Consider the following 52,646-nt stretch of genomic DNA (forward strand, 5'->3'; position numbering starts at 1 on the left):
AAAGAGAGTAGCCGATATCCATTAAGTTCTTCTTGCAGGCCAGGCACAGTGGCTCACGCCTGCAATCCCAGCACTCTGGGAGGCCGAGGCGGGCAGATCACTTGAGGTCAAGAGTTCGAGACCAGCCTGGCCAACATGGTGAAACCCTGTCTCTACTAAAAATACAAAAATTAGCAGGGCGTGGTGGTGGGTGCCTGTAATCCCAGCTGCCAGCAGGCTGAGGCAGGAGAATCTCTTGAACCTGGGAGGTGGAGGTTACAGTGAGCCGAGATGATGCCACTGCACTCCAGCCTGGGCCACAGAGTGAGACCGTATCTAATAATAATAATAATAATTAATAATTTCTTCTTGCATGATAGGTTTAGTTATGCAGAAAGATGTTGTGCCACATGGACATTCTTCAAGGAGTTTAGGATGTAGGAAGGAATTAAGCATTTAAATTATGAACAGAGTCACCTCAACTCTCCAAATGAACCATTTTGGAGAGACCGGAGGAGCATATCTGCAGCCAGGAGGCCTGGGGATCCTAAATAGGGACCTCAGCCTGAAACATGCCTCGCTCTATAGGACACCAGGAGCAAAGGTCTGGAACAGGCCCTCAAGGGGCGGTGGGCGTTTCGCTTCACATATTTTCTGGACCTGTTCATCAAAAGCCCTCCTGAGCCAATGGGAAGGGAGCAATTCATTGGCCAATCAAATGGCACCAGGGATTTTTTCCTCCCGCTTCCAGCCGCCAATCATTAAGACCAGGAAGGCGTGGAGCGGTGAGTCAGCGCGTCGTGCTGGGCTGTGCTTCTCTTCTATCTGCTGATTTCCTTGGTTACTTTGGGTCTTCCTTTTTCTTTCTTCCTTTCCCCCTGTCTCCTTTCTTGCTCCTGATCAATCACAGCCAGGCTTCTCCATCCTGTTTACCCAGCGTTTTCCTTCTCTCCAGTTAGTGGGGTAGAGGAACGCCCTGTATCTATAAGGTGCCTCCCAGTTGAGCCTGAGACCTGGGAGAAGAATGGGGGAGTGCAGGTGGGGGACACTCGTCACGAAGGGAGACCTTGGAGCTTCGAGGGTGGGAATGTTCTTATTAGATTCTTCATCTCTGTTGACACAAACATGTAGGAGAAGCTGGAGGACATAGACAGGGATGAGGTAAGGGGGCCCCTGCCCGTGAACGGTGGGACCCAAGTCCGCTCTGCTCTTGTGAGCTTGCTCTCTGACCTAGGGCAGCAACATCTTTGATACTATAATTCCAGCATGTGATTTAAAAAGAAAATCACACTTTTAGTTGACTCATACTAATTGTGTATATGAGATGCAGAGTGATGTGTTGGTACATGGATACGTATCATTAAATCAGGGTAATTAGCATATCCATCTCCTCATACACGTATCATTTCTTTGTGTTGGAAACATTCAGAATCGTCAGGTGGGAGGAGGGAGAGGGTCAGGAAAAGATAGCTGTGAGGTCCTATTCTTAGTACCTGGGAGACGAAAAAAATCTGTACACCAAACCCCTGTGATACCACTTCACCTATGTAACCGGTGTACATGTGCCCCTGAACCTAAAATAAAAGTTAGAAAAACCCTTGAAAATACACAATAAGATATCATTGACTATATTCAACCTACCGTGCGCCCATTCCTACCCCCAGGTGTAATTTGGTATCCATTAGCCAACCTCTTTTCATCCCCCTTCTCCAATTATGCCATTTGTTTAGACTATGAAATAAACATGTATAGAAAGAATATCTTTCTATATCAATAAAAGTTGGTTTTTACTGTTAAGGGTTGAATTGTGTCCCAACCCTAAAAACACACACACACAAAATCAAAAACAAAAACTAAAGTCCTAACCCCTTCATAGGGTGACAAAATAAGGTTGTTGCAGATGTTATTAGTTAAGATGAGGTCATACTGGAGTGGGTAGGCCCCCCAACTTAATGACAGGTGTCCTTATGAAAATGACCACATGCGGCTGGGCACGGTGGCTCATGCCTGTAACCCCAGCACTTTGGGAGGCCGAGGTGGGTGGATCACCTGAGGTCAGGAGTTCAAGACCAGCCTGGCCAACATGGTGAAACCCTGTCTCTACTGAAAATACAAAAAACAGCTGGGCGTGGTAGCAGGTGCCTGTAATACCAGCTACTCACGAGGCTGAGGCAGGAGAATCGCTTGACCGAGGAGGCGGAGGTTGCAGTGAGCCGAGATTACATAACTGCACTCTAGCCTGGGTAACAGAGCGAGACTCAAAGCCACAAAGCTAGGCACAGTGGCTCACGCCTGCAATGCTAACACTTTGGGAGGCCGAGGTGGGTGGATCACCTGAGGTTGGAGGTTCAAGACCAGCCTGACCAACATGGTGAAATACAAAAAATTAGCCAAGTGTGGTGGCACAACCCTGTCATCTCAGCTACTCGGGAGGCTGAGGCAGGAGGATTGCTTGAACCTGGGAGGTGGAGGTTACAGTGAGCCAAGATTGCACCATTGCACTCCAGCCTGGGCAACAAGAGTGAAACTCTGTCTTAGAGAAAATGGCCACATGAAGATAGAGACAAGCAGAATGGCATGTGACAGAATGGAATTACATAGCTGCAAACCAAGGAATGACACAGATTGCCAGCAAACCACAGAAGCCATGAGAGGCAAGGAAGTGGGGCTCTCCTGGGTTTCAGAGAGAGCACTGCCCTGCCAACACTTTGATTTTGGACATCTCGGCTTCAGAACCATGAGGCAGTAGCTTTCTGTTTTAAGTTACCTAGTTTGTGGTATGTTGTCATGCCAGCCCAAGGAAACTAGTACACTATTAAAAAAAAATGGATGTGATTTTACCCTTAGAGAACAGCTTCGAGAATATATCCTTTACTTAGGATCAGCAAATGTTAAAGGTTTACCTTATTTAGTGTCTCTCTACACTTATGTATTTTTCCTGATCTGTTCAAGATTTGTACACATTGTACAAATTGACACCTAGTATTTTACCCTAAATGCTTCAGGGTTTGTGTTCTAAAAATAAGAAAAGTAAGCTCTTTTGATAACCACACTATATAAAAAACAGGAAATTAATAGTACATTGTCTAATGTACAGACCTTACACTTAATGGACTTTAAAAAATTTTTGTATTTGTTTTCACAAGTGGACTTAACATGCAAATTCTTACACTAAGCCTGTTTTTTGTTTTGTTCTAAGTTCTGGGATACATGTGCTGAATGTGCCAGTTTGTTACATAGGGATACGTGTGCCATGGTGGTTTGCTGCTCCTATCAACTGGTCATCTAAGTTTTAAGCCCTACATGCATTAGGTAGTTGTCCTAATGCTCTCCCTCCCCTTTCCTGCCCCCGCCACAGGCGCCCGTGTGTGATGTTCCCCTCCCTGTGTCCATTTGTGTTCTCATTGTTCAACTCGCACTTATGTGTGAGAACATGTGGTGGTTGGTTTTCTGTTCCTGTGTTAGTTTGCTGAGGATGATGTAAACTTGTTTTCATTATCCAACCTATGCCTCAGTTTGAGACTGTGTGCGTTCGTTCTCTCTCACTTTCCCACACACACACACGTGCTTATGCTCTCTCACATACCCACACCATGCTCTCTCTCTGTTAGATTCTGGAAAAAAATAATTTTTATTTAAATTTTGAAATAATTTGCTGATGAAGACGTTTGAGCCCGAAGTCTTCTCTGGGGAAAGGATTTCACATGTTTTTTGTTGTTGTTGTTGTTGTTGTTTTGAGACGGAGTCTCGCTCTGTCACCCAGGCTGGAGTGCAGTGGCTGGATCTCAGCTCACTGCAAGCTCCGCCTCCCGGGTTCACGCCATTCTCCTGCCTCAGCCTCCTGAGTAGCTGGGACTACAGGCGCCCGCCACCTCGAAGCTTTCACAACTTCACACACAAAAAATAGATGAAAGTTGTCATTTTCTAAGAATTTATATATTTGAAGCAAATATCAGTTTTATTGGCATCAAAATGGTAATAGTCTCTATTTTTGATGTCTGTAGGATACACAATGGTGTCTCTTCTTCTGTTCCTGGTATTTGTTGCTCATGTCTTCTTATTCATCAGACTTGTTGGGGCTTATCCAGTTTGTATTGTGAAAGAATCTACTTTTGACTGAGTCTTGTATTTTAATTTTTATTTCATTGATTTTTTTTCTACTTTCTTTTGCTATGTTTTGCTTTTTAGCTAAATGTATAATTAGCTTATGAATTTACAACCTTCCTCATACCTTTGAAGTAACACATTTTTCTAGGTCCTGATTTAGCTGCATTTCACTCACTTTATATGTAGCATTAAATATTCATTTCAAAACCTTATATTCGATATTTTCTCTTTATTCATAGGTTACTTAGAAGTATGTTTCTTAATTTTGGAATGTCCTTCATTTCATTGTCAATTTCTGACATAAACTGTGATCAGAATATTCTGTGTAACTTATTTGAAATATGTTGAAGCTTGCCCTGAGGATCAGTATATGGCTGACGTTGGTAGATGATTCATCTATCTTAATGTGTTTTTTCCATTTATTGGATGAAAAGGTCTGTGTCCACAAGGTAAAATTTATCCATTGTCTTTAAACCCTTTATTTTCTTTTTAACTTGTTTAATTACTAGAACAAATTTATAAAATATCCTACGATTAGAGACTTGCCTAATTCTCCTTATGGTGCTGACGATTGGGGGGTGTGTATTTGTATACACATATACAAGTATATACATATACACATACACACATATACACATATATACATATACACATATATACATATACACATACATATATACATATACACATACACATATACATGTATACACATATACACATATACACGTATATACATATACACATATACATACACATATACATACACACACATATATACACATATACATATACACATACATATATACATATACACATACACATATACATGTATACACATATACACATATACACGTATATACATATACACATATACATACACATATACATACACACACATATATACACATATACATATACACATACATATATACATATACACATACACATATACATGTATACACATATACACATATACACGTATATACATATACACATATACATACACATATACATACACATACATACACATATACACACATATGCACACATACACACATATACACACATATACACATACACCCACATATACATACATATATACATACATATAAGCGTGTGTGTGTGTATGTGTATATATATATTTTTATTTATTTTGAGATGGAGTCTTGCTCTTTTCTGGGCTGGAGTGCAGTGGTGCGATCTTGGCTGACTGCAGCCTCTGCCTCCCAGGTTCACACCATTCTCCTGCCTCAGCCTCCCGAGTAGCTGGGGTTACAGGTGCCTGCCACCACGCCTGGCTAATTTATTTTTTATTTTTAATTTATTTTGGTATTTTTAGTAGAGACGAGGTTTCACTGTGTTAGCCAGGCTGGTCTAGATCTCCTGACCTCATGATCCGCCCACCTTGGCCTCCCAAAGTGCTGGGATTATAGGCATGAGCCACCGTGCCCCGCTGACCATTGGTGTATTTTAAGGCCATGTTATTGTTGCATGTATGGTTATAATTGTTCTCTCTTCCTGGTAATCTGAGCACTGTGGTTATTATGCAGCATCTAGATTTATCACTAATGTTTTGGCTTGGGGTCTGCTCTTCTGATATTAATATTGTTACAACGGATTTTTTTTTTTTTAACCTGGAATAATTTAATGTCTTTTGCCTCTAATTCAAGTCATGCAATAAATGGAATGGATAGAGTTTGGTGAGTAAGGTTGGTTATAATACCTTATGCATGCATGACATGCTATTTTGTTCAGATTTCCCATTTAAAAATTTTTTTAATTGACACATAATTGTACATATTTATGGGGTACGGTGTGATATTTTGACACATGTATCCATTGTATAATGATCAATTTTGACGTATGTGTCTATTGTATAATGATTATATGTTTCTTGAGACATTTATCATTTCTTTGTGGTGATACTCAAAATCTTCCAGCTATCTTGAAATATCCGCCACACTGTTACTTGCTTTAGTTACCCTCATGTGTAAGAGAACGCTAGAACCTGCTCTTTCTAACCGTCAGTGTGCCTGTTGACCAGTCGCTCCTGGTCTCCCCCTACTCTCCCATCCCTTCCCCAGCCTCTAGTAACCGCTATTCTACTCTCTACTTCTATAAGTTCTTTTTGGATGCCCCACATAAATGAGATCATATGATAGTTTTCTTTCTGTGCCTGCCTTATTTTACCTCATGTCCTCCACGTTCATCCCGGTTGCCACAAATGGCAAGATTTCATTATTTTTTATGGCTAGTATTCCACTGAGTCTATAAACCACATTTTCTTTATGCATTCATTTATTGACGGGCACTTAGGCTGCTTCTATATCTTGGTTATTAGTGATAGTGCTGCAGCCCGGGCGCGGTGTCTCACGCCTGTAATCCCAGCACTTTGGGAGGCCGAGGTGGGTGGATCACCAGGTCAGGAGATCGAGACCATCCTGGCTAACACGGTGAAACCCTGTCTCTACTAAAAATACAAAAAAAGGAAAAAAGCCAGGCGTGGTGGCGGGTGTCTGTAGTCCCAGCTACTTGGGAGGCTGAGGCAGGAGAATGGTGTGAACCTGGGAAGTGGAGCTTGCAGTGAGCCGAGATCGAGCCACTGCACTCCAGCCTGGGTGACAGAGCGAGACTCCGTCTCAGAAAAAAAAAAAAAAAAAAAAAAAAAGTGCTGCAATAGACGTGGGAGTACAGATATCTCTTTGACGTCTGAATTTCCCTTTTTAAAGATATATATACCCAGCAGTGGAATTACTGGGTTATATGGTAGTTCTATTCTTAATTTTTTGAGAAATTTCCATACCGTTTTCCACAGTGGTTCTGCTAATTTACATTCCTACCAGTGGAATGTGAGAGTTGCCTTTTCTCTGCATCTTTGCCAACATTTGTTATTATTATTATTTTTTTAGTAATAGCCATTCTACCCGGGGTGAGCCAGATTTTTTTAGGTTCAAACTTGCATGTTGTTTAGTCTTTCAACTTTTGTTTTTTTGTTCTTAGTTACCTCTTTAAAGAGCAAGTATTTGGTTTTTGTATTTAGTCTCACCAGCTTTGCCTCTGTACCATTGAGGCAATTATTTTGTGTAATTACTAATAAGAGTTTAAATCAACCATCCCTTTTTTATTTCCCCTATATGTTCTAGGTTCCTATTTCTGTCTTTCTTTGTTATTTTTTGGATTAGTTTGACATTTTTCCTCTTTATCTACTTCGGCAGGCAAACTTTTTTATGGTTATATCAGAATTCTATCAGTGGGCTTATCAGAATTTCATATCAAAGTTTTACTTCTGTCACCTTCCCGGAGAAGAACATTAGATCTCTTGATGTCCTTTTTCTCTCTTTTTTTTTGATTTACGTGCCAGCTGTGATAAATTTTAATTCTATTTTCTGTCTCACAAGACTGACTCTATAAAGCAACTTTTCTTCGAATTCGCTGTGGCATCTCTTAATTTTCACCTGGAATAATTTTCCTTCTCTCCAGTGGTCAATTTTCAGAATTTCCTAGAGTGTAAGTCCTCTGTTGGAAAATTTGTCATTTATCTGCAAATGCCTGTTTTTACTTTATTTTTGAGACAGAGTCTCACTCTGTTGCCCAGGCTGGAGTGCAGTGGTGTGATCTCGGCTCACTGCAACCTCCGCCTCCCGGGTTCAAGCGATTCTCCTACCTCAGCCTCCCGAGTAGCTGGGACTACAGGCACCCGCCACCGCGCCTGGCTAATTTTTTGTATTTTTAGCAGAGACGGGGTTTCACTGTGTTAGCCAGGATGGTCTCAATCTCCTGACCTCGTGATCCACCCGCTTCGGCCTCCCAAAGTGCTGGGATTACAGGCGTAAACCACTGCGCCTGGTCTTATTTCTTAAAGATTATTTTAGTCTGGTTAGACTTGAGTCAGCAGCTCAAGGTGTTTTGGGCACCTTCTATGGTTTGCTGCTTTAGTTTCTTCTTTCTGTAGTATCTGATAGGTCAGCTGTCAACATAATGGCACAACCTTTCGAACAAATTATTGCCCTCCCCTTGCCTTAACCTCACTCTGGAATGCTTTCAAAATTTTCCCTTTTGTCTAATTTCTTTGTGTTCTAATGTCATTAAGTTTCCCTGTAATGTGTCTAGGTGTGGGTTTGTTATTTATACTCTTGGACTTTACTGGGCTTCTTAATTAGTAGATTGATTTTTTTTTTAATTGGTTCATAGAAACATCCAGGTCAGGCACAGTAGCTCATGCCTGTAATCCCAGCACTTTGGGAGGCAGAGGCGGGTGGATCACCTGAGGTCAGATGTTCGAGACCAGCCTGGCCAACATGGTGAAACCCCGTCTCTACTAAAAATACAAAAAAATTAGCTGGGCGTGGTGGCGGGCACCTGTGATTCCAGCGACTCGGGAGGCTGAGGCAGGAGAATCACTTGAACCTGGGAGGTGGAGGTTGCAGTGAGCTAAGATTGTGCCACTGCATTCCAGCCTGGGCAACAAGAGTGAAACTGTCTCAATTGAAAAAAAGTTATAAAAAGAAGCATCCTAGTAGCAATCTTACATTAGGTTGGTGCAAAAGTAATTGCAGTTTTTGCATCATTTTTCCTGGCAAAAACCACAATTACTTTTGCATCAACCTAATAAAACATACTACATCTGGTCCACAGTCTCTTTTCTCCTTTTGGGGAGCCAGTAACAAGTGTTAGCCCTTTTCATCGTCAGTCCCTTGTCCTCTTTTGTGATTTTAGTCTTTTTTCTCTAATTCTCCTTGGATGACTTTACTTGTCTTCTAGAGACCACTAATTATCTCTGTCGAATCTGATACTAACACATTGTATTAGCTTCCTGGGACTGCCATAACAATGTACCACAAAACAGACAGCTTATGCAACACAAACTTACTGTCTCACAGTTCTGAAGGCTAGTAAGTCCAAAATCAAGGTGTTGGCAGCTGTAATTCCTTCTGAAGACTGTGAGGGAGAATCAGTTTCATTCCTCTCTATTAACTTCCACTTGCTTTACGTGTGCTTTGGTTAGTAAGTGGCATTTTCCCTGTGGCATGATATCCTCTTCCCTCTATTCATATGTGTCCAGATTTTCCCCTTTTTTATTTTTATTTTTTGAGATGGAGTCTCACTTTATTGCCCAGACTGGAGTGCAGTGGCGTGATCTCGGCTCACTGCAAGCTCCACCTCCTGGGTTCAAGTGATTCTCCTGCTTCAGCCTCCCGAGTAACTGGGATTACAGGTGCGTACCACCACTTGGCTAATTTTTGTATTTGTAGTAGAGACAAGATTTCACCATGTTGGCCAGGGTGGTCTCGAATTCCTGACCTCAGGTGATTCGCCCACCTCGGCCTCCCAAAGTGCTGGGGTTACAGGTGTGAGCCACTGCGCCCGGCCAGATTATCCCCCTTCAATGAGGTCACCAATCATATTGGACTGGGGGCCCACCCTGCTTTAGTATGACCTCATCTTACATGTTCCAGGACAGCTAATTACATCTACGAGGATGCTATTTCCAAACAACCCCAGAGTTCAGTTGCACTTGATGACCTCCAGTGTGGCTCATTGTATCTACAAGGATGCTGTTTTCAAAAACGTCATACTTCAGCATGTAACTTTTGCAGGGGGACACACATTGGATGCAGAGAAGATTCCCTGGGGATTTTTGTGGTGGTAGTGGTGGTAGAGGAGTGTGTGTGTGTGTGTTTGGGGGAATATTGAAAGTTCGATCTGTAGCAAATCTGAATGCAGTCTTTCCCTTCACTTTCAGAGGATCTCTTCCCAGAGCAGGAGGTATCAATATTTCAGCCTGTGGCAAGAGGCTAAACTCTGATCTTGACGCTGTCTCTACATCAAGAAAAGTCCAGCTCTCGTTGCCTGCTTCTCCAAGACGGTTTCAGAGCAAAGCACCAGCAATGTTCTTGCCCAAAGTCATTCTTTAAGTCAGTGGGTTTCAAACTTGGGCATGTGTCAGAATCAACTGAAGGTGTAACAAGTGGCTCTGCCCTACCCTCAGCATTTAGTATGTCTCGGGAAGGAACTGGGGATTTCCAAAGCAAGTTGCCAGTTGGTGCTGATGTTGCTTGGAGAAGCATTGCCTTAGGCCTTGCTCAGTGGTGGCCTCAGGACTCAGATACATGTTCCTACAATTAAGATTTTACTAAAAGTAGGCTTTTAAAAACTATTGGCCAAAGCACCCAGAGCAGAAGCCATGAAGGTCACCTTTCCATCATCGTATTCTCATTCCGAATACTGCTTAATAATTTTCCCTAATTTTTGTGGGGGTTTTTTGTTTGTTTCTCTGGGACAGTCTCATTCTATCGTCCAGGCTGGAGTGCAGTGGCATGATCTCAGCTCACTGCAACCCCCACCTCTCAGGTTCAAGCGATTCTTGTGCCTCAGCCTCCCAAGTAGCTGGAACTACAGGTGCCCGGCTACTTTTCTCTAATTTTTGGATCTTAGATGTTATTAAATTGTTTTTTAAAGATTTTCTCCAAATTTACCTAGGTTATTCGGGGCAACATTCTGCCTAATGACCACCCATGAATAAAACAGTTTTATTTTTATTTTCCACTGTATAACTTAAGTCTTTTATTGACTTTACTACTGATCTCTAATTTCATTGCCTTTAAGACAAAAATGACCTCGCTACTGTTGGCTTTTTCTTTTTGAATTATGATTTGCTTTACAGCTCAGAGCATAATTGTCATGAATGTTCCATGTATGCTTGAAAAGAATGTGCTCTTGTTTGTATAAATATCCATAAGAAAATGCGTTGTTTTTTGTTTTTTTTTTTTTTTTGAGACAGAGTCTTGCTCTGTCGCCCAGACTGGAGCGCAGTGGCGCAATCTCAGCTCACTGCAAGCTCCGCCTCCAAGGTTCATGCCATTCTTCTGCCTCAGCCTCCTGAGTAGCTGGGACTGCAGGCTCCCGCCACCACACCCGGCTAATTTTTTGTATTTTTTGTAGAGATGGGGTTTCACCGTGTTAGCCAGGATGGTCTTGATCTCCTGACCTCATGATCTGCCCACCTCGGCCTCCCAAAGTGCTGAGATTACAGGTGTGAGCCTCCGCGCCTGGTCCAGTGTGTTGATTTTTTATATATCTAATATCAGTAACTATTTGCCCTATGTTTTTAGTATCTTTTAAAATTTTAGACTTGTTTTAGACACAGAAAAGTTTGCAAAAATAGTGCAGAGAGTTCCCATAAATCCTGTGCCATGTTTCTCTTGTAACCACTTTCATTACCATGGTACATTTGTCATAACTAATAAACTAGTATTAATAGATTATTAACTAAAGATTATTTCTTCAGATTTCCCCCCTTTTTACCTAATATCTTTTTTTTTTTTTTTTTTTTAAAGACAAAATTCTTGCTCTGTTACCCAGGCTGGAGTGCAATGGTGCGATCTCAGCTCACTGCAACCTCTGCCTTCCAGGTTCAAATGATTCTCCTGCCTCAGCCTCCCAAGTAGCTGGAATTATAGGCGCCCACCACCATGCCCAGCAAATTTTTACATTTTTAGTGGAGACAGGGTTTTACCATGTTGGTCAGGCTGGTCTCGAACTCCTGACCTCGTGATCCACCTGCCTCAGCCTCCCAAAGTGCTGGGATTACAGGCGTGAGCCGCCACACTCAGCCCCTAATATCCTTTTGATGTGCCTGGACCTCATCTAGGATCCCCCATTAGGTTTCGTTGCTGTGTCTCCATTGAGTTCTCTAAACTAGGACCACTCTCAGGATTTACTTGTTTTCAGTGATCTTGAAAGCTTTGAGAAGCACTGGTCAGGTATTTGTGGGACATCCTTCATATTGGGTCTGTGTGGTGTTTCTCATTGCGAGACTGGGGCTTTGGGGAGGAAGACCATGGAGGAAAGGTGCCCTTCTCATCATATCATATGCTATCACTACCACTTCCTACCCATGTTGGCCTTGATCTCCTAGCTTAGGTGTCTGGCTGGTTTCTCCACTCTGAAGTTACTCCCTACCCCCCTTTTTATGCTATGCTATGCTATGCTGTTTACTGAGACAGAGTCTGGCTCTGTTGCCAGGCTGGAGTGCAGTGGTGTGATCTCAGCTCACTGCAACCTCTGCCTCCTGGGTTCAAGTGATTCCCTTGCCTCAGCCTCCCAAGTAGCTGGGACTACAGGTGCACACCACCACACCCGGCTAATTTTTTGTATTTTAGTAGAGATGGGGTTTCGCCATGTTGGCCGAGATGGTCTCGATCTCCTGAATTCCAGATCCACCTGCCTCGGCCTCCCAAAGTGCTAGGATTACAGGAGTGAGCCACTGCGCCCGGCTATACTATATTGTTTACAAAGTCTCTATGTACAACCCACATGATGTGGTTTGGCTGTATGTCCCCACCCAAATCTCATCTTGAATTGTAGCTCCCATAATTCCCAGGTGCTGTGGGAGGGACCAACTGGGAGATCATTGAATCATGGTGGTTTCCCCCATACCATTCTCATAATAGTGAATAAGTCTCATGAGACCTGATGGTTTTATAAGGGGAAACCCCTGTCGTTTGGTCCTCTCTCTTGTCTGCCGCCATGTAAGGTGTGCCTTTTGCCTTCTGCCATGATTGTGAGGCCTCCCCAGCCACATGGAACTGTGGGTCCATTCAACTACTTTTTTCTTTATAAATTACCCAGTCTTGGATTATGTCTTGATCAGCAGCGTGAGAACAGACGAATACACCACACTTGAGAGGTGGGGAGTTATACCGCATCTCCTTAAAGGGGAAGAATCCATCCAGCTAAGTTACTTGGAATTCTTCTTGCTCAAGTGGTTACAGTTTTAGCCATTGGAGGCTCCTTCAGCCTGCGCTGGGTTTCTTTTGTTAGGAAGCGGTCTTAGAAACCGAGATCTGATCTGGACCCTGGGTGTATCAATTGCCACTAGGGCATCTGTTATACTTCCAGGCCTTTGCATGAGTGTGACCATAACAAAGTACCGTAGATAAGACTAGACTTCCAGGGATCATTTCTCTAGGTCACTACAAAATACTGCAGACTGGATGGATTACCAACAAATTTATTTCCTCTCGTTCTGAAGGCTGGAAGTTCAAATCAAGGTCCAGCAGAGTCCGCTCCTGATGAACACTCTGGATTGTACACGGCTGCCTTCTGTGTCCCCACGTAATAGAGTCAGAGGAAGAGATGGGGAGAAAGAGAGCTAGGGAGGGACTTCCAGTTGTTCCAGCACCATTTACGGAAGAGACAATTCTCCTTCGTTGTGCCTTTGTCAAAATCAGTTGGCTACATTTGTGGGGCATGCCTTCTCTATTGTTTACTGAGAAAAATGTAATTTCTATATTTACAATGTAATTTCTATATTAAAATGTAAAAATGTAATTTCCCTATTTACAGTGTAATTTCTATATTTAAAAGTAAAAATGTAATTCCCGTAGCTACAGCGTAATTCCCATAGTTACAGTGTAATTCCTGTAGCTACAGTGTAATTCCTGTAGTTACAGTGTAATTCCCGTAGCTACAGTGTAATTCCCGTAGCTACAGTGTAATTCCCGTAGCTACAGTGTAATTCCTGTAGCTACAGTGTAATTCCCGTAGCTACAGTGTAATTCCCGTAGCTACAGTGTAATTCCCGTAGCTACAGTGTAATTCCCGTAGCTACAGTGTAATTCCTGTAGCTACAGTGTGATTTCTAAAAATGTAAAGTCTATATTTGCCTGGTTATTGAGGCTATGTCAGGTGACTGTAGTATTCTCGTATCTTCTAGATTATTGTGTCTGATTCCCCCATCTGTTATTGAGACTTTGCATGACCATTTCAATGAAAAGGTGAAATGAACCTAATAACTTTCTGCCTTCATCACCATGCCCCCAATACTAGCAAGATACTATATAAGAAAATGGTAATCTTGATCCATTTATTTTTAATAATTTGGCACTATCCTGAATTTTCCACAGGTTTTATTTATTTGTTGTTCCTGGTCACTGTCTCTTTGAGGATTGGTATCTCTGCTCCGGACAAGATGGCGGCCTCTTTCTTCTCTGATTTTGGTCTTATGTGGTATCTGGAGGAGCTCAAAAAGGAGGAGTTCAGGAAATTTAAGGAATATCTCAAGCAAATGACTTTGCATCTTGAACTCAAGCAGATTCCCTGGACTGAGGTCAAAAAAGCATCCCGGGAAGAACTTGCAAACCTCTTGATCAAGCACTATGAAGAGCAACAAGCTTGGAACATAACCTTAAGAATCTTTCAAAAGATGGATAGAAAGGATCTCTGCATGAAGGTCATGAGGGAGAGAACAGGTGAGGGGGTTTGGGAAGAGGGTCAAGGCTTCTTATAATGACTATGTCCTAATTTTGGTAAATGGTCTCTGCCTGTCTACAACAGGACCAGAATGTGCTATGGGAAAATATTAGTCAGTTTTTCTTTTTTTTTGTTTTTGTTTTTGTTTTTGTAGATGGAGTCTCACTTTGTTGCTCAGACTGGAGTGCAGTGCAGTGGTGCAATCTTGGCTCGCTGCAGCTGCAACCTCCACCTCCCAGGTTCAACCGATTCTCCTGCCTCAGCCTCCTGAGTGGCTGGGATTATAGGCACCTGCCACCATGCCTGGTTAATTTTTGTATTTTTAGTAGAGATGGGGTTTCACCATGTTAGCCAGGCTGGTCTTGAACTCCCGACCTCAGGTGATACACCCACCTTGTCCTCCCAAAGTGCTGAGATTACAGGCATGATCCACCACACCCAGCCTGAAAATATTGTCCTTATAGGCAGGAAATGGTCTCTTAGACCTGGTGGTTATATGTGGGTAAAATGTCGGTGGCTATTATGTCCTAACCTGTATTGTACCTTTATCTGGGTCACCAGTGATTTTTTACCCTAAGCTGAGAGCTTGCAGCCAAGCCAGAAACTCTCTGAGGTGAAGTTGTAGCATAGGAACTATGCACTTGACTTATTTGCAAGAGCAGCCAACACCTGCGGCAGAGGACACAGTGAACTGAGGCTGACTGTTGTAGTCGTGCGTTTAGCCAAAGTTCACATCAGAAAAGCTATGATCTATAAGCAGTGTGGCTTTTAGAGTCACATTTATATTTATCCTGGCATAAGGTGTTAACCGTGACTTTGCACATTTGCGACATCAATGGCAGGAGATAGCTCTTTCGACTTCACTGCTGAATTGTTTCTCTTTGTCGTTCAGTGTTTTACTGTGAAGTGCCTGGATGTGGTTTTGTTTTCATCCCAACTGGGATTCTTTAATATTCTTGCAACTGAGATTCAGTAACTTTCTTCAGTTCTCAATTTCAGCCATTGTCTGTGTATTCCATTCTTCTGTTTTTTCTTCTGGGGACTCCAGTTACACCTACTGGACTTTCTTGTTTGTTCGAGATAGGGTCTGGCTCTGTCACCCAGGGTGGAGTGCAGTGGCGTCATCACGACTCCCAGCAACCTCAACTTCCTGGGCTCAAATGACCTCCCACTGCAGCCTCCCAAGTAGCTGGGACTACAGGCGTGTGCCACCATGCTTGGCTAATTGCACACCTGGCTAACTTTTATAAAAAATTTTGTAGAGACGAACTCTCACTATATTGCCCAGGCTGGTCTCAAACTCCTGGGCTCAAATGATCCTCCTGCCTTGGCCTCCCAAAGTGCTGGGATTACATGCATGAGCCACCATGCTGTCCTAGACTCTTTATTATTATTATTATTATTTTTACAGAGTATCACTCTGTTGCCCAGGCTGGTGTGAAGTGGTGTGATCTTGGCTCCCTGCAATCTCCGCCTCCTAGGTTCAAGCGATTCTCCTGCCTCAGCCTCCTGAGTAGCTGGGATTACAGACACCCACCACCATGCCCAGCTAATTTTTTTGTATTTTATTAGAGACAGGGTTTCCCCATGTTGACCAGGCTGGTCTTGAACTCCTGACCTCAGGTGATCTGTCCACCTCAGCCTCCCAAAGTATTGGGATTACAGGCATGAGCCACCGTGCCTGGCCTTGATTTCTTAAATTTAGTTCACATGTTTTATTTATGCAGTTTGCCTTTTCACATACTTCCGTTTTTTCTCAATATTTATTCCATGTTCTATTTTATTGAGCATTTTAAATTACTTTAAAATCTGCCTGAAGATTTTAACATTTATAGGTCTCTTTCTACTGTTTCTTTTTATCTGGTCATACAGTCTCCTAGTATATATGGTAATTTTGAGTGCCAGATTTTGACTATGAGACATTGAAAAGATTGAGGATCTGTAATATCTCATTCCAGTGAAATTGGAATTGGTTCTGGTAGTAGTTGGGGGGAAAGTTCCTTAATAGTGAGGATTAAAATAATTGGTTTGAAATAAGATAATTTGAGAGTTTCCATTTTTGGTGATGCTAGCCTTTCTTGCACATTTTCTTGATTTGGAACATTACTTGGAAAAAATCTTTCCCAGTCCAATTTTTTTTTTTCTTTGAGACGGAGTTTCACTCTTTCACCCAGCCTGGAGTAAAGTAGTGTGATCTTGGCTCACTGCAACCTCATTGAACGCCCCAGGTTCAAGTGATTCTCCTGCCTCAGCCTCTGGAGTAGCTGGGATTATAGGCCTGCACCACCACGCCTGGCTAATTTTTGTATTTTTAGTAGACGTAGGGTTTCACCATGTAGGCCAGGCTGGTCTCGATCTCCCGACCTCAAGTGATCCACCTGCCTCAGCCTCCCAAAGTGCTGGGACTGCAGGCGTGAGCCACTGCCCAGCCAACTACAGCAATTGGAGACAAGGCTTCTGTTACAGAAGAGCCCGGTGTCTGTGTGTTCATGGAAGCTGGCAGCAAAACGGGCAGAAGATATGACTCCACTCCCCTTCTCCTTCCAGTGTCACGAGAGTGAGGGCAAATCGCAGAACTTAATCTGTACCTTGATCTTAGCTACAAGGAGTTGTGGGATGTGTAGGGTTTGGTCACTGTTGTTGCTGGATTTTTTTTTTTTTTTTTTGAGACGGAGCCTCGCTCTGTCACCCAGGCTAGAATGCAGCGGTGCGATCTCAGCTCACTGCAACCTCCGCCTCCCAGGTTCAAGTGATTCTCCTGCCTCAGCCTCCCAAGTAGCTGGGACTACAGGTGCCTGCCACCATGCCTGGCTAACTTTTGTATTTTTAGTAGAGATGGGTTTTCACCATGTTGGCCAGGATGGTCTCGATCTCTTGACTTCATGATCTGCCGACCTCAGCCTTCCAAAGTGCTGGGATTACAGGTGTGAACCACCACACCCAGCCTGTTGTTGGATTTTTTTGCTTGGTTTTTCTTTTGAGAATTCTGCCATCAAAAGAAAGCTCACTGGCATAAAGTTGGAATGGATGCGAGGTGCCATTCTATCCTATCTACTGCACCTTGTCTCTCTTCTAGAGGCAACTGCCTAGGTCAGGTCCTTCTTAGGGAGACTTTCAGATCTAGTCCCTATATGTGAAACCTATATCTGTATCTAAATCCCTTGTTGACACACATGAGTAAATGGAATAGACACTGTCCTGTTATTTATCCATGTGAAGAGATTATTCCATACTTTTAATATCTGTATAATAGTTTGTATAATATCTGTATAGTAGTTTGTATAATATCTGTATAGTAGTTTGTATAATATCATCTGTATAATAGTTCGTGGTTTCCTACTTTCCAGTTATTTTGCTATCATAGTAGCAATGAATACCTGTGAAAATAGAAGTTGTCAAACTTTACATAGTAGCAGTGAATACGTGTGTGTGTGTGTGTGTGTGTGTGTGTGCGTGTGTGTGTGTATTGAAAGAAGTTGTCAACCTTTTTGTGTAGAGGACCACACAGTTTTCCATTTTAGCCTTTGTGGGTCATACAGTCTCTCACAGCTATTTAGCTCTGCTATTCAATCACGAAGGCACCTGTAGACAATACACCCGTGAATGGCGTAGTGAGTTCTCATGAAACTTTATAAGAGCAGACTGACCAGGTTTGGCCTGGGGGCCACAGTGTGTAGACCCCTGGAAAGATACATCCTTAGAAGAAAAAAATTTTCAGGGGCAAAGAATATATACAGGAATGCTTAACTTTGTGTTTTTTTTTTCTCCTCTTGCCCTCATTGACTCAGGATACACACAAACCTATCAAGCTCATGCAAAGCGGAAATTCAGCCGCTTATGGTCCAGCAAGTCTGTCACTGAGATTCACCTGTACTTCCAGGAGGAAGTCAAGCAAGAAGAATGTGAACATTTGGACCACCTTTTTGCTCCCAAGGAAACTGGGAAACAGCCACGTACGGTGATCATTCAAGGACCGCAAGGGATTGGAAAAACGACACTCCTGATGAAGCTGCTGATGGCCTGGTCAGACAACAAGATCTTTCGGGATAGGTTCCTGTACACTTTCTATTTCTGCTGCAGAGAGCTGAGGGAGTTGCCGGCAACGAGCTTGGCTGATCTGATTTCCAGAGAGTGGCCCGACCCCGCTGCTCCTATAACAGAGATCGTGTCTCAGCCGGAGAGACTCTTGTTTGTCATCGACAGCTTCGAAGAGTTGAAGGACGGCTTGAACGAACCCGATTCGGCCCTGTGCGACGACGTGATGGAGAAACGGCCGGTGCAGGTGCTTCTGAGCAGTTTGCTGAGGAAGAAGATGCTCCCAGAGGCCTCCCTGCTCGTGGCCGTCCAACCCGTGTGCCCGAAGGAGCTCCGGGATCGGGTGGCCATCTCAGAAATCTACGAGCCCCGGGGATTCAACGAGAGCGATCGGTTAGTGTATTTCTGCTGTTTCTTTAAAGACCCGAAAAGAGCCATGGAAGCCTTCAGTCTTGTAAGAGAAAGTGAACAACTGTTTTCCATATGCCAAATCCCGCTCCTCTGCTGGATCCTCTGTACCTCTCTGAAGCAAGAGATGCAGAAAGGAAAAGACCTGGCCCTGACCTGCCAGAGCACTACCTCTGTGTACTCCTGTTTCATCTTTAACCTGTTCACACCCGAGGGTGCCGAGGGTCCGACTCCGCAAAGCCAGCGCCAGCTGAAGGCCCTGTGCTCCCTGGCTGCAGAGGGCATGTGGACGGACACGTTTGAGTTTCGTGAAGACGACCTCCGGAGAAATGGGGTTGTTGAGGCTGACATCCCCGCGCTGCTGGGCACCAAGGTTCTCCTGAAGTACGGGGAGCGTGAGAGCTCCTACGTGTTCCTCCACGCGTGTATCCAGGAGTTCTGTGCTGCCTTGTTCTATTTGCTCAGGAGCCACCTTGATCATCCTCACCCAGCTGTGAGAAGTGTACAGGAATTGCTAGTTGCCAATTTTGAAAAAACAAGGAGAGCACATTGGATTTTTCTGGGCTGTTTTCTAACTGGCCTTTTAAATAGACAGGAACAACAGAAACTGGACGCGTTTTTTGGCTTCCAACTGTCCCAAGAGATAAAGCAGCAACTTCACCAGTGCCTGAAGAGCTTAGGGGAGCATGGCGATCCTCTGGGACAGGTGGATTCTTTGGCGATATTTTACTGTCTCTTCGAGATGCAGGATCCTGCCTTTGTAAAGCAGGCAGTGAACCTCCTCCAAAAAGCTGACTTTCATATTATTGACAACGCAGACCTGGTGGTTTCTGCCTACTGCTTAAAATACTGCTCCAGTTTGCGGAAACTCTCTTTCTCCGTTCAAAATGTCTTTAAGAAAGAGGATGAACACAGCTCTACGTGAGTCCGTCCTACGACTTGTTATCTTTTTTCAGAATCTGTCTGTATTTCCCAGTGGGTTTTGCTGATGGAGTGTTTAATATAGGATCATGGTTAGAAACTCCCTTTTTCTATCACAAAATCTCAGCTCACATCTTGGCCCAACCCTTTAGGGGCTCTGTGACTTTGTGAGCCTTGCCCTTCTGTGGCCGCAGTTGGCCCCATTACAGATGTGGGAATAACAACACATGTATTGTGAGGAGTGAATATGAGGACCTGTGTGAAGTGTTTCGCACTTTCTCAAGCATTAGCTGATCAGTGCTATAATTGATATCATTTCCGTAGCACCACACTCATGTGTCTCGACCTCTTAGCTGCAAATTACCTTTGAAAACTTACTGTAAAAAAAAAAACAAAAAAAAAAAAAAAAAACAAAAAAAACATACAGCCCGGGTGTGGTGGCTCATGCCTGTAACCCTACCACTGGGGGAGGCCGAGGCAGGTGGATCACATAAGGTCAGGAGTTCAAGACTAGCCTGACCAACACGGTGACACTTCGTCTCTACTAAAAATACAAAAATTAGCCAGGTGTGGTAGTGCACACCTGTAATCCCAGCTACTCGGGAGGCTGAGGCAGGAGAATCACTTGAGCCTGGGAGGCAGAGGTTGCAGTGAGCTGAGATCGCACCACTGCCCTCCAGACTGGGTGACAGTGAGACTCCCATCTCCAAAAAAACAAAACAAAACAACAACAAACAAAACCCTACCTAAATAATACACATTTTTTTTCTTTTTTTTTGAGACTGAGTCTTGCTCTGTCCCCCAGGCTGGAGTGCAGTGGCGAGATCTCAGCTCACTGCAAGCTCTGCCTCCCGGGTTCACAACATTCTCCTGCCTCAGTCTCCCGAGTAGCTGGGACTACAGGTGCCCACCATCATGCCCGGCTAATTTTTTGTATTTTTAGTAGAGACAGGGTTTCACCGTGTTAGCCAGGATGGTCTCGATCTCCTGACCTCATGATCTGCCCGCCTCAGCCTCCCAAAGTGCTGGGATTACAAGTGTGAGCCGCCCCGCCTGGCCAAATCATACAAATTTTAACTTATGGCTCACGCCTATAATTCCGACACTTTGGGAAGCTGAGCAGAAGGATGCTTGAAGCCGGGGGGGCTAAGACCAGCCTGGGAAAAATAGTAGGACCCCACTTTTACAAATTTTTTTTTTTTTAAACTAGCCAGGTGTGATAGCACATGCCTATAGCACAGCCACTTGAGGGAGGCTGAAGTAGGAGGATTGCTTGCTTGAGCCCTGGAGTTAGAGACTGCAGTGAGCCATGATTGTGCCACTGTGTATCCCAGCCTAGGCAACAGAGCAAGACCCCATCTCAAAACCCAAAAGAATCACGTGTGGTGGATCCTATTATCCTGTTCCAGGTGAGGAAACTGGAGGTCAGGTGAGCTGCCAGGATCTCATAGTTAGGACGTGGAGAGTTTTAGGGCTGAGCCTAGGCTGAAGATGTCAACTTAATGGCTGGGCTGTGCTGCCTCATCTTTTATTATAAACCAGCCTGGGCAACATGGTGAAACCCTGTCTCTACTAAAAATGTTAAAATTAGCCGGGCATGGTAGCCGGTTCCCATAATCCCAGTATTTCAGGAGGCTGAGGCAGGTGGATCACTTGAGGTTAGGAGTTTGAGACCAGCCTGGCCAACATGGAGAAACCCTGCCTCTACTAAAACTACAAAAATTAGACACGCATGGTAGCACACACTTGTAATCCCAGCTGCTCAGGAGGCTGAAGCAGGAGAATCGCTTGAACCTGGGAAGTGGAGGGTGCAGTGAACCGAGATTGCACCATTGCACTTCAGCCTGGCCAACGAGTGAAACTCCATCTCAAAACAAAACAAAACAAAACCTGTTTTGGATATAAGATAGGGTTTCTCAACCTTGGCACTGGTGATGTTTTGGGGGCTGGCTCTCCTGTTACAGTGGGGGGCTCTGCTGTGCATTGTAGGATATTTAGAAACATCCCTGGTCTCTACTCAGTAGACGCCAGAAGCACCCCTCCCTCAAGCTATAACACCCCAAAAGGCCTCTGGACATCCCCAAATGTCCCCTGGGGGGAAACGTCACCCCAGGTTGAGAACCACTAACATGAGGTGAGCTTACCTGAAGGATCTCCTGACTGAAGGAGGCTCTGCCTCAGACGCCTTCTGTTTGAGAAGACAGTAGTGCGTGTGTGTGTTACAAGTGGCTTATGTTGACCGCCTGCCCATGGAAAGCTCGTCCTTTCTTGACCTCAGGTCGGATTACAGCCTTGTCTGTTGGCATCACATCTGCTCTGTGCTCACTACCAGCGGGCACCTCACAGAGTTCCAGGTACAGGACAGCACCCTCAGCGAGTCGACCTTTGTGACCTGGTGTAACCAGCTGAGGCATCCCAGCTGTCGCCTTCAGAGGCTCGGGTAAGTGGAGAATCGACCTTGACTCGAGTATGTCACGGAGATGACATTCATCTCACCTCTAGCTTTCAGTCGAGGCTAACTGCACAAGCAGAGAATTAACACCCAGAGCCGTTTCTCAACCTCAGCACTTCTGGATATCTCATTGCAGCTCATTCTTCATCATAGGGCTGTTTGGTGCATTGTAGGGTATTAAGATGCATCCCTGGTCTCTACCCTCCAAATGCTAATAGCTTCCCCTTGTCCAGATAACCGAAATAGTGTCCAGACACTGCCAGCTGTCCCTTGTGGGGCCAAAATCTCTCAAGTTGAGAACCACTGAGCTGTGTCACTGGGCTGCGAAATCAGAGAATGAGTTCATTACGGATGATAAGAGACAAACATAGGTGTGCAGGCTGTGCTCCCGTTAGATGAGACTCATCCAAAATTTTCTTTGTTTTTGCAGAATAAATAATGTTTCCTTTTCTGGTCCGAGTGGTCAGCTCTTTGAGGTGCTCTTTTATCAGCCAGACTTGAAATACCTGAGCTTCACCCTCACGAAACTCTCTCGTGATGACGTCAGGTCCCTCTGTGATGCCTTGAACTACCCGGCGGGCAACGTAAAAGAGCTAGCGTAAGTCTGCGTTTATTGAGACCACTGATGGGATTTCAGAGAAGACTATGCATTTCTTTTTGCAGGGAGGGGCTGCGTAGTTTTCACACATCCACCTTTTCCTTTTAGGATTTGTGTGCAAACTTAGTTTCCTGAGAACTTGAAGAGGGAGGTTAAAGTTTCTCAATCGATGCAGTCATTTCAGAAAACTGTGTGTTTGTCTTTAGCCTTCATGGATTCTGGCAGATTGTGTAACCCAGTAATTCCACCTGGAGGTGGACAGAGGGACTGTCTCAGTTTGCTGAAAGACAGACACTAAAGCATTCCCAGCAGGTGTTCATAATCTCTGAGAAGTAGAAATACTACTGACAGTAAGTTGGATGAGAAACCTGTGGATACATGCTCCTGTTCCATGAGAATGAATACTCCCGGCCGTATGCAAAAACTGGGATGAATCTCAGACATTGTTGATGGCAATGAGCCAGACTCAAGAGTACATCCTATGGCTTTATGCCTGTGAAGTTCAAAGATGGGCAAGGCTCTGGCTTTACTCCTGTAAAGTTCAAAGATGGGCAAGCTCTGGTGTTGGAGGTTCGGGCAGTGTATTCCTCCGTTCTCTTGCTGCTATAAAGACATACCTGAGACTGGGTAATTTATAAAGAAAAGAAGTGTAATTGGCTTATGGTTCTGCAGGATGTACAGGTTTCTGCTTCTGGGGAGGCCTCAGGAAACTTGCAGTCGTGGCAGAAGGCAAAGGGAAAGCAGGCATGTCTTACGCGGGGGAGCAGGAAGAAGAGAGAAAAGGGGAAGGTGCTACACACTTTCAAACAACCAGCTTGCATGAGGACTCGCACAGGAACAACACTAGGGGATGGTGCTAAACCGCTAGAAACCATCCCCATGATTCCATCACCCCCCAGACCCCTCCTCCAACACTGGGATTACAGTTCGACGTGAGAGTTGGGTGGGGACACAGTCGAACCGTATCTGACAGCAGTTACCTTTGTTAAGATCGTGACTGGAAAGGGATACAGGAGATGATGAACCCGCTCTGTTTCTTGACATGCTGGTAACTCAAGTGCCTTAAATTCATGACAGTCCATTGGCTGGCACTTAACCATTGTGTGTGCTTGCCAGTATGTATGTTTTAATTCAAGCATTTTTTTTTTTTTTTGCAATTAAATAAGGGTTTCCTCAAAATACTTACCCTCTACTTATCTTCGTTGGTACCCACACATTCAAATACTTCTCTATACTAGTCTTTGTCGGCCATTTTTCTGAGCTTGCACCAACCAAACACAAAAAGACCCAAACTGCCCCCCTTTTTTTTTTTAAATAACAGCTTTATTGTGATAGCCACATACCCCAGAACATACTTTTAAAGTGTGTACTTCATATGCTTTATACTTTAAAATGTGCTTTTAAAGTATAATTGTATACTTTAAATGCTTTTAAAGTATAATTGTACACTTTATACAGTTTAGTGATCTTATATATTCATGAGGATGTACAACCATCATGACTGTCTGATTTTTAGAATGTTTTCATTATCTCAGAAAGAAACCCCATACCTGTTAGCATTCACTCTTCATGCCCTTATCTCTCTGGTCCCTGGGAATTACTGATAAACTTTCAGTCCTATTGGATTTTCCTATCCTAGGCATCTCATATAAGTTGAATCACATGTGGTCTTTTGCGAATGGCTTACTTTCACTTAGCAGAATGTTTTCAAGGTTTATCCAAATTGTACCATGTATCAGTACGTCATTCCTTTTCTTGGCTAAATAGTATTCCACTGTCTAGATATTCCCCATTTTGTTCTTCTAGTCATCTAGTGATGAACACTTGGGTTGTTACCACCTTTTAGCTACTCTGAATAGAGCTCTGTGAACACTCATGTTTGAACACCTGCTTTCACTTCTTTTGGGCTTGTAACCAGGAGTAGAATTGCTAGGTTATATAGTAATTCCATATTTAACTTTTAGAGAAACCACCAGGTTATATTTTCCTCAGTGACTGCACAATTCTATATTCCCACCAGCAATGTCTGAGAGTTCTATTTTCTCCACATCTTTGCTTATTTTTTACTTATTTACTTACATTTTTAAAATTATTACTTATATTTACTTTTTTTTTTTATTATACTCATCCTAGTGGGTGTGAAGGAGCATCTCATTGTGGTTTTGATTTACTTTTCCTGAATGACTAATGATGTTGAGCATCTTTTCCTGTGCGTTTTGATTATTTCTGTATCTTCTTTGGAGAAATGTATTTTCCAGTCCTTCACACATTTTTAAAAACTTTTATCTTACATTCAGGGGTACAGGTACAAGTTTATTATTTAAGTAAATTGCATGTCATGGAGGTTTGGTATACAAATTATTTCATCACCTGTTAATAAGCATAGTACCAGATAGGTAGTTTTTTCTTCCTCACCTTCTTCCCACCCTCGGCTCTCAAGCAGGCCCTGGTGTCTGTTGTTTTCTTCTTCATGTCTATATGTACTTGGTGTTTAGCTTCCACTTATAAGTGAGAACATGTGATACTTGGATTTCTGTTCCTGCGTTAGTTTGCTAAGGATAATGGCCTCCAACTCCATCCATGTTGCTACAAAGGATTTTCTCTTATTCTTTTTTATGGCTGCATAGTATTCCGTAGTGTATATGTACCACATTTTCTTTATCTAGCCCACTGTTGATGGGTATTTAGGTGAATAGTGCTGTGATGAGCATACAGGTGCCTATGTCTTTATAATAGAATGATTTATATTCCTTTGGGTGTATACCCAATAATGGGATTGCTGGCTTGATGGTAGCTGTATTTGAAGTTCTTCCAGAAATGGCCAAACAGCTTTCCATCATGGCTGAACTAATTTACATTCCTACAAAAATGTATAAGTGTACACTTTTCTCTGCAACCTCACCAGCATATATTATTTCTTGACTTTTTAATAATAGCCATTCTGACTTGTGTGAGATGGTGTCTCCTTGTGGCTTTGATTTGCACTTTTCTAATGATGAATGAGCATTTTTCATATGGTTGTTGGCAACACCTTTGCACATTTTTAATTGGGTTCTTTATATTTTCTGATTACAAGTTATATATGAGACATGCTTTGTGAATATTTTCTGCCATTCTGAGTTTTCTTTTTCACTTTCTTAATGGTGTCCTTTTGAAGCACAAAAGCTTCTAATCTGAGTACACTTTATTTTTTTATTTTGTCTCTTGTGCTTTTGGTGTAATTGCTACAAAACCATTGCCTAACCGAAGTTCATTAAGATTAACTTTTTCTTTTCTTTTTCCCCCCAAATTTGAGATGAGTCTCACTCTGTTGCCAAGGCTGGAGTGCAGTGGTGCAATCTCAGTTTACACAACCTTCACCTCCTGGGTTCAAGTGATTCTTCTACCTCAGCCTCCCGAGTAGCTGGGATTACAGGTGTGCACCACCATGCCTGACTAATTTTTGTATCTTTTTTTTTTTGGTAGAGATGGGGTTTCACTATGTTGGCCAGGCTGGTCTCAAACCCCTGACCTTAGGTGATCCGACTGTCTTGGCCTTCCAGAGTGATAGGATTACAGGTGTGAGCCACTGTGCCTGGCCCTTTGTTTTCTTTTAAAAGTTTTGTTTTGCCTCTTATATTAAAGTCTGTATGATCCATTTTGAGTAAATTTTTGTGAATAGTGCGAAGTAGGCCACATTGTATTTTTTTTTTTTTTTTTTTGAGACGGAGTCTTGCTCTCTGTAGCCCAGGCTAGAGTGCAGTGGCTGGATCTCAGCTCACTGCAAGCTCCGCCTCCCGGGTTCACGCCATTCTCCGGCCTCAGCCTCCCGAGTAGCTGGGACTACAGGCGCCCGCCACCTCGCCCGGCTAGTTTTTTTTTTGTATTTCTTAGTAGAGACGGGGTTTCACCGTGTTAGCCAGGATGGTCTCGATCTCCTGACCTCGTGATCCGCCCGTCTCGGCCTCCCAAAGTGCTGGGATTACAGGCTTGAGCCACCGCGCCCGGCCACCACATTGTATTTTTTTCACTCCTTGAAAATATTAGGTTGGTGCAAAGGTAATTGCAGTTTCTGCCATTAATAGCAAATGACTTTTGTACCAACATACACACACACACACACACACTCACACGTATGTGTATATATATGCGTGTATATATGTGTATATATATATGTGTGTGTATATATGTATATACATATGCGTGTATATATGTGTGTATATGTGTGTGTATGTCTGTATATATACAGAGAGAGTTGTTGTTTTTGTTTGTTTTGTTTTTTAGAGGGAGTCTCGCTCTGTCTGCACCCAGGCTGAAGTGCAGCGTGTGCTCTCTGTTCACTGCAACCTCAGCCTCCCGGTTCAAGCGATTCTCCTGCCTCAGCTTCCTGAGTAGCTGGGACTATAGGCGCCCGCCACCACGCCCGTCTAATGTTCGTATTTTTAGTAGAGACGGGGTTTCACCATGCTGGCCAGGATGGTCTCGATCTCTTGACCTCATGATCCGCCCTCCTTGGCCTCCCAAAGTGCTGGGATTACAGGCTTGAGCCACTGCACCCGGCCGCACCAACCTATATCTTAAAGCTAGGAACAACGTTAAAAGCACGCATGGCCGGCCGGGCGCGGTGGCTCAAGCCTGTAATCCCAGCACTTTGGGAGGCTGAGACGGGCGGATCACGAGGTCGGGAGATCGAGACCATCCTGGCTAATATGGTGAAACCCCGTCTCCACTAAAAAAAATACAAAAAACTAGCCGGGCGAGGTGGCGGGCGCTTGTAGTCCCAGCTACTCGGAAGGCTGAGGCAGGAGAATGGCGGGAACCCGGGAGGTGGAGCTTGCAGTGAGCTGAGATCGCGCCACTGCACTCCAGCCTGGGCGACAGAGCGAGACTCCGTCTCAAAAAAAAAAAAAAAAAAAGCACGCATGGCCACAGAGCCCTCCTGCAGAGGCGTGAGGAGCCGTGGACTCGGTGACTTGCCAATTCCACGTTTATTTCTTGACAACTCCCATGATGGCTTTCATCTTTATTCTGTTGTCTCTGAGTTTAGTTTATTTTTTGTGGCAGCCAGAGGTAAGGAGTGTGGTTGAGGTAATAGAAAACCACAACTACTGGCAACACAAATCAACTCAAGCCCCCAGAAAAGGAGTCCTATGGGACTCAGGTTCAAGGCTTCTTCCGTGTTCTTCGAGGAGATATTACTTGAGCAAAGACCTGAATGATAAGGATGAGTCTAACCACAGGCCAGAAAAAGAGCATTCCACTTGGGGTGCACACATGCAAAATAGCCCAAGTTCGGTAAAGGAGCTGCTAAAGATGAGTTTGGGGAGGATGAAACATGAATAATACCTTAGAGAATGAAACTGGTGTTGTCAAGCAACTGAAAAGAACCATGGTGACTGGGACACGGGGGCTTGGGAATGGGTAGGACCCTTGTGGATCATGTTGTATATTTTGGGATTTTCTCCAAGTGTAGTGAGATAAGTTACTGGGGGAGGCTAAGCCAAGCATACGTTTAACTGAGATGGTACATCTCAGGTTGGCCATCTCCGTACCCCAGAGACCGTAAGCCAAGCATGCGTATAACTGAGACGGTGGGTCTCAGGTTGGCTGTCTCTGTACTCCACAGACCGTGAGCCAAGCATGTGTATAAATGAGACAGTGCATCTCAAGTTGGCTGTCTGTGTACCCCAGAGACCATAAGCCAAGCATGCATATAACCGAGACGGTGCATCTCAGGTTGGCCATCTCTGTACCCAGAGACCGTAAGCCAAGCATGCGTATAACTGAGACTGTGCGTCTCAGGTTGGCCGTCTCTGTACCCCAGAGACTGTAGGCCAAGCATGCATGTAACAGACGGTGCATCTCAGGTTGGCCGTCTCTGTACCCCAGAGACCGTAAGCCAAGCATGTGTATAACTGAGACGGTGCGTCTCAGGTTGGCTGTCTCTGTAGCCCAGAGACCAGGTTGACAAGGATCAAGAAAGGGGTTGGGAGGCAGTGAGTCTCTCAAGGACGGCAAATGTGGGCTTCCCAACTCTTATAGGATTAGCAAGAGGAATGAGTCCGGGAACTAGAAACCAACAGAATGTGACATTTTCCCTTTCCTGCAGGCTGGTAGATTGTTTCCTCTCACCCATCGATTGTGAAGTCCTTGCCTGCCTTCTAACCAACAACAAGAAGCTGACGTATCTGAATGTATCCTGCAACGACTTAGACGCAGGCTTGCCTCTTCTGTGTGAAGCTCTGTGCAACCCAGACACGGTCCTGGTGTACCTGATGTGAGTGGATGTCGGGGGATGCGGGGGGCCGCGGCGACAGTCCAAACCTGGGCCTATTGACAACAATCTGCTCATTGATGGAGGCCACATAGCAGAGGTTTAAAAGCTCGTGCTTAAGAATCAGAAAAGACTTGAGTTCTATTTCAGGATTTACCACGTAGGCACTGTCTTCTTGAGCAAAATATTTAACCTTGAATGGAGGGAGAGATCCTGTCTTAGAGGTCTTACGGCTATCAATTGAGATTGTCTAGACAGAACATGTACTACATTTCAAAGGTGTGAGGAGGTTGGATTAATGCACCCGCAACACACGTGGTACTTCCTGTGTTGATAACAGTTACTTCGGGCATGTAGAGTGGACTCGGTAGGTACTTGGGGCAGTAGCAGAGCAAAATGTCTGTGGGCCTGTTGACCCCAGTTAGTACTACATGTGATGTTCTTGCAGTAATTGGATGAGAAGAGACTATTCAAGCCAGTTTTAGGGTACGTAAAACACAGAAGGAAGACAGATGAGTAAGTGGTAAAGGCCAGTTGATTTACCGATTAATGGAATTCTAATATCTTTAGGCGATACTTATAAAAAAAAAAAAAGGAGGGGAAGAGAGAAGAATATATATGCATTTGTGTCTTTTTTTTTTTTTTTTTTTTTTGAGACAGAGTCTCGCTCTGTCCCCCAGGCTGGAGTGCAGTGGCCGGATCTCGGCTCACTGCAAGCTCCGCCTCCCGGGTTTACGCCATTCTCCTGCCTCAGCCTCCCGAGTAGCTGGGACTACAGGCACCCACCACCACGCCTGGCTAATTTTCTGTATTTTTAGTAGAGATGGGGTGTTAGCCGTGTTAGCCAGGATGGTCTCAATGTTAGGCAGTGTTCTCGATGTTCACCGTGTTAGCCAGGATGGTCTCGATCTCCTGACTTCGTGCTCTGCCCGTCTCGGCCTCCCAAAGTACTGGGATTACAGGCGTGAGCCACCGCGCCCAACCTTTTTTTTTTTTTTTTGAGGTGAAGTTTTGCTCTTGTTGCCCAGGCTGGAGTGCAGTGGAGTGATCTCGGCTCATCGCAACCTCTGCCTCCCAGATTCAAGCAATTCCCCTGCCTCAGCCTCCCGAGTAGCTGGGATTATAGGCATGTGCCACCACGCCTAGCTAATTTTGTATTTTTAGGAGAGATGGGATTTCTCCATGTTGGTCAGGCTGGTCTTGCGTGTGTCTGTTTTTTAATATGCAAATATCATTGGAAGAAATAGTGTAATACAGGCTGCCTGTGAGAAATAGAACTGGGAAGCTGGGAGATAGGGGAGGACGAAGATTTTTCCCTCTTTATACTTTTGGGCATTTTGAAACATGAACAACGTGAAAGTGAGAGTGTTCTGAAAATGTCAAGAAAATGAGAGGATTTACACCTCAAGCTAAAATAGAGGGATGGGGACAGGACTTAACCTGCCACCCAAAACAACCAAAAATAACCAACTAAATAAAGCAACTGTTTAAGACCTCAGACATCAGGCAGTGAAGGACAGTGACTCCTGAGCGATGAGGGACAAACACGTGAGTCCTGTATTTGTCCTTGGTTACTACCTGGGGAGAGATTTCAGGATGCAGTTTAGGAAGGGGAACCCAGATGGAAGTTGGTAGACTCCCAGAGTTGGTGAAACCCCGTCTCTACTAAAAATACAAAATACAAAAATCAGCCGGGCTTGGGGGTGCATGCCTGTAATCCCAGCTACTCTCGAGGGAAGCTGAGGCAGGAGAATCACTTGAACCTGGGCGGCAGAGGTTGCAGTGAGCCAAGATCGCACCACCACACTCCAGCCTGGGAGACAGAGCAAGACTCTGTCTCAAAAGAAACAACAACAACAAAAGCCCACAAATGCCTGGATAGGCCAGAAAATTGAGATCCATGAAAGAAGCAAGCTGGGTGAGGCCTGCGTGGAAATGCAGATCTTGTGTCTGTCGACAAGAAGCAGTTGCCTATTCTGTCTTAGCCTGTTGGATTTCCACGTAGGAACATGACTCCTTATTGCCAGATAGCCCAGTTTTCAACAGAGGTTGAAATCTAGATTTCATATAAAATGTCAATGATGGTTATAGATTGCCAACTGATTTTGTTAAACACGAAAGTGCCAGAAAATTTAAATATCTGTAGGCCACATGTGGTTCATTCATCACTAGCTTTCACCCTCTGCTTTTTTGTTTTTTTCTACTCCACACTTTTTTTCAAAGTGAACATGGATCCTTTAAAAAAAAAAAAAAATTCATAAACTGGCCGGGAGTGGAGGCTCCCACCTATATTCCCAACACTTTGGGACGCCAAGGCAGGTGAATCGTTTGAGCCCAGGAGTTCAAGACCAGCCTGGGCAACATGACGAAACCCTATCCTGACAAAAAAAATAAAAAAATTGCTTGGTGTGGTGGCACACACCTGCAGTTTCAGCTACTCAGTAGACTGAGGTACTGAGGTGGGAGGATCCCTTGAGCCCCGGGAGGTAGAGGCTGCAATGAGCTGTGATCATGCCACTGCACTCCAGCCTAGGTGACAGAGCCAGGCCCTGTCTCGGGGAAAAAAAAAAAATTTTGAACCTATTATTTTAAAGAATAATGAAATTGAAAAAGTTGAGGATACTACACACGAGGTAATCAATGCACTTTACCAGTCCATGAGAGAAGAGTCTCAGAAGGCCCATGTCTTGTCTAAGGACATCATCAAATGAAGAATTAGAACCAAAATTAAAGCCCTATTAGAGTATTAGCTATGCCATATTACACGATACTTTTTTCTTCTGCGTTACCCTCTTACTTTGATTCTTCTATCGTACAAGTAAGAAGAAATGAGAGGGTCAGACGTGGTAGCTCATGTCTCATAATCCCAGCACTTTGGGAGGCTGAGGTGGGCAGATCACCTGAGGTCAGGAGTTCGAGACCAGCCTGGCCAATACGGTGAAACCCCATCTCTACTAAAAATACAAAAATTAGCCAGGTATGGTTTTCGGTGCCTGTAATCTCAGCTACTTGGAAGGCTAAGGCAGGAGAATCACTTGAACCCGGGAGGCGGAGGTCGCAGTGAGCTGAGATCGCGCTGTTGCACTCCAGTCTGGGTGACGAGAGCAAAACTCTGTCTCAAAGAAAAGAAGAAATGAGAGAGGGTGTTTTCAGATAATCCAGAACTTCATCTCAGTTGGGGAGTTTGTGAGATTATAGAAATACTACCCCGAATATGAGATTAAGCAAAGCTCCCTGAGATGACACATCCTTCTTCACGCTCCTTCTTTTCTCCTTGTGGTTTTGTCCCCGTAGGCTGGCTTACTGCCACCTCCGTGAGCAGTGCTGTGAATACATCTCTGAAATGCTTCTGCATAACAAGAGCGTGCGCTATCTAGACCTCGGCGCCAACGTCCTGAAGGACGAAGGACTGAAAACCCTCTGCGAGGCCTTGAAACGCCCAGACTGCCGCCTGGATTCGCTGTGGTAGGTTTTTTGCCGTTTCTTGGAAGACCAGGCCGTCTTTTCAAGGGCATACGCTTCTGAAAATAGGGCACCTGGAACTGAGGAAGGCCGTAGTGTCTGTGCCTGGGAATGTGAAGGTTTAAAAAATAGTTGCCTCAGATTCTTGTAGAGACGTTCATGTAAACAAATCTGCACCCTGACTTCTGTGTCACAGATTTAATATGTTGTAAATAGTTCTGCAGAGGCCGGAGAGAGCCGGAATTAGGTCTGGGACCTGAGGGGCAATTTCATGGCTAAGACGATATTTGGTGCGTGTTCTACAAGATGAATACAATTTCATCAGGTCCAAAAATAAAGCCAAAATTCCAGGTAGAAGGGTAAAATGTGAAGGCGGGAGATCCAAAAATACACGTGAGAATTAATGTGTGTAACAGAGAATGCTTTAGAAGAAGACAGGGTAGCATGAGATCAGCAAAAAGGAGATAGTGCAAAGACTTAATTTCATGTCATCACATAGAGAAATATCTGGGTAATCCCTGTAGCGGTGGTGGCAGTGTTTTAGAGTTACCAGTTAGGATAATACGTTACGCTCTTTCCCTGAAAAATACAGACTTGTGAAATTTGGCAGCATGATTTTTACCTAATCCATTAGGAAATCAGAGTTTAGAATTTTGTATTCCTCACTTGAAGAGTGTGTTAAATAACATACCAAAAACACAAAATGCATTCATTCTCTCCCGATGGTGTGGTAGGCTATCTGGGCCAATCATTGACACTGAAAGACACCAAAACTGTCAGATACAATATTAAGAAAAAATTTAAAAGCATCTAGAAGCTAAACAGAAATATTCTTTTTTTTTTTTTTTTTTTTTTTTTGAGGCAGAGTCTCACTCTGTCACCCAGGCTGGAGTGCAGTGGTGCGATCTTGGCTCACTGCAAGCTCTGCCTCCCGGGTTCCCGCCATTCTCCTGCCTCAGCCTCCCGAGTAGCTGGACTACAGGTGTCTGCCACCACACCCAGCTAATTTTTTTGTATTTTTAGTAGAGACAGGGTTTCACCGTGTTAGCCAGGATAGTCTAGATATACTGACCTCGTGATCCACCCACCTCAGCCTCCCAAAGTGCTGGGATTACAGGTGTACCCAGCTTAAACAGAAATATTCTAAAGTAGCAGGCTAAGTAGATAGCACTTAAGGCTCTCCAAAAATCCTTAAGACATATTTAAAAAAAACACAACATAACCTTAAACTAGTACTGAAGCCGACACCTGAAAGAAACAAGAGCAAATCGCCTCTGGAGGTAGGTAATAGGATGACATGATCCTTGACCTTGGCTTATTCCTAAAAGGAATTTTTAAGGTCAGTAAATACCACACAGTTAAAATAACCCAAACCACAAGGAAATAAAGCACATTGAGCCAAGGACAAGTCAAAATACAAACACCTACCAAACTTTATCTAATTATCTATAAAGCAATTATACTTACTATGTTTACAGAAACATAACCAGTTTGAATCTTAGGGATTAAACGAGCAAATAATACAACTAGAAATTAGAATAACCGAATATATGGAGTTGAATAGTAGATTAGACATAATCAAAGAAAAAGTAAAATGGAATATAGGTTATGATTACCTAGAAAGCAGCATGCAAACAGAAAAATAGGTAAACTTAGAGTTAGCTTATAAGACTTAGATGATTAAGACATTCTAACACACTTACTGGGAATCCCAGAAAGATAAAATATTTTAAGGCTAAAATTTTTCTGTAACTGATGAAAGATTCTATAGTTCAGATTCAAGCATCCAAATAAGTGCTTAACAGGATAAATAGTGGAGAAACTGCAGAACACCCGATATAAAGATGTTGGCCTGGAAAGGTTTAACAAGGGGCTGGGAGCTGGCGGAAATGATCTACAAGAAAGGATAGACAGACTTGGGTGAAGAGTAACAGTGGAAACCAGAGGGCAGTACAGGGAGATATTCAATACGGTGGGGAGAGGGGAGGGTGGATTGTCAACCTAGAATTCTATAGCCACCAAAAACTATCGAGAACGAGGATAAAACACCTTTTCAAATAAATTCCAATTTCTTACCACCAGATCCTTCCTAAAAGTAATTCTAAAGACTGTTTCTTAGACGAAGTTAATCATTCCAGATGGAAGAGAGACAGAGCAAAGGAAGTGGTAGATGTCTGGATAAATCTAAACAAAATGTGGTTTGTGTATAAAAATAATACAGTCTTGAAGATTTAATAGAAAAAGTATATAACCGCCATAACAAAGTATAAAGGGGTAGATTAAAGTGAATACTCAAATTAGCAGAAAAGAGGAGACAGAATGATTAAAAATACCCAATCCAAAAAAGAGGAAACAAAAATTGAAGGAACAGATAAGAAAATATAAAACAAGATATATATTTGAATTCAAATATACTAGTAATTAGATATAAACAGATGAAATGTCTCAGCTAAAAAAAATTACCATATTAAAACATAACTAATGTTTATAAGTTTCTTATTAAAACGTAAGCTTGTGGTTGTACAACATTGTGAACTGTAGTAAATGCCACTGAACTGTTCACTTAAATATAGTTAATCTCATGTAAATTTTACCTCAATAAAACGATGAAAATGATAGGAAAAAAGACCTTGCAAATATTAAACCAAAGGAAGCTGATGAAACTGTATGAATCAGACAAAATAGAATTTGAGACAAAGTATCATCCGATTCATTATTTGGTTCCTGCTAATTTTTAAATTATCTTCTTACTCAATTGAACTTTAAATTTTTTTTTTTTTTTTTTTTTTTTTTTTTTTTTTTTTTTTTTTTTTTGAGACGGAGTCTCGCTCTGTCGCCCAGGCTGGAGTGCTGTGGCCGGATCTCAGCTCACTGCAAGCTCCGCCTCCCGGGTTCCCGCCATTCTCCTGCCTCAGGCTCCCGAGTAGCTGGGACTACAGGCGCCGCTACCTCGCCCGGCTAGTTTTTTGTATTTTTAGTAGAGACGGGGTTTCACCGTGTTAGCCAGGATGGTCTCGATCTCCTGACCTCGTGATCCGCCCGTCTCGGCCTCCCAAAGTGCTGGGATTACAGGCTTGAGCCACCGCGCCCGGCCTAACTTTAAATTTTATGAGGTGAACATAATTACTTCCCATATGCAGTCCAGGAATCCAAGGAGAGAAATCATAATGGAAATTAGAATGTATGTTGAAATGAAAAGAGAATATACTTTGCAACAAACTCAGATGGAGCTGTAGTACGTGTATATATTTTGAAAGGAATCTAAAGAATAATGAACTTAAGGGTTTTTTTTTTTTCATGGTAAAATAAACCCCCTAAAGGACAGAAGGAAATAAAAATAAGGACAGAAACTAATTAAACGAAAATCCCAATGGAAAAGATGAGAAACCTGCAAGGTGGTGCTTTGCAAAACCAATATTTGTTAATGCCGTCCTATAGAATATAATGCAAGCCACACATGTAATATTAAATTTTCAAGTAGTCATATTAAAAGTGAAAGTAAATATTTGAAACTGATTTTAATAATATAGTTTATTTAGCCATATATCAAACTTCAATATGTAATTCATATATCACTTCAATATGTAATCAGTACAAAAAATGACTAATGAGATTTTACTTTTTTTGTATTAACTCTTTAAGATTCACTGTTTTATACTATGGCACATCTAGATTCAGACAAGCTACATTCCAAGTGCACAGTGGTCACACGTGGCTGGCTATCACGTTGAACAGCGCAGGTGTATACCAAGAATGGGCAAAGAAACGTTTCTACAAATGCTACCGATATTAAAAAGATTCAATATGAGCAACTTTACACAATAAACTTGAAAATTTAGGTATTTTCAAGACTCAATAAGCTTCTAAAATAAATGTACTCAAGAGAAAAATGTATCAATCAAATCTTTTTATGTAGAAAATTTTAGGCTTAGAAGCTTTCACTGGTGATTCTTACCAGATTTTCAAAGAATAAATAATTCCACTCTTAGAAATCAACTTTTTCAGGATCAGAAGAGAAGAAACTCCAGCTTTTTTTGTGACTAGCATAATCTTAATGCCAGAAACCAATGAGAATTTTCTCAGTTGTAATACAATCCTTACAATGCTTGTAAGAAAGCAGAATTAAAGGCTAGTGTCGTTCATGAAATGCAAAAGCACTAAACAGAATATTAGCAAGCAGAATCCATAAATGTATTAAAAGAATAAACATAATAACTAAGTTGGGCTTATCCCCAAAATGTAAAGTTGCTTTAACATTAAAAAGATTAGTAAAAAAATCAATGTAAATCACTTTACCGGTTAAAAATAAAAATCATGATCTAAAATGCAGAAAAGTTTGAATTAAAACATATAACTCTTGAAAAATTATTTGGGAACTTCTTTGATAATCTAAAGAATATGTTCAAAAAAATCTAAAACAAACCTTTGTCTAATGATAGAAAAGCTTTCTCTTCAATATCAAGAAAAAGATAAGAATGGTGGCTATAATCACTTCTAGTTAACAATGTCCTGAAAATCTTAGCAAATGCTTCAGGGTAAGAAAAACACTAAACCTGTAATCCTTGAAGAAACACCTAAGTCTATACAGATGATTTGAATGTACATAGAAACATCCAAGAAAATCTATAGCTAAATTATCAGAATTAGAGTCTAACAAGCTTGCTTGAAACAATATATCAAAAATAGTTACCGATATATCAACAAGAAGTAATAAGCTAGTAGAATTAAAGTACCATTTACAGTAACATAAAAAAGAAATTACCTAGAAATAGCTACTGTGATATATGTGAGACTTTTGCAGAGAATATGTACAAATTATGGCATAAAACAATGTTATATTCAAAGATTGAAATATTCAACATCTAAAAAGTCAGTTCTCCTTAAGTTGAATTCATTTGCTTTCATGAAATCCCAGTGAAAATGCCATATTTTTGTTTGGGGATTGAATTGAACCTGAAAAGTAAATTTTACAGTGTGTATGGAATTTGCAAGAGGCCAGTAATACCTAAGAAACACCTAAAATATAAAAAGTAGGGCCGGGTGCGGTGACTCATGCCTGTAATCCCAGCACTTTGGGAGGCTGAGGCGGGTGGATCACCTGAGGTCAGGAGTTCGAGACCAGCCTGGCCAACATGGTGAAACCCCATCTCTACTTTAAAAAAAAAAAAAAAAAAAATTAGCTGGGTATGGTGGTGGGCGCCTGTAATCCCAGTTACTCAGGAGGCTGAGGCAGGAGAATCACCTGAACCCGGGAGGCAGAGGTTGCAGTGAGCCGAGATCATGCCGTTGCATTCCAGCCTGGACAACAAGAGTGAAACTCCAGCTCAAATTAAAATAAATAATGTAGGAGCCCTTGCTCTAAATGTATCAAGACTTTCTAACGTTTTAGAAATTAAAGTATGAGATTCACACAGGGATAAGCAGATAGACCAGAGACACAGAATAGAGATCTCAGAAACAGACTGATCCACGTGTGTTCAGATGTTGCATCGTGGAATAGTTTATCACTGGTGCAGAGAGAGGAGAGACCTTCAATGAACGATGCTGAGGCAATTCCAGTTGTCCCTCCATATCTGCAGGAGGTTGGCTACAGATTTCCTCTGAGGATTCCAAAATCTGCAGATGCTCAAGGTCCTTATGTAAAATGGCATGGTGTTTGTTTTGAGATAGTCTCTCACTTCGTTGCCCAGGCTGGAGTCCAGTGGTGCCATCTCAGCTCACTGCAACCTCTGCCTCCCAAGTTCAAGTGATTCTCCCACCTCAGACTCCTGGGTAGCTGGGACTACAGGCACACACCACCATGCTCAGCTAATTTTCTGTATTATTATTATTAATTTTTTTTTAGTAGAGATGGGGTTTCACCATGTTGGCCAGGCTGGTCTCGAACTTCTGACCTCAGGTGATCCGCCCGCCTCGGCCTCCCAAAGTGCTGGGATTACAGGTGTGAGCCACCGTGCCTGGCCCATAGTGTTTGCATATAATGTATAGGCATCTTCCTATAATACTGTAAATCATCTCTAAGTTACCAGGATAGGTAATACAATGTAAATGCTGTGTGAAGAGTTGTTATACTCTATTGGTTTTTTCATTTGTATTATTTATTGTTGTGTTATTGTTTTAATTCTTGAATAATTTCCATCTGCCTGTAGTTGAATCTGTGGATGTGGAGGACTGATGGTACCTATCCACATGAATGACAAAGGCTGTCATGCTTTGGTGTCTCTTTTCCTGATATTAGACCGAGGTGTGATAGCCTTGAAGCATGGTACCCTTACTCTTTTGCAGTTTGGTAAAATGTTTTATCACTGTTGCCTGCTGTGAAGACCTCGCCTCCGCTCTCATCAGCAATCAAAACCTGAAGATTCTGCAAATTGGGTGCAATGAAATCGGAGACATGGGCGTGAAGCTGTTGTGTGGGGCTCTGACGCATCCGAATTGCTGCTTAGAGGTTCTTGGGTGGGTATTGCCAAACTCCTGGTTATATTTTCATGAGTGGCAAAGATGGAGAGTGGATGGGAAGAAAGAGAAAGAGGAAAACTCCAACAGGACCACATAGCAGTTAGCCGTGGTTGCCTAATGAACCAGTGTGAAACTTGAGGGCTTAAGGCAATGAGCAGTTAGATTGCTGCTGGCTCTGCTTGTCTGGGCATCGCTGACCTCAGCCAGGTGTGCTTAGGGAGCTGGTTAGCTGAGGGACTGGCTGCTTTGGGTTGACCTTGCTATATGGTATGGAGGTTGACTGGCTGGGCTGGCTGTCCCCTTGGGGATGACAGGTGTAACTGAGCTAGTCATCTAACTGGTTGGTCTGGGCTCGTTGACATGGCATCTGTATCAGTTTGCCAGGGTTTAAAAAGTACTATGGACTGGGTGGCTTAGATAACAAATTTATCATTTCACGGTTATGGAGGCTGAAAGTCTGAGATCAAGCTGTCAGCAGAGTTGGCTCCTTCTGAAGACCATGAGGGAGAATCTGCTCCAGGCCCTTCTCCTTGTCTTGTCGATGACTGTCTGTCTTCTCCCTGTGTCTTCATGTTCTCTTCCCTCTATGTGTGTGTGTACAAATTTCCTCTTACGAGAACACCAGTCATATGACTAGGGCCCCCCCGCACAGTGTCCTCATTTTAGCTTAATTGCCTCTAGAAAGACCTTGTATCCAAATATGATTACATTTTGGGGTATTGGGGGTTAGGACTTCAACATATACATTTTGGCAGGGACAAAATTGAGCCCATAGCATCTCAGCAGTTCAGGAGATGAAGTATAGAAAACATCTGAGATCACCAGGTGTGATGGTTTATTCCTGTCATCCCAGCGCTATCGAAGGCTGAGGCAGGCCAGTAGCTTGAGTTTAGGAGCTCAAGACCAGCCTGGGCAACATGGTGAAACCCCGTCTCCACAAATATTAGCCAGGCGTGGTGCATGCCTGTAGCCCCAGCTACTCAGGAGGCTGAGGCAGGAAAATTGCTAGAACCCAGGAGGTCAAGGCTGCAGTGAGCCATGATCATGCCACTGCACTCCAGCTGGGATGACAGAGACCCCATCTCCAAAGAAAAGTATCCAAGATGGTGGCTCAGAACTCTCCTAACCTTGCTTCCATTGTGTTATATTATCCAAATCAAGGTATGAAGCTGGCTCAGATGTTATATTATCCAAAGCAAGGTATGAAGCCAGAAATACTCTCTTAGTGGAATGAGCTGCAAAGTCACACTGCTGTCAGCAGGGCTACGGAGAAGAATGGACAGTCATGGCCACTTTCACCACCTACCCACAGACACATGATCTGATGTCGTAAACACTGGGCTGTGAGATATTGCACTTGAGGCAATGGGGTGTGCCTCAGCTAGACGTCTAGCTCACATCCCATCCTACCTCCACCCTGAGGTTGGGGTCACTTCTTATGTGTCTTTTTATTGCAGATTGGAAGAATGTGGGTTAACGAGCACCTGTTGTAAGGATCTCGCGTCTGTTCTCACCAGCAGTAAGACCCTGCAGCAGCTCAACCTGACCTTGAACGCCTTGGACTACGCAGGGGTGGTTGTGCTCTGTGAGGCCCTGAGACACCCAGAGTGTGCCCTGCAGGTGCTCGGGTGAGCTGGGGTCTGTTGTGCTCTATGGGCTAAGAAGGGATTGGCTGGGACCTGCAGTATTATCACATTGCATTTAAAGTGCAAATGATATTCCTTGTCTCAGGGTTGTTGCAGGAGTAAGAACCAAGCAGGTGAGTATAAAACTCTGACCACAGTAAGTGGTGAATGGTGAGTGCCCAACGAATGGAAGCACTTGTGGAGTGGCCTCATTGTCTGGGGTAACACTCGAGGTTCGTTGTCCCGGGGTCGTGGAGATCCAAGGACGCAGACACACGAAGAGTGAGGTTAAGAGAAGTTTAATAGGCAAAAGAAAGAAGAGCTGTCTGCTACAGAAAGGGGTCTCAGAAAAATGGGTTGCAGGATCCATGGTGAAACGCAGAGAGTTTTAAACATGAGCTGGTGGGGAGGTGGTGTCTGATCGACATAGGGCATGAAAAACTGTTTACGACCAGGTGTGCTATTGGCATAGGGTGTGAATCTCTGGCAGCGCCCACCCCAGTCTTTTTATTAAGCAGGCAGGTTCTCTGCCTGAGCTGTACCATGTTGCCCATTTTTTTCTTACTGTGCCCATGCTAATAAAAAAGGGAAGATGGTCCTTTCATGGTGAACAGGCCTGACCCCCAGGTAGCTCTGTTCACTGGCACAGCTGCTGGCATTCCCCCCCTGCCCCCCGTGCAATCTTCCAGCTCCCTTATTTATGTTTGCAGCTCAATCTTTCAGGATGTTCTTTGTTAGAAAAGAAATGATTTCTAGGGCTGCTTTTTGTTAGAAGGGAAGCTCTGCTGAGGACTCTTTGACCCTCACTATCTGCCTAAATAATTTTTTACCTCCAGTATCACTTGTTACTATTATAATACAAATTCTGATACATAAATATTTATATTTTAAATATTTGTAAATACAATTTATATGTATATTTGTAAGTATAACATTCATAAATATAAACAATTTTATATAAACATAATTTATATTTTTTGTTATATTTATAATTACATATAATCCCACAAACATTATTTTACTAGATAACAATAGAATCCTTAACACTTATTTTTCTCATTCGTTTTCCCCTACTGTTTTCAAACCAATATGAGATGAAGGCAATCATAGGCAGTTATTACTAGGCTGTTCATTTCCAGAAAAGGGAAATATAATGGGTTAAAACTGTTATAACTCTAACACTAAAGAACATTCACTGATTTTTTTTTTTCCCCCTTTTGTGAAGATAGTTTTGTTTTCTTGAAGTCTATCTTTTTAAATCTCCACCTGGAAAGGCTGAGTGCTCAACATTATTTCCTTTTCTTTCTTTCTTTCTTTTTTTTTTTTTTTTTTTTTTTTGAGACAGAGTTTTGCTTTTGTTGCCCAGGCTGGAGTGCAATGGCTCGATCTCAGCTTGCTGCAACCTCCACCTCCTGGGTTCAAGCGATTCTCCTGCCTCAGCCTCCTGAGTAGCTGGGATTACAAGCAGGGGCCAACCATGCCTGGCTAACTTTTTGTATTTTTAGTAGAGATGGGGTTTCTCCACGTTGGTCAGGCTGGTCTCGAACTCCCGACCTCAGGTGATCTGCCCACCTTGGCCTCCCAAAATGCTGGGATTACAGGCGTGAGCCACCACACCTGGCTCTTTCTCATTTTAATGTTTGCTAAAGATTCAGAATGTAGACTACCAAAGTAGACACGTGATTAAGGGGAAGGACTCAAATTGTCTGCGTTCTGAGTCATGGAGGTCTACGTTTGTCTTCCAGCCTCGCCACGTTTGACCCTGTAACCCAGGGCAAGGCATTTGTCCTCTTTGATTATCAGCCTCCTAGCTACAAAATAGGGGTGATTATTTGGCATGGTAATTATGAAAGTATGCATCAGATAATGTGATAAATAGGACAGAACTCAGTAAGTGAGTTTTCATCTTCCTCCAGCCCCGGACCATAGATCATCTCACAAAGATGTATATTAAGATACATAGTTGCACTAAAGAACATAGCTTACCCCTCTAGTGTGGGACAGTTGCATGCAAACAGCTGCCAAATGGAGACAAGAGGTATTATCCATGGTGATACTTAATCCTTCTGTGTGATTCATAGCAATGATACAATGTATGGGGGCTCCAGAAACAGTTGACTTGAATTTGTATCCAGACTACCACTATCTGGTTTTGTGACCTTTTAACATTGTTTATCCTCATTGTCTTCATCCCAAGTTAGGACAATTATGCTACCTCATAAGGCAGTTATGAAAATTTAATGAGACATGCATGTAAAAGTCTTAGCAGAGGGCCAGGACCCAGGTACTCAGATAATGGAAACTATTAATTTATCTTTGAAAAAAATAGCTTTAGGCTTTCTCCCTAACGCTCACTGACTTCTTGTTGCAAATCCAAATGTTGATGTGGAGTTCATGCTCTCTCTAACCAATTCTGGACACTTACTTCTGTCCAGTGACATGTTGGAGCCAGCTCCTACAAGCTGGTGAGAGCCACTTGTGTGTGTACCTGTCTTTTGTAACTCTGTTTAGTGACGACAAGTGGGCAGCTTGAAATTGGCCATGATTGGTGTGGAGAATTTACACCACAGAAATTGGCAAAGCTATAAATTGGGACTTTTAAAATTTATTTGTTTGTTTTCTGGCGATCCAGGGGTAACATTTATCAGCATACCGCTGCATTTGATGTGTATGTCTTTCCTCTTGGAGGTAACACCAGAGTTTTCTGGGCTTGTCCTGGGATGAATTAGGGAGAAAGATGAGCTGCAGAAAAGGGGAAAAAAATATGTGGATTAAAAATAGAACCTTTTAAAATATTTTACCAGGCTGAGAAAAACTGATTTTGATGAGGAAACCCAGGCACTTCTGATGGCTGAGGAAGAGAGAAATCCTAATCTGACCATCACAGACGACTGTGACACAGTTACAAGGGTAGAAAAATGATTGCGAGGAACCTGGGCTCTGACTCGAACACCTGCAAAGGACGGGGACTGGGGCCCTATGTGACGGTGCACCCAGGAGGTACAGATCATTGACACTCTGAGTCGTGAGATCTCTGGCACCCCATTTATAGATTTTATATGATATATGTGGTTTTTATTTGCTCTGTGGCCTTGGACGAGCCACTGAAAGGCCTTCATGGTCTCTCGGTCTCACAAGGACATCTTAACCCCTTAATAAAGTGTTACATTTCCAAACATTGGAAAATCTTTTTTTGCCTTATTTGTGTACATTTAAGGGGTTTCAGTACGTGTTTTGTTACACGTATATATTGTGTGGTAAAATCTAGGCTTTTGGTATACCTATCACACAGATGGTATACATTGTACCCATTAGGTCATTTCTCACCCTGCACCTCCCTCTCACCCTCCTGAGCCTCCGATGTCTACTATTCCACACTTTTTTTTTTTTGAGATGGAGTTTCACTCTTGTTGCCCAGGCTGGAGTGCAATGGCATGATCATGGCTCACTGCAACCTCCGCCTCCTGGGTTCTAGCAATTCTCCTGCCTCAGCCTCCTGCGTAGTTGGGATTACAGACATGGGCCACCACGCCTGGCTCATTTTGAATTTTTTTTTAAGTAGAGACAGGGTCTCTCCATGTTGGTCAGGCTGGTCTTGAACTCCCAACCTCAGGTGACCCGCCTGCCTCAGCCTTTCACAGTGGTGGGATTACAGGCATGAGCCACTGTACCCGGCCACTCTATGTATTATGTAGCTCTCACATACAAGTAAGAACATGCATTATTTGACTTAGTTTCTGAGTTATCTCACTTAAGATCATGGCTTCCAGTTCCATCCATGTTGCTGCTAAAGACATTTTATTCTTTTTATGGCTGAATAGGATTCCATTGTATATAAATCATGTTCTCTTGATCCACTCATCTGCTGGTGGACACTTATGTTGATCCCAGGACTTAGCTATTGTGAAGAGTGCTTCAGTAAATACATGGATGCAGGTATCTTTTTAGTATGATTTCTCTTGCTTTGGGTAGAACTTGGTAGTGAGGTTGCCGGACAAAATGGTAGTTCTATGTTTAATTCTTTGGGAAATCTCTATACTGCCTGGAAAATCTTGAAACAGTGTTTGCTACTGGTGAACGCCTGGCATAGGAGTGCAGGTTGAAGAAACTCTGGCCCCCTCCCCATGCTGACTTGGAAAGACGCTGGCCACACTGAAAGCACTAGAAAGGCTGGTCTGACTTGGGCACCCTTCGTTCTGGCGGTCCTACTAGGATTCCAGCTTGGGCTCTTGATCTGTTCTTGCCTGAGGAAAGCACCTCTTTTATTGGTACATAATAGTGGTATGTATTTTGGGGTTCATGTGAATGTTTGGGTAATTTCCATGGCATTGCTAATATTACCTCTCCTCGTGGTCTTTGCCTCTCATTCTTCCCCAGACTCCCCTCTGGCTCTCCTTTCCTCACTGGGCCTCTTGAGTTCTGAGGCTACCCTGTCTCACCTCCCATTGAATAAAGATCTCTTGGGAGTGGGAGCTGAAAGGAAATTTTAGGAGTGGGGATATTTCACTTCCGAACTTTTTTTTTTTTTTAAATATGCTGAGTTTTTTTAAATTAAGTTCTAGGGTACATGTGCACAATGTGCAGATTTGTTACATATGTATACATGTGCCATGTTGGTGTGCTGCACTCATTAACTCATCATTTACACGAGGTATATCTCCTAATGCTAAACCTCCCCCCACCCCACGACAGGCCCCGGTGTGTGATGTTCCCCTTCCTGTGTCCAAGTGATGTCATTGTTCAATTCCCACCTGTGAGTGAGAACATGTGGTATTTGGTTTTCTGTTCTTGAGATAGTTTGCTGAGAATGGTGGTTTCCAGCTGCATCCATGTCCCTACAAAGGACACAAACTTTTTTTTTTTTTTGAGACCGAGTCTTGCTCTGCCATCCAGGCTTGGAGTGCAGTGGCGCAATCTTTGCTCACTGCAACCTCTGCTTCTCAGGTTCAAGCAATTCTCGTGTCTCAGCCTCCTGAGTAGCTGGGATTACAAGCGTGTCCCACCGTGCCTGGCTAATTTTTGTATTTTTAGTAGAGACGGGATTTCACCATGTTGGTCAGGCTGGTCTTGATCTCCCGACCTCGTGATCCACCCGCCTTGGCCTCCCAAAGTGCTGGGATTACAGGTGTGAGCCACTGCACCTGACCTCATTTCTGAACTTCTATGCCACTGATTTAGGAGTGAAGATTGAGAATATCAGCAACCTTGAATATCCATCAATGGATGAATGGATAAATAAAATGTGGCATAAAATGAAATACTGAGTCTTCAAAAGCAAGGACATTCTGATATGACACAACATAGATGAACCTTGAGGACATTATGCTAAATGAAACAAGCCAGTCACAAAAGAACAAATACCATATATTCTTCTATGAGGTACTTACAGTAGTCAAATTCATAGAGGCAAAAAGTAAAATGGTGGTTACCAGAGGCCAGGGGAAGGAGGAGAAAATAGTTATTTAATGAGTAGAGTTTGTTTTGCAAGATGGAAAAGTTCTGGAGATGGATGGTGGTGATGGTTGTACAATGAGTGTGCTCAGTGTCACAGGGATGTACACTTTAAATGGGTTACAATGGCAAACTTTGTTCTGCATGTTTTACCACAATAAAAAAAAAAGGGGGGGAGGCCAGGTGCAGTGGCTCATGCCTGTATTCCTAGCACTTTGGGAGACCGAGGCAAGTGGATCACCTGAGGTCGGGAGTTCAAGACCAGCCTGACCAATGTGGAAAAACTGTATTAAAAATACAAAAAATTAGTCAGGCGTGGTGGTGCATGCTTGTAATCCCAGCTACTTGGGAGGCCGAGGCAGGAGAATCGCTTGAACCCAGGAGATGGAGGTTGCAGTGGGCAGAGATTGTGCCATTGCACTCCAGCCTGGGCAACAAGAGCTAAACTCCATCTCAATAAAAAAGTGTGGAAAGAAAAATAAGGGAAAGAAACAGGAAAATTTGGAAAGTCATTTAGTCTGTCATCTGTAAACTGGTGATGATTAAGGACTTCCCATCTGGGTGAGATAGATGTGATAAAATATAAAAGCAGCTTGAAGAACCAAATAACCTATTCTCCCAGCTACCTTAATTAGGTTCATGAGATGTCCATTTCCACCCCCAGAAGGAACTCATTAACACTTTCCTCCTAACAGTTTTCCCTCCACTGAAAGTAGAGGTCAGAAAAGAGGGAGAAGGAAGCGCTGACAGAACAAGCAGTGAGCTGCCAGGCACAGTGGCTCACGCCTGTAATCCCAGCACTTCAGGAGGCTGAGTCAGGAGGATCACTTGAGCCCAGGAGTTAGAGACCAGCTTGGGCAACATAGCGAGACCCTACCTCTACTATATATATATATACACACACATATATATATATATATTTATATATAATAATATATATTATTATATATAATTATATATAGTATAGGTATTATATATAATATATAAACATATAAATATATATTATATAAATATTTATAAATTTATATATAATTATATATTATATATTATGTATATATTTATATATTATATATTATATATAAATTATGTTATATATAATATATAAAATATATAAATTACATATTAATATATAATATATAATTATATATTGATATATAAATTTATATTATAAAAATCTATAAACTATAAATATAACTATATATACTATATATAATATAGTATATAAATATATTTTATAATTATAATATAAAATTATATAAATAATATATATATAGTAGAGGTAGGGTCTTGCTATGTTGCCCAAGCTGGTTATATATATAATATTATATATAATATTATATATACACATATATTTTTAATTATCTGGGCATGGTGACTCATGCCTGTGGTCCCAGCTACTCAGGAGGCCAGGGAAGGAGGATCACTTGAGCCTGGGACGTTGAGGCTGCAGTGAGCCATGGTCACATCACTACACTCTAGTCTGTGTGACACAGCAAAACACTGTCTGAAAAACGTTTTTTTTAATCACAAAAAAGAGGTACCGAGCTATAATAAGTCTAAGTTACAAGTAAAGAATCTTAGTGACAGAACTGAAGGAGATAATTCACCTAAGAGCTATTAATACATAGACAGGTGCTTACCGCACACTGAATATTTTATATGTGTTTTAATTCTTGCAAAATCTCTGAGGTTGATGTTATAAGACCCTTCTTGTGAGGGGAAAAATTGGCTTAAAGGGTACAAGTAACTGCTACCAAGCTAAATATCTACCACTGTGGCTGCCCTCACCCTGGGAATCCTTTTCCACCCAAGTGTCCTCCATTCCTGGAATTGCATCTCTGTCTCTTCTTCAAAGGATCTCCTGGGCTGTTTCAGCATCTACCACCTCTCTGTCTCTTATCACCTGCGCTATGCACCAAGCTTGACTCACCTCAGTCACACACTAGTCCTGGGCACATCTAGCCAAGCTTTTAACATTGCATGGTAGGCTGGGTGCGGCAGCTCACGCCTGTAATCCCAGCACTTTGGGAGGCCGAGTCGGGTGGATTACGAGGTCAGGAGTTCGAGACCAGCCTGGCCAACATGGTGAAACCCCATCTCTACTAAAAATACAAAAATTAGCCAGGACACGGTGGCACGCACCCATAGTCCCAATTACTCAGGAGGCTGAGGCAGGAGAATGGCTTGAACCCGGGAGGTGGAGGTTGCAGCGAGCCAAGATTGCGCCATTGCACTCCAGCCTGGGCAACAGAGTGAGACTGTCTGCAAAAAAAAAAAAAAAAAAAGGCAAGGTGGTGGGTAAGTGAGGAAGTGAGTGTCGAAAAAGACAGCAAGCACCGTGGGTAAAAGGAGTGGGAGGAAAGGTGAGTGAAGCTGGAGACAAATAATCCTTCTACCTTCCTCATAAACAGAGGCTTGAAGTTAGACAATTGGTCACAAGCTAATTGGTCTGTCTTGGTTCATGGGCTTCATAATTTGAAGGCAGCTTAGAAAAAAAAAGTTCAGCAGTCAAGGTACACTGGAATCCCTTCTATCTCATCTCTTCTCTTTTCCTGAACCACCAATTACCCGTTCCAGACAGGCAAGACCTATTATGGACCCCCTGAGTCCTACAAAGTAACATTGGCCTGACTGTACAGTGGCTTTGAAATCATCTGACTACTGTAAAAAAATGTTGCTTTAAGATACTTTGATGTAACTGAATTCAAAGACAAACTTAGAAACTGTAGAATAACAACAACAAAAATCCCTAAATACAAAATTTAGTAATTGAGTAGATTAAATATGATTGACTTATTGAGTATTGATTACTGAGAATTTGTGGATCAAGCATTAAACAGAGGATATCCCTGTGTTTTGTTGAGATGAAGTCTCGCTCTGTCACCAGGCTGGAGTGCAGTGGCACGGTCTCAGCTCACTGCAACCTCTGCCTCTTGGGTTCAAGCAATTCTCTTGCCTCAGCCTCCTGAGTAGCTGGGACTACAGGTGCCTGCCACCATGCCCAGCTAATTTTTGTGTTTTCAGTAGAGACGAGGTTTTACCATGTTGGCCAGGATGGTCTCGATCTCTTGACCTTGTTATCTGCCCACCACGGCCTCCCAAAATAGCTGAGATTACAGGCATGAACCACTGCACCCAGCCATCCCTGTTTTGTTTTTGTTTTGTTTTTTCTCTGAGACAGTCTCGCTCTGTCACCAGGCTGGAGTGCAGTGGCACGATGTCTGCTTATTGCAACCTCTACCTCCCGGGTTCAAGCAATTCCCCTGCTTCAACCTCCTGAGTAAGTGGGACTACAGGCACATACCACCACACCTGGCTAATTTTTTTTTTGTATTTTTTGTATTTTAGTAGAAATAGGGTTTTACCATGTTGGCCAGGATGGTCTCAATCTCCTGACCTCGTGATCTGCCTGCCCTGGACTCAAAGTGCTGGGATTACAGGTGTGAGCCACTGCACCCAGCCCATCCCTGTTATTTTTAAAGAAACAATCGCGAAATCTTGGGATAGTCTTTATCTTGTCAGATTATCAGAAATAACATGGTTGGCCAGGTGTGGTAGCTCACGCCTGTAATCCCAGCACTTTGGGAGACCAAGGCTGGAGGATCGGTTGAACTCAGGAGTTTGAGAGCAGCCTGGGCAACATGGCAAAACCCCATCTCTACTAAAAAAAAAAAAAAAAGAAAAATACATGGTGACACACACCTGTAGTCCCAGCTACTCGGGAGGCTGAAGTGGCAGGATCTGTTGAGCCTGGGAGGCAGAGGTTGCAGTGAGACAAGATGGTGCCACTGCACTCCAGCCTGGGTGACAGAGTGAGACCCTATCTCAAAAAAGAAAAATCAATGCAGAGTCTAATACTTCTTGGGGGAATCAATAAGTGAAAATAAAAGCATATTAGGAGTTCTGGATGTCTATGTGACTTAATCCCAGTATAATAATTATGGAATTATAAATATATCGATCCTACTTCTCAATCCATGAGAATTAAGGCTTTGGGCTTTCCTGAGGTATTTTTATATCCTTTGCTTTATTGAATTCTCTCAACACCTCCAAGAATTAAAAACATACCAAGGAGGACATAGTCAAGACTGAAGGCACAGCCAACTTATGACCAGACAATATTAGACTAGGATTCCAGACCTGGGTGTGTAATGAGCCTGCCTCCCACAACCGTGACAAAGCCTCCTGCAGGGAACAGCTCAATTGTCCCCACAAATGGTGACATCAGAGTGACACACAGGCCAGGATGTCCTGGTGGCGTTCCCCCAAGATCCGTGGTCAAGCCACGTGATATCCGATCCGTGGAATCACCACCACCACTTGTCTTCAAGGTCATTAAAATCCCAAGCACACTTGAGTTTCAGACAGAGCTCCTCCTGGGAGGGCTGCATCTCCTCTCTCACTACGCTGTGCAAGTCTTTTTGAATCCTGCAAAAAAAAAAAGAAGTAACTGAAGTTTAGAAGCAGTGAAGCACTTTAGAAGTAATGATTTTTTTTTTTTAAAGGTTGAGGGGAAAATGTGCACGTTTGTTACATGGGTCTATTGTTTGGTGTATGAACGATCCCATCACCCAAGTGAACATAGCACCTGACACGTAGTTTAACCCTTGCTTCCTTCCCACCCTCCTCCCTCTAGTGATCCCCAGGGTCTACTGTTAACACCTTTTTTTTTTTTTTTTTTTTTTGAGACGGAGTCTCACTCTGTCACCCAGGCTGGAGTGCAATGGCACTATCTTGGCTCGCTGCACCCTCCACCTCCCAGATTCAAGCAATTCTCCTGCCTCAGTCTCCAGAGCAGCTGGGATCATAGGTGCCTGCCAGCATGCCTGGCTAATTTTTGTATTTTCAGTAAAGACTGGGTTTCACCATCATGTTGGCCAGGCTGGTGTCGAACTCCTGACCTCAGGTGATCCACCTGCCTCAGTCTCCCAAAGTGCTGGGATTACAGGTGTGAGCCACTGTGCCGGGCTACTGTCACCATCTTTAAATCCACATGTACTGATTGTTTAACTCAAACTTGTGAGAATATGTGGTATGTGGTTTTCTATTCCTGCATTAATTCACTTAGGCTAATGGCCCCCGGCTGCATCTATGTTGCCGCAAAGGACATGGTTTCATTCCTTTTTAGGGCTGTGTAGTAGTCCATGGTGTATATGGACTACATGCTTGTGTGTATTCCTCACAGCACTATTCACAGTAGCACTGACATGGAACCAGCCTAGGTGCTCATCAACAGCTGGCTGGAAGCAGTGAAGTACAGGCAGGGTGCGGTGTAAAGGGGCAAACTGACATAAAGCAACAAAGGTTTAGGCAAAAGTAATTGCCCTTTTTGCCATTAACAGTAATGGCGGCCAGACACAGTGGCTCACGCCTGTAATCCCAGCACTTTGGGAGGCCAAGGCGGGTGGATCACCTGAGGTCGGCAGTTCTAGACCAGCCTGACCAACATGGAGAAACCCTGTCTCTACTAAAAATACAAAATTAGCCGGGCATGGTGGAACACGTCAGTAATCCCAGCTACTCGGGAGGCTGAGGCAAGAGAATCGCTTGAACCCAGGGGGCAGAGGTTGCAGTGAGCAGAGATCGCGCCATTGCACTCCAGCCTGGGCAGCAAGAGCGAAACTGTCTCTCAAAAAAAAAAAAAAGTAATGGCAAAAATCATTAGTTTAAAACCAATGGCAAAAACCATGACTTTAAAACCACTGCATTCAAAGATGAGAAAACCATGGTGCAGATGACACAAGGGACCTCGTGGGCAGGGCAGGGTAACTCAGGCCATTGTCACTGCGTATGAATAAATCCACGCACTTCTCAATCTGCATCTAGCAATTTTTGAAAAATAAAATCTGAGCATTCTACAAGAGGTGGTGAGGGTCTGGGCACCCAGTCAGAAGTCCCTTCTGCACACATGCATGATAGACAGCAGAGAAGCTTCATCTTTAATGGTCACTGTCCCAGAACCCTTTTTAAAACGCACCACTGAAGTGTGAAGTTGGCAACATCAAATCTTAAATCTAAAAGGTGCAGATTGTGACTCACTTCCAAAGAAGGCAAGGTTCCTTGGCATCTGAGATGACTTCTGCTGAAATGTACCTAATAACTTAACTGCTTACCTTTCTCCATGCCCCCCAACTTTTTTGTTTTGAGACAGGGTCTTGCTCTGTTACCCAGGCTGGAGTGCATGATCATAGCTCACTGCAGCCTTGAACTCCTGGGTTCAGGCAATCCTCCCACCTCAGCCTCCCAAGTTGCTGGGACCACAGCTAATACTTTTTAAATTTTTGTAGAGACAGGATCTCCCTATGTTGCCCACACTGGTCTTGAACTCCTGGCCTCAAGTGATCCTCCTGCCTTGGCCTCTCAAAGTGCTGGGATTACAGGCATGAGCAACTGCAGCCAGTCTGCTTACTTTTCTGATTTCCTTAGAATACTGGATGGGGTAGAGAGTATTCTAATTAAATGTTGTTCTTTCAGTGCCTCAAAGGGGCAACATAAAGCTTGGTGCAACCTCAGGGCCTTTGCACATGCTACTGAAACATCCGTAGTACATTCCACCCTTCATCTCTAGTCACCTCTCATGTTCCCTTCCTGATGTAGGGACTCCTCCCTCCAGCCTCCTTGGGACTCAGGATCAATGGCACC

At 43.2% G+C, this 52,646-nt stretch overlaps 1 protein-coding gene across 1 annotated transcript; it reads left to right on the forward strand.

Moving 5' to 3' along the window:
- The first annotated feature begins 347 nt into the window (after nt 1-347).
- NLRP4 (NLR family pyrin domain containing 4) lies at nt 348-43,739 on the forward strand. The gene is made up of 10 exons (XM_025367675.1): nt 348-1,140; nt 13,995-14,339; nt 18,129-19,704; nt 21,983-22,144; nt 22,587-22,754; nt 28,843-29,010; nt 32,302-32,472; nt 38,755-38,925; nt 40,386-40,556; nt 43,358-43,739. The coding sequence occupies exons 2-10, from the start codon at nt 14,060-14,062 to the stop codon at nt 43,473-43,475; spliced, it is 2,985 nt and encodes a 994-aa protein (XP_025223460.1). The 5' UTR covers nt 348-1,140; nt 13,995-14,059; the 3' UTR covers nt 43,476-43,739.
- The last annotated feature ends 8,907 nt before the right edge of the window (nt 43,740-52,646 follow it).

This window comes from Theropithecus gelada, chromosome 19 (assembly GCF_003255815.1).
Source record: "Theropithecus gelada isolate Dixy chromosome 19, Tgel_1.0, whole genome shotgun sequence".
Classification (NCBI taxonomy): Eukaryota; Metazoa; Chordata; class Mammalia; order Primates; family Cercopithecidae; genus Theropithecus; species Theropithecus gelada.

Bases quoted from the DNA above. Each gene is read 5' to 3' on its own strand.
- NLRP4 (XM_025367675.1), top strand. From the start codon at position 14,060: ATGGCGGCCTCTTTCTTCTCTGATTTTGGTCTTATGTGGTATCTGGAG. The intron at 14,340-18,128 runs GTGAGGGGGTTT...TCATTGACTCAG, and splicing joins GGTCATGAGGGAGAGAACAG to GATACACACAAACCTATCAA. The intron at 22,755-28,842 runs GTAAGTCTGCGT...CCTTTCCTGCAG, and splicing joins GGCAACGTAAAAGAGCTAGC to GCTGGTAGATTGTTTCCTCT.